Source organism: Diadema setosum, chromosome 3 (assembly GCF_964275005.1).
Source record: "Diadema setosum chromosome 3, eeDiaSeto1, whole genome shotgun sequence".
Lineage (NCBI taxonomy): Eukaryota > Metazoa > Echinodermata > Echinoidea > Diadematoida > Diadematidae > Diadema > Diadema setosum.
In genome coordinates, this window is record NC_092687.1 from 39,736,596 (window position 1) to 39,808,684 (window position 72,089).

Here is a 72,089-nt window from a genome sequence, read left to right on the forward strand (position 1 = left end):
AATATAAAGGGAATTCCACAAAAATTCACTTTTCTAGCATAATGATATAAGAGCACTTGACTAACCGCTTTTAGAAAGCAGGAGAAATAATTGCTACCCTTAACATAATGTCAGTATCAAATTGATGGAATGTGTAATTTTCATGAAATTTTTTTTTTTTTTTTTTTTGGAATTCCCTTTACATTTTCTGTATATTTTTGTCCACACATGACATCATAACCTCTAGTAGTTGCCTCATCAAACAGTTCTAACACCGAAACTTCAAAAACTCATAACTTTTGCATCAAGTGTCTGATTTTCCTCAAACTTTCACTGACGTGTTCTACTAATGTTGCTGATTTCACTCAACCCACATTTCTCTTTGGGTTTTGGTTTCCTTTAAGAGTGTCGCTACAAAATTCCTTCCCGATGTAGATTGCTTAGCAGCAACCGCAGAAGACACGTGTGAGAATGCGGTTTTACCACCTGAAGACCTTTGTCCCCAGATTGTCTCCGAGAGGACCGGGGGTTTTGTCCGGTCAACACCTAAATACATCCCACATGACCATCCTCGTTATGACGTCATGGTTCCAGAATCGGCGAGAGGAAAGACGAACCTATACTGTGCCCATCCTGGTAACTAGTCTTGTAGCTTGTCTTCTCTACTGAGTAGTACTGCGAGTTGAAGAATACTAACATCGTTACGTTTCATTTTTCCACGGAATAGATTCTGTGTATGTGTGTGTGTGTGTGTGTGTATGTGTGTGTGTGTGTGTGTGTGTGTGTGTGTCTGAAGTACACAGTCTATTCAAGCGCTTAATATGTACCAAGCCGTGCTAGCTGTGTGATGAAAGGGACAAAACACAGGATGTAAACCACTAAAGCAACAACAATGAAGGGATTATCAGATTAAGCTGAAATTAAGCATGGTCTATTAACACATTCTGTCCATGATTAATGCTAACTTCCAAAGCAGTAGCATTATCCTTTCACAAGTTATTAAACTTCAAAGTGAAGAGTACGCGAAAGATTTCAAGAAATAAAAAGGGGCCTCTGAGACATACCTGATCATTCTACTCTCCCCCAAATATGGGTTGTAGAAAAACTGCTGAAAGCACACCTTCCCATTTATGTTATGATCCCAAACTAAAGAATATTGTATAAGAAGAATAGTTCTTTCAGAAAATATGAAAAACTCATAAGATTGACTCAGTCGACCCATTTCACCTTTTTTTGAGTCCTCACATAAAATCAAAGGGTGCGACTTTTTGTTCGTTTTGTGATGCACGGTCACATATATCAAAAAATATATAAAAAACCACAACAAAAAGAACAACGGCGCAAGAACTTCATGAATTTGAAAATACGCAGCATCGCTGCATGCTATAAGGATTAGAACCAGCACCGGCTCTCGGATAGAAACTCTCGGGTGGAAAAGACTCCTATAGGATGATCATTTATGTCGATGTATAGTATAGGACAATTAGTCAATCAGATGCCATAAAAACAACGCCATTTATCGAATAATAGGTTTCTAAAGAATAAACAGGAGATGTAGTTCGGTTGACCCACAATATATTTTTGATGCGTTTAAATGATATATGTGCATTTACCCAGTCCAAATTATTGGGTATCATTCTCCTGTAATGATAAAACAGACGTGTAGCCAACGAAATTGCCTTGGTGGCCGCTGATAGCGCCGTTAATCATAACTTATCAAAACTGATTATAGAAACACAGTTCTGCCTTACGTTAAATGAGACAAAAAACTAACAAACAAGCGCCATTTTAAAGCATTTTCATTACATGAACAGACTGTGAGCCCGATCCCTGTTTAAATGGAGGGACCTGCTTGGAATCTTTGGAGGAATTCACCTGCAAGTGCCCCATTCCATTTGCCGGAAAGCGATGTCAAGTGGGTAAGTTGCAATCAAGTTCCCTCTAGCTCGACACCCACGAGTCATACATCACACGAGGTCGACATTTAAACAAGGGCCACGAGTCATACAATCTACGAGCTCTACACTTAAAAAAAGAAATACGCATCAGCTCTACACTAGATAAATAAGGCCCATAAGCTTGACACTAAGCAAATAAGACTTCACGTTATAGCTCATCGGCCCATTTTACCAGCATAACTCGTGCGCTCTATGATTCTTGGGCTGATTCGACTCGTGGGTTGCATGACTCGTGGGCTACATGACTTTAAGGTGTCGAGTTCGTGATGTGCACCTGGTATGTTTTCATTAATTTATGCTCACAGTGTGTACACTTCAAAACTGGTGGTAAAAGTATTTGCAAATTATGTTAACTTATGTGTTTGTGTATGTACATGTATATGTGTAGCCTATGTATGTACGTGTATGTAGGCTTATGTATGTACATGTAGGTATAGGTATGAACATTACAAAAAAAAAAGTCCATGAGTCACACATCCCATGAGTTCGACACCAGGCAATAAAAAGCCCCACGAGTTCGACATAACAGCTGCACGGTATCGTGGGCCCTTTTTGTTAATTGTCGAGCTCGTGGGCCTTGCTTGTCTAGTGTCGGAATCGACGTGGATCTGGTTTGACTAGTATCGGACTTTATGGGTCTTATTTGCCTTCTGTCGAGGTCATGGGCTGTATGACTGTTGGGCGTCGAACTCTTGACGTAGGGCTGGTAAAATATAATTCAGTGAAACACGAAAAGAAAAGGAGTCCTTTACACCCTACTGCTATTTCAAGTGCACTATTGATTTTATTTCATATTTCATTTGTATTTGTCACTGTTTCTGTATCCTTCCGCGGCGGCCTTTCCACGCCAATGTGTGTTTTGTTTTGTCGTGTATGTAATCCAGACGTCGTCTGCCCTGGCGATGCATCGTCCCCAGACTCCTGCTATCTCTACCGCCAGGACACACAGCCCTGGGAGGAGGCGAGGGATGCATGCGATGAGCTGGGAGGGTATCTGGTCGCCATGGAGACGCAAAGCGAGCAATCCAGCATCCGAAATGATGTTCTCGCTTCGCACTACGGAATTACGACCTTCTCCGGGATATGGGTCGGGTTGAATGACAGACTGTCCGAACAGGTCTACACGTGGGAGCATGTCGGTGGCACTTTACCCCGTTCGAGTAGTGTTTGGGGAGGGGGCCCGCCCCTGATATCCGCAGGAGTCAATCAAGACTGTATATACTTGTATGCAAACGGGCTATCTGATGATTATTGCCACAGGGTAAGGCCCTTCATCTGCGAATTTAAGCCTTGACTTGACAATGTTAGATTTTATATGATGGCAATTCTGCAATTCACGTGCATCGAATTCATTTACTCTCCCTCATCTCCCCCTCTCTCTATCTATCTATGAATCTATCTATCTATCTATCTATCTATCTATCTATCTATCTATCTATCTATCTGTCTATCTATCTGTCTGTCTATCTATCTATCTATTCTACCTATTTATAAATCTATCTATCTATCTATCTATCTATAGATCTGTCTGTCTATCTATCTGTCTGTCTGTCTATCTATCTGTCTGTCTATCTATTATATCTATCTGTCTTGATTTCCTTGTGTTTCTGTCTTCGTTTTTTTTTCTTTTGTTTTTTGGAAATGGTGGCCTTCCTGACAACAATGCCAGATTTCTAGTAGTTCAGTGCATATCTAGGGCCCTGAAAACTGAAATGGTGAATATCCGAGTTACAATCCCGACTGAAAAATTCCAAATATAAGTTCATCTGATAAAAAAGAGTAAAATTTTACGAGTTCAAAGGTAAAAATTTGACTTATATCAGATGAAAAATGAGAAAGTTACGACATTTTGAAGTTTTGCTGATTTCTGCAAAACAATTCTTGTACAGTGGATATAAATATATAAATGAGTGAGCTATTATATGTCATAACCTTACAATTTTCCATTGATTGTGTAAAAAAAAAATGACAAAAATTCAATACTTCTGTCATTGATGTCTAAAACATGACCTTATTCCTGGCTAAATAGCTTCAGAATATTGATCAGTTACATACACTAGGATTTGAGCCTCAGGCAATACTTTCGATGAAAGAATTGTGTGTACACTATCGACTGGATTTGTAGGCTCTTGTTTTTGGTTTTCTTTCCATCTTCTCTTTTTGTCTTTATGTTGTATGTTTCCATACAAGATGTCTTTTCTTCTTTCTCTCCTTGTATTTGTTTCTATTTTTCTCTCTCCCCCCCCCCCCATTTCATTTTTAAGAGATACTTGTTTTGAGGGTAATTGTGTTTGGGGTTAGTTACCCAAGTGTGTAATTATCATCTTTAGATTTTTAGATGTGGAAGTTTTAAGACCATCAGGACTGCAGCACCATCGCCCTTTATGTGGTCACTAAAGGTCTTGGGCGAGCAGTCGAGGGTTTTTGTATTGGACGTTTCGTAATGGATCCCGCCAATTAAAAGATGGATATAACATTTTTTCATAACATCGTTAAATGAAGAGTTTATCTTCGACATCAATGCACTACCGTTTACCACGGCTGACTGTGGGCCCCGTTCGATCACCAACGACGGACAATTATTCTGTGGCATAATAATAAGTTTGGTACTGAATTATGCTTACACTTACAATTACACCTTGTACAGTGAATGATCGCCTAATTTTGAAAAAAAAAAAAAGATGGTTTGTCAATAAAGCTTAGGTGATGAAAAGAGAGGAGAGCTGGAAATAAGAGGCGCCCTTCATAATGACAGTGCCGATGGTGCATTCCAATCGTATGATGAGATGGTGATAATTAAATGCACATCGCGGCCAAAAAGACTTACCGGAGGTTATCATTCCGAGCTGCAGTCGGCTGATTTACATTTGCCATGGCCTAATAAAACTCGTCAGCGAAGAGATAAATGAGACACTCTTGAAAGCATTGTTATATTAAAGGAACTATATAGTGCAAAGGCACTTACTATGGCTTGTGTAGATTTACTATACCTTCAACATTACGCAGGTGGCAAAACGAATAAACTATGATAATAATGATGATGATAATAATAACAATAATATCAATAACAATAACAATAATGATAACAGTATTAACGATAATATTGAAATAATAATAACAATAACAATAATGATTACAGTAATAATGATAATAATGATATAGTAATGACAAGAATGGAAATGTTAACAATATTTTGACATATATCATAATGTTAAGTACACTATAGTCTACTATTTCTTTTTAAACTCCCACAAAAAAAACAACAACAAATAAACAAACAGCACAACACAACAACAACAACAACAAACTCATCAACGAAGATTCTGCTCATGACATCATCATGCTGATGTACAGATGACATAATTAACAAAATACGTTACAATGCATCTTTTCCTAGACTGAATACAACTTGCAGTTTTCCATGTCACTGATATGGCTAATAATGGCTATTGACAGGAGACATTGAAGGGAAACATACAAGTTATGCTTGTCTAAGTGGGGTCATCCCACGAGACCAACACCCACGAGTCATATAGCCCATGAGTTCGACTTTGAAAACAGGTCCATGAGTCATACAGCTCACGAGTCATACAGCCCATGAGTTCGACTTTGAAAACAGGTCCATGAGTCATACAGCCCATGAGTTCGACACTAGGCAAATAGAGCCCATGAGTTCGACACCAGGTAAAAACAGCCCACAAGTTCGACAGATACAACACGGGGCTCAATGTGTCGGTCTCGTGGGCCTTGTTTGCTTAGTGTCGAACTAATGGGTTGTATGACTCGTGAGCTGTATAACTCGTGGGCTGTATGACTCATGGGCTGTATGACTCGTGGGTGTTGGTCTCGTGACGTACTCCCGTCTATGAAAGTTAGGATGAATTGTATCATCTTTTGGTAATCATAAACAGTGATAAAGTACTTTAGCAACGATTGACGGAGTTTGTTAATTCATTTTTTTTTTTCTACACGTGGACCGATCCAAGTCGTCCAAGAAAAATAGTAGAATAAGTCTACATAAGGAAGGTATTTCCGCATTCGTTTCGTCACATTAATGTCGAGGGTATCATGAATCAATACAAAGTCAGCATGCAGCTGCACCGCATATCTTATGTCCTTTAACGGTTTATCATTGGCTTAAATGCTTTTCCGCCCGGTTTGAGGCCTCGTGTAAAATAATGAAGAGCAATAAACTTAATGCGGGGTGAAATTATGAAGTAAAATAGAAAATACAATTGCAGCGAACGATCCGTGGAAGAGTAAGGAGACAAAACGTGGGATACGGGGGTGGGGAAGGGGGGGGGGTGGGTGCATAGACATCCACTACTGCATCTGGTGGTAATGTATACTTTCTAATAATGCCTCTCTTAGAACCATGTGAAGCTCGTTGACGTCATCGGGGGAAAAAAGGGGGATTCGTTTCAAAATAATCATGTTACGACTTCTCTGCAAAAGAAATAGAGTAATCGCAATTAATTAGTCATTTATGTCCAGTAAGAGCATTTTAGTTTTGTCAGCAATGATGTTTTATACTGAGCCTACACAGATTTAACATTGTTCTTCCCTTTGTCATGTTTGTCCTGTACTTCATATCTATTGGAGGAACATAAAGAATCAGACCAAAAACTGGAGCTTTCAGATCTAGTGCATATCATACATTCATATTTCTTCTTTTCTTCTTTTTTTTTTAAATTCTATATAGCATAGGCATACCCCGCTTTTCTTATTTGGTACCATTAACTCACCTGGTCTTATCTTCTATTCGTTCTCCGTTTCTCTTTCACAAAACTGATTACTCGGGTCTTACAGCCAGACAAGCTTGCTTTCATGTAGGTCCCGTCATACTTCTTTTTGTTAAACCCCATTTCGATTTCGACCACTTATCACTACAATTGATGTGTTATTACCATGTATATTGTTTGTTTTGCACATTGTTTACAAGGTAAAAGAACTTGTATCATTGTTTTTGATGTAATATTCATATACGAGAAGTATGAAAATAATAAATCATTTAATTCAAATTTAATTTGAATAATAAATTGAATTGAATTGAATTGAATTGAATTGAATTGAATTGAATTGAATGGGGCATGTAAATTGATATGCAAACATGGAGCCTGTATCAAATGTGTAACCATTTTTTTTTTTTTCAACTGCATATCTCCGAAAATATCATTGGGGCGGAGTAATATTTCAGAAGCCAGTCCACGGCTTTAACTTTCACAAACAACGCTTTGCAAGTGGTTATGGGGCTTTACCCTGGGAGGCTTGTATAGCACACTTTACCCGCACACGATACGTAACGTTTGAAGTGCAACGTGCAGAATAACGGAACGGACGCCAAGTTCCATATATTACACAGAAACCAAGAACAAGAGTTTACAAAACGGACAGGTAGGATATTATTTTTACATTCTTCCTTGATATCTTAACTTTAGGAATGAAAAAGGTACTGTAATTATTAGTCGACTTTCGTCGATGTTTTGCGCAATTTTCAACCTTGAATAGTTGTACGTTGGAAGGCATGCCATAGACAATGGAGTGTTATACCCTGATTGATTCTGTTGTTGTATTATTTGATTTTTAGATAGGAAGAGAACATTTCAATTTGCTGTGTTTTAATAACTTAGACGACGATCCATTTGCTTCACATGCAATTGTTCACACAAATTCAAAGTTATCGGATGAACGAAAGTTTAAACTGTCTGTACTCGAGTCTGTTTAAGTATGAGTCGCAGTAGGAGCTGACAGTTTAGATTTTGCAGTTGAATAAAAAAAATGTGTCTGGCGGATAGTGTGATTATTCCATTGTTCTGTCGTGTATATAAACCTATTGAAATAGAGATAATGATACGACTTCTCGGTCAGTATGTCAATGTATGTATTGAGGTGACAGAGTTATTTGTTATCTAGAAATAATTATATGTTTGAGGATTGAAATGAACTACGAGCGGTGTTTAATAAGAGTTGTTATGTTCAAACCTGAGCTGATATTGTATATCTCGCTTTTTTCTTTTTTTATTCCCCCCCCCCCCCCCAGTATGAAGGTATGCGTGCAAACCCCACTTAAATGTGTCAAAGCAACCATCATTAGGGCCTACTTAGTGACTAGGAAATAACGATGGATGGAATAAGTGATCATTGCCTATAAGATAGTGTGCGAAGGTGTGCCTTAATGAACAATCTTGTATTGCAATGACGTCAGAGTCTTTCGGTTAATTTCCTTGGTGGGTTCAAGGGTCAGCTTTCTTTGAGTTATGTATCATTTTGAGCTTGATCCGTTGTGTGTTTGTGTATATAATTATGTGTGTGGCTGTTTACGAAGAGTTGATTGCAAAAATAAAAAAAACAAACAGAAACGAGAAGAATCTATCCACCTTTATGAAATTGAACAGTACAACAGAATAGATCTGCTAAAAAGGCACACAGAGAAAATAATGTAAACGTTTATGCTGATATGTTCAAGAATATTCATTATTGTGCAACGAGTGCAGTGTCATTGAAAATATTTAAATTTTCTTTATTTGATGATGACCTTACTTCACTGAATCTGAATTCTTTCTGAATTTCCATCGAATATTTCAATGTTTATAGCGAATTGTAATGAAGCAATGTTGTTTCTCTTGGAAATTGTAACTGTAATGTGTTAAACCCATAAATAAGTGAGTAGATGGCGTAGGTTACCATTTCAACTTATGCTTTGTTTGTATGCAGCCGAATTCTGACAGTATAGATAGAGAAATGATAACTCCCCAAGATATTACAAAATAAAACAACAAAGAGTTGGTCAACCCACGGGCACGTTTTAGTCCATTACAGAAAATGCTAATCTTTTTGTGGGCTTTGAGCTTGGGTCACACACACACACACACACACACGCACACAAACGCATACACATACACGTTGTATACCCATGTAGATACGTGTATATGTACATACATACATACATACATACATACATACATACATAATTATGTAATATCATTCATCTTGCCACGACTTCAACTCTCATTAATTCATTCATGCAGTATATGGTTTGCGAGGCTGCGAAAAAAGGGGGCAAAGTTCAGAATACGGAAGCATGGATCATATTGAACAAAGATTAATTTACATTTCAGCACAGTGAATGACAGTCAACGGAATAGTGGATCAAATACAGTATGACTATCATATACTTGTTTTTTTCTTTCAAACCCAGATAATTAAGTATACCAACCTATTGCGTCCCCGATGGTGGTTACTCGTGTGTGTAGTGAAAATATGTGTAGCATTAAAATAAAAAACCAATGGAACTTTAGTCATTTACCCGTGTGAACGTCATTGTTATTCTACGTTCAAACTGCATAACATCGAGCACTCTGTACTAAGAAAGCATTTGTGGGATATATATATGAAGAGTTTATTTGCAAAAGGGGTTAGATCCACTTTTAGTTCTTTAGAGAAAAATAGGTTTATATGTGAGAATTTGTACACAAGTGTATGGAAAATCTCAATCTAATTTTGCAATAATTTTCTATTCAAATGGTTGTCTGCAGTTGAAATTTTCACTATAGCTATTCTCAACTGGATTCTGTGCAGTGAGGCTAATAACTCAATTTTCATTAAAAATGGATCTAACCCCTTTTGCAAATGAGCTCTTCATATACACAATATTATTATTATTATTATTGTTATTATAATTATTATCATCATTATTATTATTATCATCACTGTTATCATTATCATTTCTACTATTCCTATTGCAATTGTCATTTTTATTATTATTATTATTATTATTAATATTATTATTATTATCATTATTATGAACATGAAATGAGCAACATTCTCCAGCTTTTGACATTTCTCTTAACTTATACGACATTTTCTTGAGTAACTATTATATAATTTACAAATTTGTAGACATAATTTCCCCAACCTTTTCGTTTGTAGGCGAGAGATGTGATACAAGGTTACTTTTTTCCCCTCCCTTTCCAACTCAAGGAAATAATACCCGAGATGGAGTCTTCAGAACGCATTCATATCCTGGTGGTCATATACGTCTTCGCATTACAAACCGGTAGGTATTCCTAGTCGTGATGTTGAAAAAGTAAAAAAACAAAACAAAACAAACGAACAACAAAACAAAAAAAAAAACAAAGAAAAAACAAATATATAGAAATAAAACAACAGAGATTATCACCGATTGTTGTGTGAAAATTATTTGCTTCAGAATGGTCCCATATTCAAGGAATGTGCAGTTTTATAATGCCCCGTCACTGTACAGGCATGATAACCTGGAAACGTTAATCTGCACATTACTTGAATATGAGACCATTCTGAAGCAAATAATTTTCACACAACAATAGATATATTATACTCTTAAATGAATCCCACAAGGATTGGAACAATCATCCCCAGCATACCCACTGATTCCCACTGATCAGTTACTAGCCATCCCCTAGAACATGAAGAATGAGAATGAACAGAAAACTCTCAAGGATACAAAAGTTTGGACATTTTAGGCTGCGATTACTAAGATACCTGCTCCCACACTTCAGTATAATTTAAAATACCTCCTCCTCCCCCCCCCCAAAAAAAAAAGAAAGAAACAAAAGAAAAACGAAAGATACACATTAACAATAGACTTTGTGAGGAGAAAAAAAAAAAAACACAACACACACACACACACACACAAGTAAGGTAATCCGGACATAAACAATATATTTCGTACAATGTGACTTCACGTCCTTTCATTTGTTTTGTTTGTTTTGTTTTTCATTCATTTTCATCAATGCATGAGTGAACAATAGCCTACGTTAACGGGGAACGAAAAAGAACAAAAGATGGCGCAGACAACAATGCAATATGATACAAAATTGCCCACGGTATATTCGGTGGTTAATATAGCAAGTAGCGAGAGACACTGGATTGTAGGGGCGGAAACTCGGACTGGAAATTTATATACACTCTACACTGTACTGCTCCAGAAGGGTGTAATGCTATTTTCATTGATGGTACCAACTATTGATTTGGGGAGCTGTTCAAGACATGTGCTGGTGTGTGAGTGAAAGTCCATTTATAGGAGGCGGTTCTTGGAGGCGATTGAAGAACAGGGCTGGGAATGACAAACTGGCTTGCGTGGCTCCTCTAAAAATTTGAGTCATGAAGCAGAGCACGGCGTATCACAAAGGGAGTGCGCCGAAAGAGACCCGATTCGACCCGATTCGACCCGGATGTAAACCTTGTCATCATACGTTGTATGAAGGCAATGCGGTGTACGGCAAGGGTCCATACGGTTTTACGCAAGGGTCCATACGGGTTGCAGCGGGTCGATGCGAGTCAATGCGGATCGAACCGGGTCAATTCGGATATCAATACGGAATTGAAATCCGTGAGAAAATTTTGAACATGACCAAAACATTTTCACCGCCTCATCGTAGCTCCCGGGGCCCGTTTCATAAAACTTGTCATCAGTGACAAGTTGTCATAGATGTGACAAGCTACTGAAATCCTTCGATCCGATTGGCTGAGAGCAAATTTGTCATAGAAATGTGGCAGTTGTCACTGATGACAAGGTTTATGAAACGGGCCCCTGGAATCCACTAGGAATTGACACGGGTTACGATGCGGGTCAATGCGGGTCTATACGGCTCGAACCGGGACGATACGGTTTTAATTCCTTATGGACCCGGTTCGAAATCCGACCTTGGGTGACTGTAGCATTAGACTGTAATTAGAGCATCCAGAGGGCAGTGACACCTCAAGGTCAGTGATTGCATGTACACCCATTACACAGAGCTACAAGAGTGATGCTTCAGAACACGGGATTGGCCAATTTAAAGGGAGTGTCTAGTATTGGTGGAAATGAGGATTGGGCTCTTAACTTTTTGAGAGATATCAAAAAGCACTTGTGAAATAGTACAGAACATACCAATCTAAGAGGTATTCAAAGTTTATTTGATAAAAATCGGTTTTGGAATGACTGAGATATCCAGAAACAAAGTAAAACAAAGCGAGCGTAATAAAAGGTGGGATAGGGTTGCTCTGTTTTGCGTACCTCAGCCATTTAAAAACCAATTTTCATGAAATAAATGTTGATTTCCATTAATTTGGAATTACATGTTCTTTCATAATTATTTGATGAGAGGTTTCTCTTTATCTATATGGTTATATACATTTTCAACGATTCGCATATCAAATTCATAATAATGTTTCTTGTACACTCTGTTGAAGGAAGAAAGTGAAAATAAAGTTTGAATTTGAATTTGAATTTGAATTATCTCAACCAAAAATGTTAGAAACTTGAAGTCAGGTCTTAACCAAAACTATACAATCTCTTTAAATCTTTGTTGAGAAATCTTCGCTGAGATAACTGGTACTTTTGTCTGGGACAACACATGAAATTTTGATACGTCTCACGTGAACATCTCTGTGTTTACCAAATTTCAATTATAGCTTTGCTATTTCTTAAAGGTGCTTTTGTCAACAAACGGAAGATTTCCACGCGTAAAGTAAAGGAAATCAAAGACATTATCAACTTTGTGGTTAGTTTTTTTTTTTTTCCTGTGGCTGTCACGCTAGTAAAGACCTTAATTCAATGTGCTAATAGTATGTCGTTTACTTTTATAATAATCATACTACCAGTGTGTAGAACACTCATATTCGTCCTGGAGCTCACTGATCTTAAGCCTTCAACTTTTTACCCCACACTTTATCCTGATGTAGGTTGCTGTGCAGAAACGACTGAATCTGGAGAACACGTTTGTCAGAACGGGCCACTAGTTCTGGAAAATACATGTCCCGAAATTTTCTCCGACAAGACCGGGGGTTTTGTCCGGTCAACACCTAAATTCATCCCACGTGACCATCCTCTGTATGACGCCATGGTTCCCGAAGAAGCTGCGAGAGGAAAGACCAACTTTCACTGTGCCCATCCCGGTAAGACCTTTTGTGTGTTTGTGTGTGTACTCGTATACATAATTGGTAATGGATCGCAGTGTCGTCAAAAAGTTGATTTATTATAAGCGGACCGTTTTTTTTTTTTAAATTCAAATTAGATTACAAACAAGCATTAGTAGTTATTCTGCACTGTAGTTAGTAAATGCAGTATAAAATGACAAATAAAAACACGTAATCATCGACATCAACCCCTCCACCGCATAAAAAATGAATTGAACGCTCTTCTTTTTTTTTTTATCTCTTCCAGGTGCTCACAAAGACAAATTAGAGCCAATAAACTGATTATTTTTTCTGAAAATTTCTGAATTAGCACATTTAGAATTTTCACGAGAGGTTACTACTTTGTTAAATCACAGTGTGACATAAAAAAATGATTCCTTCAGCAGAGCTACATTGTGCTGGTTGGTGTATTCTACGAACTATTCTTGGCTGATTCGATGTTAATCAGCTTTACCAATTGTCGCCTTTGTAATTGACGTACTGAGCGCGATTAGGACCCTCACAAATCTATTGCAGAAAACGATTTGCTAGACGGAAAAATGACCTCGTGATAAGTATACGTTGTTGTTTATTTATACTCATTTCACCAATAGATTGCGTTCCTAATCCCTGTCTCAATGGAGGGACCTGCTCAGAAACCCTGGAAGAATTCACCTGCAAGTGTCAGACGTCATATGTTGGAAAACGATGTGAAGTGGGTATGTACATATCATAAATAATATCACACACACTCTCTAACACACAAACACACACACACACACACACACACACACACACACATGTATTATGTATTTAACCAGAATTTAACCAGATGATTCATGTATGAGAAACGCACGAACTCGTAAAAAGCAATAGTTTCTGCTCGTTGGGTATCGTTTCCCAGAGGGCGGCTAGGATATAAAGATAAACACTATGATGTCATTGAATAAAAGCGTTTGCATATAACTATAAACTAGAATGTTTATTTGTGTTTATTTGAAGAGTTTAAAAGAGATTATTAATGACATCTGTGAATAATTTCTAAGCAGATTTGGCATTTATAGAACATTTTCTAGAATATATTATGTAGAATATTGATTGCCTGCTATAATAGGCCTTTGAATTCGACAACTAATCACTGATTATTAAAAGACATTGCGAAATAAATGCGTATTGTGTATGAATAATGTGTGTAGTGATGGCGCGAGTGTGCGATCTTCCATCTCTGTTGACTTCCTCCTCCTCCTTCTCTCTCTCTCTCTTTCCCTCTCTTTCTCTCTTTCTCTGTCGCCTTCTTTGTGATGCAGACGCAGTTTGCCCGGGTTCTCCGTCGTCCACGGACTCCTGCTATTTCTTCAGCACACAGGACCCCAAGTCCTGGGAGAAGGCGCGGGATAGTTGTGAGGAACTGGGAGGGTATCTGGTTGCTATAGAAACGCCAAGTGAGCTTTCAACCATCCAAAACGAAGTTTTCATCTCTCACTACGGACTACAGAATTCCTTCAATGTGTGGACGGGGCTGAACGACCTATATTCTGAAGGAGTGTATGCGTGGACGCGAGCCGGTGGCACCCTATCCCTGTCGAGTGGTATGTGGATGGCGGGTCAGCCAAGCCCAAACACTGCGGAAACGCAAGATTGTGTTGCTTTGAAAGATTATGAACTAAGAGATACTCGTTGCTCCTATGAATTGAGTTACATCTGCGAATTCAATCCATCGGCCTGAAAGGTTGACAATGTCATAGCAGTAAAGTATGGGGAGCCAAGTATTGCATGATCTCTTTCGTTACGAAATCAGTCATTTCGTCGACGAAAGGACTGGTTTTGTAAGGAAAGGAACCATGCGACACTTGGCGCTCCATAGTAATGACTGGTATTTGAGATTCCTCTTTAAATCTATTACAATTATCGCTGCTCTTTCGTCCTCTCTCTTCTCCTTGTTCTTGATACTTTTTGTTTCTTTTTAATTGTTACTTTTTGTTCTAAAACCTAAAACAAGAACAGCAACGACTAGATTCGAGAATTTGTCATGACTAACAAATTAGGTGATCCGATAGTATGTAACTTGCAAACACATGTAACTTGCAGACTATATAGACGAAAACGACAAGAGTTCCTGCGTGTCTGAACTTAGTAATATTCTATGTCTATTTGCTCTGTTCAAATAAGAGGTCTTAGGATATGGAGGAGGTGAAACGCCATAGAATTTGAAGGATAAGTTTGGATTTTCAGAAGAAGGACTCGAGTACGAATCCCTGCAGGTACATCTATCACCCTCCAGACGAGATGTTTGCCTACCATTTTTCTCTTGAATCGAGTGTAATGACGTTACCTGACAAAGCTCTGGAAGGAATAGTGGTATATAGGACCTTTCTGTGGACTACTGATGGATCTGGGTGAGAGAAAGACTTTGGATAAATGCCATTTATATGTTTTTATCAACATCTTCATGATTATTAGCAATCATTTCTCTCTGTATTGTATTGCGCTTAGAAACACTGCATTAAGCGCATTACAAATGTAATATATTAGTATCATTATTATTGCAATTGTTATATTCATAAAAAGTCTTTTTGTGTGTGTCGTGTATCTGCAACTGTTTACGTGCCAAGGGGATAACAAAAAGTTTAGGCACGCGGGTTGTATGTCATAATGTTATGTTAAACATAAATACATCAACGAATGAATGCGGGGCACAATGTAAAATATTGTCGAAATTGAACAAATTAGCGCTATAGTGAAACCAATTGCTCTTTAAAACGTTACAAAAACTCAAAACTCACACGAAACTCTCGTGCATTGATATCGCTTGCGTACTTCGTCCAATCCTGTGGATGCGATTAATATAGGCTGCTACACTGATGACAATTTTTATGATCATGCAGAAAGTAATCACTGATTGGTGTTTGAACAATTAACATTTCTATCCCTTACTTCATTTCATCACTGCTGGAAAGACTTTGGTTTTTTAGTCATCATTAACCTAGCAAGGTTGTTGTTGTTATTGATATTATTATGATAATCATCATTCACTATGTCGATGAAGAAGAATGCGGATATGGCAAAAAAAAAAAAAGACTGGAGCATTAAGAAGACAACAGTAGATTGCTACTCAAATTAACAGTTAGTCCTATTGCTTTTAGAAAAGTCGTCCTAATATCACCATATTGACAGAGTGCCATTATACACTGATGTAAATGGATATGTACTATTCAGTGTTTTAGAAGACGCCATGATAAGCAAGCGAGCAATTTAAGGCGTACCTCATGATCATGAGCTTACATGGGCTTACCCATTCTTTTTTGATCATGGTTGCTACTAAAAGCACTTATTAGTGGATGTTTATTTAATGTAGGACAATTTGATTATATTAGTCTGTTGCAGGGGAAAGTCGACAGAAAAACAAATCAAAACAAAATAAGCCCTTGTGTACACAGTCTGTTATTATTATGTACTGTTCCATGATTGTATGATTACGTGGCTGATAATTGACTGTTAAACGAAGGAGTTTCGTATTTGCTCTGAAGATGAACTACACTCTGTGTAAGAGGTGCCTGCTGCTGTATCTTATACATAGGGATCAAGCCTTCGCAAGCACAACGAGGCCCCTAGTTTAGCGTGTCGTGTGCAAATTTTGTATCAGGGCATGCTCAAATTCAAGATTCAAGATTCAATCATTTATTGTCTGATTTAAAAAAATACAGAAAATCTTCCTCCACTGGCAAGATAACAGAGCATAACACGACAAGAATAACAAACAGATCACATATAAATGCACATGCACATATAAATACATGATAATCAATTAACAATTCGACACATCACCAAACGGTACATTGTAACTAATTAGACTGAAATACTAGTGAAATGAAAAGGTATGTTTGAGACTATAACAATAAGATATCAAAATATACTATTGACGAATTGAATCTTTCCAACATGCTAACGTCTGACTATGACAAATATAATCATTATATCAAAAATGCAAAGTCATAAATACAAAATTGCACAGGCCCTAATATGTTGTTGGGAGTGAAACATGTGTGATGTACACAGTGTACATTATACAGAACCCAGGGATCACGTGTCACATGTGTGCCCAAGAAGAGTAGGAATAAGAAGAAAAGAATAGAAGTGGAAAGGATGGAAAGAGTTCCAGAGAACAGCTGCCTCTATGGGCACACATTGTAATACAGTGTTGTTACGCAAATATGCATGCACACGTATGCGAAAACATTCCGTGGTCATTCCAATAAAATAGCATAGGAGAGTGCAACAATGAATGCTGCATAATGCAAAAGTAAATCACAGTCCATGTGTGCCCAGGAAGCAAAATAGAAAAGATAGAGGGAAGGGAGCAGAAGATAGACGGGAGGGGGAGGGATTTCCAGGAAAAGCTGCCTCTGTGGGCACACATACAATGTGATATGCCTTACATAAATACATATATCAAGATTCCAATTAGTCAATTCACAAAGGGCTGTAAGTAACTTGCGTAATGAGACATCTCTATAAAAGCACATAGAATTGCACGCTTATATATACACATATACATGGTGAGCTGTCTTGAAAACCTGTCAATACAACAGTGTTGTCCTATAATAATAATAATATTGCATTATTTTCACTCAATAAGTGCCCAGAAAAGGCATAAACCATGAAGAAAAGAAAAGAGCACAGGATCCGAGGGAAAGAAGAGAAATGGGGGAAAGGGAAGAAAGGAGTAGTCCTCTCAAGAGAGATGTTTATCAAAACTCACAAAGAATGCAGCATACAGTGTACATGCAGTTGAAATGCATGAATGAATAACATTATAATGTCATTCACGAAACAGCCTTATAATTCAACAATGAAAAACATTGTGTAGGGAAAATCCGAAAAACCTCCCGTCCTGGGGAAAATGAGAAAATGTTCTCGGCCAAAATAGCGTTCGTCCCGATTTTGGGGCACGATTGAGCAGCCAGCCAATCAGCGATTTTGTTGGTACAGCTCCGTCCACATGGAAACGCAAAACTGCTTTGATGGACATGTGGAGGGGAGTCACAGCTGATTGCTTCCGCGTTCTCTCGGTCTTCCCGCCGTGTAGGGAAAATGCCCTTCAATTCACACAACAGGACACATCATGTTTTCAGTGCCATTAGCTTGTCATCATTATCCTCATATACAAAGATATATATATATATATATATATATATATATATATATATATATATATGAAGGGTTTGTTTGCAAAAACCGATAAGTCCATTTTTGAAGATTTTGAAGTACGATCACTGTCATAAAGGACAAAATAATACCTTTTAAATGATGTATTGGTCACTACATATAAAGGTATATTTTTGAAGTTATGGTCAAAAGAAGCAAAAATTTTCTTATTATTCTCTTTATTTTTCTTGACCTTTAATCGCAAATATCTCCATTTGGCAAATATGGACTTATCGGTTTTTGCAAACAAACTCTTCATATATATATATATATATATATATATAATATATGAGGATTAAAAACATTCATATGTATGTATATATATATATATATATATATATATATATATATATATAATATAAAGGGTTTGTTTGCAAAAACCGATAGGTCCATTTTTGAAGATTTTGAAGTAAGATCTCTGTCATAAAGTACAAAATAATACCTTTTAAATGATATATTGGTCACTACTAAAGGTATATTTTTTAAGTTATGGTCAAAAGTAGCAAAAATTTTCATATTATTCTCTTTCTTTTTCTTGAACTTTAATCGCAAATATCTCCATTTGGCAAATATGGACTTATCGGTTTGGCAAACAAATTCTTCATATATATATATATATATATATATATATATATATACATACATATATATGTAAATATATATTTCTTAATACGTAGGCCTACTATAATTCAGTGTGAATGAAAGTGTCTGCCTTTCAAGGCCTATACTGGTGAGAAATCATTAGTTTTATTGAAGTGGTGGACCAGGCTTGATTGGAATGTTCACGAAGCATGATAAGTGCATGGTAAGAGAAGGTCGATCCTTGCCGTATGATTCGAAAGCTATATTTAGTTTTAAACTAATGATGCCTAATAGTCATCATTAAATGCACACACACACACACACACACACACACACACACACACACACAGACACACACACTCACACAAAGACATAATTGTCACGCTATCTGCCGGCGCCATATGATAATCAATTCATTTCTTCGTCGGTGCGGGGTAATATTAGGGAGTTTTCGCTACATGACCGGAAGACCGTGAATACGCGGAAGCAATCAACTGTGACAATCCCGTGTTCGCTGTCCTGTGCAGGACGGAAACGTGGGGACAAGATCGCTGATTGGCTGGCTGGCTGGCTGGCTTCAATCCTACCCAGCATCGGAACCGAACACTATTTTGTTTGAGTACCGTACTCGTTTTAACCAGGACGGGATGTTTCTCGGATTTGATCATGCGCAGAAGGAAATTTGCACACGGCATGCTCAACTCCGGAACCGAAAACGCGCTATTTTGGAAGCTAGTTGGCAGCAAAGAACTTATTCCAAAAGAGCTGTGTGGTCAATGCGGCTTTGCCATGCATGGTAGTTTGCCATAGCACTTGCCACAGCTCCGTGACGCCAACTTTTCTTGCGTTAAAACTCAGAAGCAAAAATCACTGAGCTGCAGGTGAGGTATTGTTAATTCCTTCTTGTTCTATAATTTTATTTTTGTCCTTTTCAATTCAGAAACTGGTGGCTACTATCATTTCATTTCATTTCATTTCACACATGCATGTTCACATATATGTTTTTTTTTTTATTTTCATTTCCAATCAAACACAGGTAATACACTTTGACATGATTACATACATTGGAACATAATAATACACATTGGTTCTTAAAAGAACTTCATGGAAATGAAAATTGAGGGGCTGCTAAAAAGCGAACTTGTAGATTGCAGTCCCCTCACTTGCTTTACATTACTACAATACATTAATTATATATGACTTAAATAACACAATACAACGATACAATTAATGTACCGTACAAGCTAATCATTGAAAGTATACAGTTTTCATTCAATCGAATCGGATGGTTACATGAAGTATACGCCTTCACATGTATACACATACACATGCACATACACATACACATACACATACACATACACATACACACACATACACACACACACACACACACACACATATATACGCATACACACGCACGTACACACATACACATACGCACGTACACACACATGTTTGCATCCACATACATTGTGCACACACAGAAGAGGGCAGGGAAAGAGAGAGAGAGAGGGAGGGAGAGAGGGAGGAGTAGAGAGAGCGAAGGGCAGGTCAGCATTCTCGATGCAGGGTGAAGAAAAAAGAACAACAATGAAAATCATTTGCTTGAGAATGGTCTCATATTCAAGTAATGTGCAGTTTAATGTGTCCAGGTTAGCATGCCTGTACAGTGACGGGACATTAAACTGCACTAAACTTGAACATGAGACCGTTCTGAAGCGAATAATTTTTACACAACAATAGATATATAATGTACTCTTAAATGAATTCCACAAGGATTGGAACAATCATCCCCCAGCATTCCCACTGATTCCCACTGATCAGTTACTACCCATCCCCTTTAAAGTATGTACATTATGTCTACATGATGTTTGTTGTAATATGCAATATGTGATACTTCATCACAAAACCACACACAAAAACAATTTAGTGTCGCCATACGGGGTTTTAGTAAGGGACAGATTCCAAAGAACAGTACAAAAGTTTCAAAATAATATATAACTCAACACGGCTGTATGCCTTCTTAACCTGTGGACATAATGGAAAGATATACACATTGTGGAAAATGTTTATTGAGAAGAGGCTCTGAAGTTTTGGGTCTATTCACGTACTTAATCTCGTACTCTACTTGCAATGATAGAAAAAAAAATGATGTAAAACTGCATAGCAACTGAAATGTGGGATAGATTAAGCTGAAAATTTTCACATTCTATGAGCCTAATGTATCAATGACCAATGCTAACTTTTAAAGCATAATAGCTTTATTCTTTTTCCCAAAAATTATCAGAGTTAAAAGGAAAGAGTTGGAAAGGGTTTTTTGAAGAAATAAAACTTGGTCTCGAAGACATACTTAGTCACATTATTTACCCCAAAAAAAAGTGTTTTAAGCAAACTGCAAAAAGAAACTCAATTTCCTAATTGTTCTACGATACTAATCGTTCGACCTATGTAGAAAAAGAATTGATTTCTAAGGAAATATGTATATAAAAAAAAAACAACGACTGGTTTAACACACTTTACCTATTTATCATCATCCCTTGAATTTTGGGCGTGCAACTTTGTTGTAGTTGATTAGTCTCATTATGCAAGTTAGGTATGAAATTAAGGATGTTGATGACAAATTCCCTCTAAAAAGACGTGCACTTTTTTTTTTCATTTCAACATGCGATTCTGTATCAGCAAATATTAAAAATACGCACTAGATGTGGCCTAAGGTGCATGTACATTAAGATTAATCAAGAGTTACAGGATGAGGCATAGAAACTCTCCTCCTGTGCTGGATACCGAGGGATTGGCAAAATTCACTGACATGCACGCGATCTAAAAGTAGGTAGATCGCCTGGGTGTAATACATTCTCAAATAATGCATTTCCAACTTCCTATATCCAATAGTCTTATTATATCCAATATCTACTCTACTCTAGGTACATGTACATGTGTTTTTATTTCATCTATCAACTCATGGAATATCATTTAGACATGAAAGCTCCCAAATACTGAGCGAAATGTAGATAAAAAATCTATATGCAAAATTACAAAAGTATGTTTCAGTTGTTTTATGAAAAAATAAACTTGAAAACAAATTTTAAGCCGTTCCTTCAGCAATTTTTTTGAGTGTCTTATACCCCCAAACGAGATTTTTTTCCCCCGTTGACAGAAAACAGGCAGGCTGGTAATCTACCTGAACGAAAGCAGTCAAGCTGCTGCGGTACATGTATCCCTTTCCACGGTCGACTACATGTGCCATCGAACAATGAAAATATCAATCGAGTGGAAGGTATCAATAGAGCGTGCGCTGATGGGCTCACGGACTCTTTTGTTCTATACAAAACCGGGTACTTGAAGGAGATGACTGAGGTCAGCGAACACGAAAATCTACTCGAGCTCAGCTTCGATCTCTATGTACATGGTCATACGAGTTTTATAGCACAGCAGGCGCAAACTAAATCAGAAAAAGGGTAATAATACTGTGATATACACATTTTTTTCCAACAGAAAGGGAATATATGATGACAGAATGAACTCTTATCTTTTCATCGAACCAATTTTTCTGTCATTTCAACACAAAGAAACATGAATTTAGGCCACGGAAGTACGGATTCTTATGTTCATCTTGGGAACCTGGTATACTAGGTTCCCGTATATCAGTTGCTCCCATAGGAACGTGGTATACCAGCTCCCGTAAGGAACGGGTTAATAAAGACTAGAGAAAACAACAATACAGACAGGGGCTCACCACTAATATCGCTAAGTGGCTCACTATGGATCAATGTATAATCATCGTCATGCCCATTTAATTATCTCGTGAATAAAAAAAAGTATTATAATTAGGGCAATACACTATCATTACATAGGGCTTCATACTTTTTTTTTTAAGATTTATCGTTTTTTTTTTTTATTCTTTGGTACAATTTACCCCCTTTCATTTGTATGTGAACAGAGTCAATACAGAAATTGCTTCTGCATTGTCACCCAGAGACCGAGAGTAGCTTAATATCCGAGATGCAGGTTTTTAAACGACTTTCTTTCGAAGTGGTTATGAGGAATCTTGCAAGCGCAATACAGGTGTCTATTTCGTTATGATCTTAAGTATTTTATTTGTTTCTCTTGCTCTTTTTTGCTCTCTTTTACACTTGTATTCTTTAATTATGACACCATGTCCAGTCTTATGTTCAATCTATGAAATCAAATCAAATCAATTTCCTCGCATTTCAAAGAGTTGAGTCTGTTAGTTTGTAACTTTGACACAAAATTGAGATGAAGGCAAGCCTAAACAAATGGAAACTTGGAAACAACTGTACCATTGGCACATGTTTTCTTTAAATTCACAAACATGGAAATTATTAGTATTATTATTATTGTTATTGTTATTATTATCATTATTGTGATTATCATTTTTGTTATAACTTTTATCATAACCATTATTATTCATTTGGCATTTCGACATAGAGTACAAATAAAACGTCACATTTTTGTCACGTTTACTTTATCATCACAATATGCCTGTTTGCTGTCAAATTGACGAGAGGTAAACGTCTCAGAGATATTGATGTTGTAGAATACTAATTAAACAGTGGACAACAAAAAAGCGCACTGATGCTTTTAAAAAAGAGTAATATTTGTAAGTAGCAGTGTGGTTTCATTACCTCTAGCTTGGTAGAGCAAACGTGGCATCTCCCTCATGTCGCTTGAATTGTCTCCGTTGACGCCAAAGTTTATCGAGTGATAACTGTGAACCAGGAATTACTAATTGACAGGTATAATCTTGTGCATTGCTTCTTGTGTTCTTGTTTTAATCATATTCTTTTTTTTTTTACGTAGAGATGTTGCTTGTTGACAGTCTTTGTTTGCCGTTTTCATCGTGTCCTCCCTGTCGTGAACTACCTGTAAGCACTACAATGTGAACGTCATTCATGTGTTGTGCTTTAATTACCTTTAGACATTAACCGGGGGCAGGATTATTTTGCCATTGTAGAAAATGTCATGAATGTAATTTATACGTACATTCAGAGAGAAGGCAGCATAAGTCACTTGTTATTATATTTTTAAGGTTTAGTACAGTATTTCTGATTGTCTTATATTTGGAATGTTAAAGGGATTGTATAATATTGGTGGACATGAGAATTGGACTTTTAAATTTTTGTGAGATACCAAGAAATCACTTATGGAATGGTAGAGGGCATACAATTCTAAGAGGTATTCAAAGTTAATTTGATGAAAATCGGTTTGGAAAGGCTGGACATTAAAAAAAAAAAAAAAAGTGATTGTAATAAAAGGTGGGTCCCACATATGATTCTTTTATTACAATCACTCTGTTTTAGATATTTTAGCCATTTAAAAGCCAATTTCATCAAATAAAAGTTTAATTCCTTTTGGAATTACATGTTCTTTCAGATTTCATAAGCGGTTTCTCAATGTCTCACCAAAAATGTTAGAAACATGAAGTTAAGTCAAAAATATATATATATATATACGACCCCTTTAAAACAATACAACAACACTATGAAGATGACGACTTGTCGAGCTCCAACAGTACAGATTTTGCATCATGACAATACTGGTCCATGTTTCCAAGCCAAGTGGTGAAATTCTTATTTTCATAGACAATGTATGTTGGATATTTAATAAACAGACCAAGAATATAATAATCTTTGATTGTGATAATTATACCCGCCAAAGAGCGCGCGCGCAATTTTAGCAATTAACACTCTCAGTCAGGTTCACAGGAATAGTCCATGGGCCAGGCCAGATATTGGTACCATATGAGGTGGCAAAACCTTTTTGGTGTCATTTTGTTTGTCGGGCATAGATATGCTTATCAACCTATGATAGCATTTCCAAATGAGTAGCTTAGTCCTAATAAATGAACTTTTAACCCGTTTGGTTTCGCTGTTATATCCCTTTACTTCTGAATCGAAACTAACCGCTATAGAAAGAAGAGCACTGTCTTCAGTATGTCCACAGGTGTTGTGTTGTAAACGCGGTGCGCTTAGTCTTTATTCAAGGCAGCGAAGGGAATATCCAAGGGTTATGATGTCCACAGCGCTTAGTCTTTATTCAAGACGGCGAAGGGAATATCCAAAGCTAATGATACAGTGTATATCCCTTTATCTAAAAAGCAAACAAAAAAAAAAAACAATTCCTAGTGGAAATTTTCAAAGGTCACACTCTGCCTGTCTTTGGTCAAAGAGGGTCAAAAATATTTGGCATTGGTCGGGTTGATGGCTGAAATCTATGACTAAGCTACTACTCTGGAAATGCTATTATACTTTTATAGGAAAATAATATTCCTTAGATATATGCCATTTCAAAATGCACAACTAACTTTAGAACTTCCCACCTCAGGTGGTACCAGTAACCCATTTTTCGGGTCTTGGCCCATGGACTAATTGTGTGACAATTGTTTCCGTGTGTGTGTGTGTGTGTGTGTTTGTCTGATTAACAACAATATCAGTTCTGGTAAACACTGCAAAAAAACAACAACAACAACAACAAAACAAAACAATGTACCGTTATCATATCTAAAGTTACTAATAAAAGGAATTATCTATACTGTTTTTATACTACCCTCTCAACAAATACATCAGTTTTAAACAAAAATCACTCTGCTCATTCACAATAGTATTTATTATTACGTATTGTAGTGTACCGGTTCATTGTTTGATGGAAATAAAGCTACATTGGCGTGGCATTAGTGTTTTCACCTCAGCGTTTTCACCGAAAAATGATGAATAATAAAAAATACGGCAAAATCCACGAGGAATTGGTTTTTTGTTTGTTTTTTAGATAAAGGGATATACACTGTATCATAGGCTTTGGATATTCCCTTCGCCGTCTTGAATAAAGACTAAACGCACCGCGTTTAGCTCTGGACAGCATCACCCTTTGGATATTCCCTTCGCCGCCTTGAATAAATACTAAACGCACCGCGTTTACAACAGAACACCTGTGGAAATACCATGAGCTCCATGGACATACAGAAAGAAGACCGTGCTCTTGTTTCTATAGCGGTTAGCCTCGATTCAGAAGTATAGGGATATAAAAACGAGACCAAATTGGTTAAAAATTCATTTATTAGGACTAAGCTACTCATTTGGAAATGCTATCATAGCTTGATAAGCATATCTATGCCCAACAAACAAAATGACACCAAAAAGGTATTGCCACCTGAGATGGTACCAATAACCTGTAGCCTCTTGGCCCATGGACTAGAAGGGTAAAATGTCTAAGTGGTGTAATGTGGTTTCATCTCCTCATGCTTGGTAGAGCACACGTGACGTCTCCTTCATGTCGCTGGGATTGTCTTCGCCGACGCCAAATTTTATCGAGTAATAACTGTGAACCAGGACTTACTAATTGACAGGTACGTTCTTGTGCATTGCTTCTTGTGCTCTCGTTTTAATCCTATTCTTTTAAACTGTAATGAATTACCTGTAAGCACTATTATATCCACATAAATGCATTGTGCTTTAATAACCTTTAAATATCCACTTGAAGCAGATTGATTTTGATATTGCAGAAAATGTTATGAATGTCATTTGTATGTATATACAGAGAGAAACAAACATTAGTCACCATTTTAAAGCCAATTTCATTAAAAAAAAAATCTTTTTAAATGCCATTGACACAGCATGGTCCCACTTCCATGTATTTCATCCTTCGCTTGTACACTTGATGTCACGTCAAACGTTCAGTGAAAATTGTAGGAGTAACCATTATTCTATAACACTGCTACATAAGTTTATCAAAACAAAAAAATAGCATAGCAGCAAAATTATACCTCCTTCAAACTTCTTTTTTGGCAGGGTATAAATACTAATGACCAATATAACAGGTGTACGTTGTTCTTATGAATGAATGAATGTTATGAATGTCAATTTATTCAAAAGCCAAACATAAATAACAAGATAATACAAATCGCTGATACAAAATTTTGCATGGTTTTTAGGACCCGAAAGAAGCAAGGCTTGTGAGTGGGGCCCTATGCAAGGTACAAATAAGTTGGGACTCAGCAGCCCAACGGCCAACCGCCAATAATGTAAAGTGACATTCCCCATCATAATAATCAGTTGAGAGAACATTCAGATCAGTCACTGAAACCACCGACAGCAGACCAAGGTACCACGTAAGTTCACACACTAACTCTACAACATGGCAAGCATATATCAGAACAATCATATGTATATACAATGGCAACAGATAATCCTACATAAAAAGGGAGACCAGAAACACACTAAACATACACACACACCCACACCCTCACACCCCCATACACAACCACACCACACAGAGCACTCAAAACTAAAGTAGGCTGGCCAATCTACATAACATCAAACAAATGTTTAACATGTAGTTTAACAAATTCATTTCAAATTGTCTAATAGATATTTTTCACACTGAACTTTGAACCTAGAAAATGTTGTACTGTTCCTAATGTCAACAGGTAGTTGGTTCCACTCTTTAATACAAGTGGTTCGGAAAGAATTCAAGGAAACAGTAGTCCTTACATGAGGACGATGGAAGAGGTTTCTTTGACCTGTGTTGTAATTATGAATCCGTGAGTTAAGGGCAAATAATTCTTTTTAACTGGCAAAATTGTGGACAAGACTGAAGTTTAAACACAAAAACCAAACAATGAAACGATACTAATTCATCAATTGGTAGTAACTTTAAAGTGACGTGGTTACTATTATTATTAGCCATCTGCAATTTGGGTGTGACATGATGTATGTTAATTGCAAATGGTATTTTTTGTTTGATTTTATTTCAATCCACAAAAAAGATAAAATATTAGTCCTGAAAAAGTGCTATATACGAGAATTCGTGGCTCCTTGTCTTTTGTTCGAGATGCGTCGACTTAAGAACAGTACAAGACGTGAACATGATGAATAATAGTGCGTGCGCTTGAAAGAGAACGTTGGTTTATCCCCCGTTTGCAATAATAACTACTAGCTAGTAAGTTTGTAAAATCTAAATAAATCTATTAAGTACATGTTTTACTAAACATTTCAAACTACTACGAGGGTATACCTCCAGTGTATTATTACGGTCAAGATAGGAACACTGGGGATTTCATATAAAGTGGCATTAATACACCCATTAGTAACTGAGGGATACTGAGACGAAAATCCCATTTGGCAAACTACCAGACCAGGATGCAGGTGTCATTCCAGTTCTTTGATGACCTTGATAACGACTAAATAAAAACTTTGAAAATATCAATGAAGCATAAGAGCAGAGTGACAGGTAGAGCCCATCACTTCTCGCTTGATTGCTTTATGGGTTGATAAAAAAGTGATACAGTCTGCGGCAATTAATAGTAATGCATGTTCATTACTTTCTTAGCAGGTTTTTTTTTTTTTTTTGGTTTCACTTTTAATCTCATTCACTCTAAGCATACATGAAAAAAACATCTCTTTTGGTGTTTCGCGCACTGAAAGCAATTTTTCTTGAGTGCTTATTTCTAACGTAGCAAACACTCAATCTAATTTCCCTCTTTCGGTTGTACGTAGCGTGCAGTCCGTTCTTCTCTCCCTTATTATTCAGTGTCTACACTTGTCAAGGACATAACAGTTTCCAAGAGGCAGGAATTAGACGACCTCCCTCTGAAACGGTTTTATGCTTACCTTCCAAATTGAATACGTCTCCCTGACATGTTCTTCTTCTTTTTTTTTTCTCCTTGGGGTTGTTCCTTCTGTATTTGTTTGTTTGTTTTCCTTTTGTGGAAATAGATTTATTTTAGATTTTCGCACATCCATCACTAATTTCCCTCATAATATCTTCAGATTTCCGAGTTCAAGGCGAGTACATCGAACTTTTTTTTTTTTTTTTTTTTACACGTCAAGACAATAAGCGGGTATGCTTGGAAAAGGTGTTTTACTCACGATATGCCTCATTTCATATTTTGTGTTAGTTTATAATAAACTGTATATTTATATAAATGGTATATTTATGGATCTGAGCAAGGCATTCGATACTCTTGACCACAAAATATTATGTAAGCTACGACATTACGGGGTTCGGGGCACTGCACTTACATCGTTTGAAAACTATTTGTTATGTAGAAAACAATTTGTTTCCTTTGATTCAGTATCCTCCAATACATTACCTGTAACATATGGAGTCCCCCAGGGTTCAATCTCAGGTCCGTTATTGTTTCTAATCTACATTAATGATATTTCAAACGCATCATCTATGTTACAGTATATATTATTCGCTGATGATACAAATGTGTTTTACTCACATACTGACCTAAACCACCTAGTTACTACTTTGAACAATGAATTACCGAAATTATCTACACAGTTTAAAAGTACTGGCACTCAATTTAAGCAAAACTAATTTCATTCATTTTAAATGCATAAAAGCTGATTTACCAGAATATGAATTGTATAATGATGGTACATCTCTTGAAAAGAAAACACTTAATAAATTTCTCGGTGTGTATATAGATGAAAACGTAAAATGGGATGATCATGTAAAACACATTATTTTGCCTGTATCCCGAAATGTTGGCCTGTTAACTAAGCTTCATTATTTTTTACCAACTCGTGTATTGTTTACCCTGTATAATGCTTTGATCCTGCCATATATATCGCATTGCAACATTATTTGGGCAACACACAAATGTAACACAGACCGTATACTTCTCCTGCAGAAAAAAGCAATTCGAGTGTGCAGTCGAGCACGCTCTCGAGATCACACCGATCCATTTTTTCCAGCTTAAATCCCTGAACAGACAAATGACATAAACTTTCTCCAAAAGCTGTATTTATGTTTTGCCTCAAGTCAAACCTCTTGCCTCCAATATTTAACAGAATATTTCCGTCAAATTCAGAGATTCACTTTTATCCCACCAGATAATCCACAAATTTGCATTTATTCAACCCAAAAACCGCGCTCGCGCATCATTCTATCAGACACTCCGGCCCTGACACTTGGAATTCCCTTCCCACCGAAATTAAAAACATGACCACTATGTATTCATTTAAGAAGGCTGTAAAACTTCTCACCTCCTTTAAGCAGCTAGTATTCACCAGGATAACATTTTGATTTTTTTTATTGTATTATAATCAAATGTATATGAACATGTACGTGGTACATTACGCGTGTATGTGTGCATACATATGAAGATTTTGTTTGCAAAAACCGATAAGTCCATATTTGCCAAATGGAGCTACTTGAGATTAAAGGTAAAGAAAAGTAAAGAGAATAATGAGATTTTTTTTTTTGTTGCTTCTTTTGACCATAACTTCAGAAGTGTATTATTTTGTACTTTATGACAGAGACCGTACTTCAAAATCTTCAAAAATGGACTTATCGGTTTTTGCAAACAAACTCTTCATATCCATATATATGTTATAGATATGGGTATGTATGTGTATGTATAGGATAGGTACATATGTATAATAGATGTATATATGAGCATGTATAATTATGTGCGTATGTATACCATGTGCCTTACCAATACTGTGCACATTTAACCATATATATTTTGTTATTTCATGTCAGATAACCTCATGTAGAATACTTTGTATTCATTCATTACTATTTTTGTAGTGCATATTCGGTCATTACTACGGCAAAGGCAACACTTCTGAACGTGTTAACTTTTATATTATTATCATGTTATATTTTTTATCATTACTATCATTGTAAAGTAGTTGGAGTGGTACACATACACTCTGTAATTTTCCCTTTTCCCCCTACAGTTAATAACTCTTCCCTATCTCTCTCCCTCTCTCCCTTATTCTATCTAGAGTGTAAGCTTGAGCATTATGGTATTCGAGGGGTAGCTCTAGCTTGGTTTAAAGATTACTTGCAAAATAGACAGCAATGTGTAACGGTAAATGGAGTTAAATCACAGTCGAGGCAAGTAACATGTGGTGTTCCACAGGGCTCAGTCCTAGGCCCTTTATTGTTCCTTATTTATATTAATGACATTATCAATTCATCTAGCTTGTTTACTTATTCGCTTTTTGCAGATGACACTTGCTTACTTGCCCACCACAACTATTTGTTACCCTTAATAAACTCTGTAAATGATGAAATTGGTAATATATTTGAATGGTTTTGTTGTAATAAACTATTATTGAATACTAGCAAATCTCAATATGTTGTATTTAGATTAAGAGGGAAAAGAATCCAAAATGACATTGTTCCACTGGTTATAGGCGGTAACCAGATTGATCGAAGCCAAAATGTACGATTCCTAGGCGTTATAGTCGATGAATATTTATCGTGGAAAGACCACGTCAGTTACGTCTGTACTAAAGTTTCTCGTAGTGTTGGTATCATATCCAAGTTACGTCTCTATTTACCAAAAGAAACCTTAATTACTCTGTATAATGCCATAGTTATGCCTCATTTAATATACTGTAATGTAGCTTGGGGAAATACTTATAAGACTCATATAGATAAGTTGATTGTTCTTCAGAAAAAAGCTGTAAGGTATATTTCAAATTCAAACTATAGAAGTCCAAGTTTGCCATTGTTGATTTAACTTCATATTTTGCCATTTGAAAAATTAGTTATCTTGAGTTGCTTGATTTTTATGTTTAAGACACAAGGTGATCCGAAATCTTTCATGAAGGATGCGTTTGTGTTAAATTCTGCCGTTCATGCTTATAATACGCGTAAAAGTAATCTCATTCATCAACCCTTTGCAAGAACTCAAACTGCCCAAAATTCATTTGTATATGTTTGTATTAGAGAATGGAATAATTAACCATTGAGAATTAGGTCAGCCTCATCACTATCCAACTTTAAACGTACATGTCGCATCTATCTTGAGGGAAATTTGTAAAACAAGAATTGATCAGGGAAGCTGAATTTAAAAGTATAGTAAAATAGAAAGTATCTTTCTGCAATTTCATGTGAATTATATGTATGTGCATGAGCGTTTTTGTGACACGTGTTTGTGTGATTGAATGTGTGTGTGTGTGTGTGTGTGTGTGTGTGCTTGTGTTGCATCTGTCCTATGTAAATATGTTACTATTATACTTCTTGTTAATATGTTTAAAACTTTAGTATGTTTTGCTTTGTTTTATATGTTTATCCGGGACCCCTTTTTTTACAAGCTCTGCTTCTTTTGGGGTCCCAAACCATTCATTATTCTTAATGCTGTATCCTTTTGTAAAATGTCAAATGTTTAATGAATTGGTTAAATAAACTTGAAACTTGAAGTAGCTAAGCATAGAGTCTCCATACCGTCAAGTCTCGGCTTATTCTGGAGACCCTTCTGTTTAAGTTCCCTAAGCTGTTTGTATTTGTCTTGTTTTGTACTAAAAAACTATGTGTAGATATACTGTTTGTCATAAATGACTTGTGCATAATCATATCTGATGTAAGGGAATTAAGCAGAAATCAAATCAAATCAAATCAAATCAAATCAAATCAAATCAAATTATACTAACCAGCATTGATTCATTCTTGGATATACACTGTACAGTCGATGTCCCCCCCCCCCAAAAAAAAAAAAAAAAAATCAAATTCGGATTTCTGCATTGGTAATCTTAACATGATTGAACTTTCGGAATGCTACATTGTATTTCAGGGTCTGAAAATAAGACATCTTGCCTACATTTTGCATAAATACCCATTCAATTCGTTTAAGTGGTCACAGAGAAATGTAGATTGCTGTAAAGCATGTCACAGGTCTGTTTCTTCCAAGTGTAGTAATAAGATGGTCTTGGAGTGCATATTTAGTATGTAAACACAATGGACACAACTTGCATGAGAGAGATTCTTGCCATGATCTGCAAAGACTCTCATTTCTCTTGACTACTGAAACAAATGGGATGGGGTTTCCTGTTAGACATTGGTAATACGTTATATAAACACTAAACCCCAAAATAAGTTCCTCCTAAAACAAATGAAGAGTTTGTTTGCAAAAACCGATAAGTCCATATCTGCAAAATGGAGATATTTGCGATTAAAGGTCAAGAAAAATAAAGAGAATAATAAGAAAATTTTTGCTTCTTTTGACCATAACTTCAAAAATATACCTTTATATGTAGTGACCAATATATCATTCAAAAGGTATTATTTTGTACTTTATGACAGAGACCGTACTTCAAAATCTTCAAAAATGGACTTATCGGTTTTTGCAAACAAAGCCTTCAAATTGATGTTATTTCTAAATGTGGAACCGATGGGGCAAATTGAACGCAGAGGCATGCAGCTGTATTTCTTACCTATACCTCCCATGAGATATTCAATAGAGCATACTCTGAAGGCAAAAAGTTCACAAGCTCAATTTCTTAACTCGATTGAATGATATCGGGGAAAAAAATTCGAATTTTCAGCACAAGGAGACTGGCAACATACAACTTATGTGCTTCCATATGACTTGTGGGTAAAATTTCACGGTTGAGTGATCACAGGGGAAAAACTTCCTAAATGGCAGTTTTGACATGTTTCCTGAGATAAATTTTTATCCCACAAGGCCTAATCCATGTTTTGGAAACCTAATTATGATGTTTGCACACAATATATGTCAATTCACGGTTGAATGAGCACATTCAAAAGAAAAAGATTACCACTTTAAAATAGTGCTCTATGTATGGCTTTAATTCCGTGATTTGAAAATCAACTGAATGATTTTTTTTTTCTTAAGAGCAGATGCAAGTGTTGATCAGCATTCCTCTGGTGTTTCTTTCAAAATTTTACTGCTCAATGAGCACGTGGGTCCGGAAATCCCCTTTTATGTCAATGGATTAAAATTCAATAGCTACCTTTGGTTAAGTATTGAAGTATTCTTCTATTCTGATCTTATTCGGATGAAAATCCCACTGTGTTACGCTTCAGTGACCACACAGATGAGCAATTATGCAAATTAAATCCTTGGGACCTTGCTAATGGCTATTGATATGGCGTAAAGATCTTGATTTTTGGTGACATCCTAAAGATCAATTTTGTTATTTCGATTTTTGTATGAAAAGGGGGCATTTACAAGGTATAGAATAAAGATAAATCATTGATTGAGGTAAGGAACATGACTACAAAATAGCAATATGAATGTTAAGCTTGAAATTCCTTTTAAATTGAAATGCAAAGTGAAACAAAATGTCCGTTTGGTTTTATTTTCTGAGGTCATTCAATCATGAAAGGGCCGACAGTAGGTCCTATATCAAACACCTGCTTCCCTATACATGTACACTATGAGAACACATTCTTAATAATGGTGAAAACTGATGATGAAAAACTCATGCTGAAATTAGCACTTATCATTGTATTGACAGCCTGTGTTATTCTACAGTGAAATAGTGGATAGGCCTACATGAACTGGTGTCACCATGAAGCAAGAATTTACCACCATTACAGTACATAGACGCAGTTTCGAATCCTTAGGCCTACAAATTCTTTTGATAGGCGCATTTCTTATGCTCACTGAAGCATAACACAGCGGAAAGTTTATCAAAATGAAATTAGAGTAATTCACCACTAACCATTTTGAAATCAATACAAAACAGGAACTGAATTTAGTCCGTTTATAGGATAAAAAGGGTTTACCAGCCCCACGTGCTTATTGAAGCGTCACGGTGACACGTTGAAGGAAATGCCACAAGATCATGCACATCAGTCTATTACACACTGAAAAAAAAAGTCATTTGATTGATTCAAGTGCACAAAAGTATTATTTAGTGCATAATTTCAATATTATTTTTCGCTTGTTTTATAATGTGCTCATTCAACCATGAATTGGCCAGTATCGTGTCCAAAAGTCGTTTTTAGCTTTCCAAAACATAAATTCCATCGGTTGGAATAAATATACCATGGGAAACATGCCCAAACCGCCATTTTGGCATCAACCGTGAACTTTTGCTCACAAATCATATGGTAAGACAGAAAGCACATAAATTGTACGTTGCATGCCTTCTCACGGTGGAAATCCAGCCATCTTCTTAGATGGGAAATGAAACAAATAAATGAACAAGGTTAGGATGTTGTAGACATACCACGTAGAGAGACAAAAACGTGTCTCCTCGGACCGAGAGCTCGCTTGATTTGCATTGCAGATCAAAGGAACCCATCGTTTGAAAGATGAATGCCACATACTCGTAGGGTTAGAATATGAACGGTTTTCCATGAACATAAACACAAAACCGTCAATTATTGTGGGAAGCGTGGTATTCAAAAGGACAATAACGGTGTCGTGTGATGGAAAGGGGAATTGCAAATAAAATTTACAGCGAACTAGAAGCTGCCATTATAATGCGATGTTCATGACAATCAGGATCTACAGCGGGGAGTACTTCGTGAGTCAGTGTGTATAAACCCATCCAATTCAGGAGGAGTTGATGCAGCATTGACTTTAAATCGCTTTTCAGTACGTATACTGCATTATGTTGTCATCATTGCGCTGACTTCTTCGGACAAAACGGGATTCCTCAGTCGGTATGTACTAACTTTCTAAGTCACGCGGTGTTTTGAATTGAAGAAAAATAATGACGTACATATTATAAGCTACAATGAAAATAATTATTTAGTAACTCAAATTGGGTTACTTAGAATATCAGAAAAGCTATTAAAAGCAATGAACCGTATGCCCATGCAGTAAGAGCATTTGGTTCTTTGTTGAGGTCAATGCTCATCATGAAGTCTCCGCGAATTGTCCATTGTTCTCGTCCTCGTCTTGTAGGCCTACTTCCAATTTATTTGATGGACATTAAAACTTGTCATAGAACCTTTTCTAAAAACACCCCAGTCAGAGATAAAAGATAAAGTACAAGTTTGGTTTATTCAATAAACGTGTTGCAAGTTTATACTAGGTGTTACATAAAACATTTCCCACTTTCGATGCTTAATAGCTCAAAAACTATATATCATATAAAACTATCATTGATATGAGTAATAGCTGAATAGTGTACAATTAGTTGGAGGTGATTTGAATATGAAAATCTATATTAGCTTCATGAAATCCATGATTAATCTCAAAGTTAGGTTCCAGATTTTGGTCAAATTTTAACCCTCTGTACAAAACCTGAACTTTACACAATGTGTACTTACAATGACCCTGAACAATGAACCTGGATACCACCTGTTCAGAGCTCTGCTCCAAGGCTCATGAATGCTTTATCAATTATTCATGATGGATTGCTTGGGCACTGCTAGTCTGAATTCTTAGCACAGGGTGAAATGCATGCACATAAAAAAGTAAGCACATGTTTCCACGTGCTTGCATACACCACATTTCAGAATGAATAAAGACTAGCTGTGATAGTGGAACTTCTCATGAATAGATAGATGGCATTCAAATCCTGATCATTGTCCAGGACCATTGCCTGGATGTCAACTACACACTCCCATACACACCAACTGACTTCTGTGCAAAGTGAAAGTTTTGTACAGTAGAAAGTAGAGCAAAATCTGAAACCTAACTGAAAAATTAATGTTAAATTTAATGAAACTGAATTATGCTGACATTTTGAAATTGCCTCAAACAAATTGTACACTATTCAGCTATTGCTCATATCAATGTCAGTGTTATCTGATATATATATATATATATATATATATATATATATATATATATATTAAACTATTGAGGATCAAAAGTGGGAAATGTTTTTTTCTAACACCCAGTATGCGTAATACATAAATCACAGCCATATTTCTTTGGTGTTTTTATTGCATTTCTGCTAAACGTCATCGGAGCAGGGTATTATTTCAGGAGCAGGAATATGACTACAAAATAATGCCTCTATAAAAAAGGGAGAAAAACAGGATTATAAAAAAACAAGCAAAGAATATAAAACAAAACAAAACAAAACAAAACAAAAAAGTCTGAAGATTTACCTAGTTATAGGCTGGTAAAGCTCACATTAATGTAATAACGTTACTAATCTATACGCCTACTGAAAACGCAATGAACGCCCACTTCTCCTGCACTCCTACAGTAAGATTTTGGTAACCCTTCCTTGATGTCTTATTTTTTCATTTTTTTTCTGTTTGTGTGTTTTTGTTTGTTTGCTTGTGTCCCTTTTTTTTTTGAGGTGTAGTGTTTTTTTTTTTTTGGTTTTTTTTTAAAGAAAGCTTCAAAATAGTGAATGGAATTCATGGGGCATAAACTAAAATTGAACCTCCTACAATGGTCTAGCTGATAGATATAGCAGTATTATTATTACTGCTACTTTTAATGAAAGAGAAGTGCAAGTTTACGTGTTGATTTTTATAGGCGATGATTCATTAGCTTTGCAGATGTTTGTCACAAGATTTCCACCTTTCCACTACTGCAAACGTTAAAGGTCCTGTTTACCTTTGGGAGCATTGATTAAAACAAAAACAAAAAATGCTCAAGATATCACATTTGATGCATTGTGTAGGTCAGTTGTATTGTAAAACATCCTACCATTTATATATTTCTTTTTGATAAAGCCTTAAGTTTAAGGAGATATCACTATTTTTTCTGAATAAACCATAACTATATACGAAAAGTCGCATGCATTGATGTTTCATTTCAAGCAACTCTTCTACATTGAACTGAAGTTTGGGATTACTAAACGAACAGGTTTATTACTGTATTTTTAGCAGTTTTTCTCGAACATTTTTTTTTTTTTTTTTTTTAGAATAGTGTGATTAGGTGTGTCTTATAGAGTCCCCTTTCATTCCTTAAAAAAAAAACTTTAACACACTCTTCAATTTCAACTCTAATAACTTCAGAAAAAATGATGCTACTGCTCTGCAAGTTGGAATTAATCACGGACGAAATGTGTTCATTAAGCGTCAAGTGGTCAATTTCAGGTTATTCTGATAGTCCCATTACTGTTGTTGCTGTGATGGTTTACATCATATTTTTGTCCATTCATCACACAACTAGTGCGGCTAGGTAAAGATTAAACCGTTCAGTAGACCCTGTACTTCTGACCACAGCTTCTTTTCTCAGTTCACACTTTTCCGGAGTGTGTGATTTCTTTCCATCTTTTAGATAGGTTAGGAGAGTCCATTTCAGTAATTCAATTCAATTCAATCATAGTTTATTTCCAATCAACGAAAATCAAAACGTAGTACAAAGTATACATGTCAAGAATTAATGTTGTTCAAACATTTGCAAAAGATTCATGTAGTATCCGAGATAAATTATATAACAACATATATTTATATATATATTATATATATATATACAATAATTAGGAGGAACAGTACATATATACTTCGTGGGCGTGCGGAAAAAAGATTCGATTATGGAAAATAGTGATCCACTAAAAAGAAAAGCTTGTTGGACGTGGATCGCTAGATAAATAATGAGTAAATAATGTATTATTCGAGGTTTTTTTTTTTTAGCTATTGTATTTGATGTAGCTTATTTAAGTCATTTGTAAAGATATACATGTAGTTATATTGAGATACGCAGGTCGGGAAAAAACTGAAAATGATAAAAATAGAATATCAATGCTAATGCATACAGAACATACAGAACAGTAGAGTTATAGATCATTTTAAAGCGTACAGTCTGTTCTTTCAGAATCTGCTCTTACCTAAAAATCTATGTCTGGCGACTTGTTGGTTTTGTGATGCAAGGTCATAGATGATATTGCAAGGGTACATAAAGTTTTCTTAGGAAAAATGATTATAATGTCGTTTGTTAATTATTTGAATACTTGCCATGTCACTGGCAGAATCGCGAGTTGCCTCTTTTTTTTTATCAGGGGAGGAACTTTAAAGAAGAAAGCAGTAACATCATTTTTTTTTTCTTTTGACCAAGTGAGATTAATAGTAATATTGGACATATTTTTAGAATGGATGGTATTTCTCTTGACGGGACATCATCCACTTAATTCCCTGGAATCATAATCATATATATATATATAAATACATATATATATATATATATATGACCCGCTACAACAAAATGATCCTAAAGTCGGACGGGGTCGATTATTTGAAAATTGCATGATATAATCCCCTAATCTTTCTGCTTTAAATTGATATATAACACATTTTATAAGAATAATCGGCTGCGGAGATATCGACGTTTAAAAGAGAGCATGTCGAGACGTCTGGAAAATCACTGTTTCGAGAAAAGCGCCCTAAAAGTCTTCCTTTCGACACAATCGCGATCAACGGACACGCAAGTCAGTTTTCACCTCTGGACAATAGAAGGTAAGCCCTAGCAACCCCCGAAGAGTTTATTCAAGCACATCAGCGTCGGCGGTCTCCTCACCAGCCAATCAGTGACCAGAATGTGAGAAGCGGCTGAAACTGCGCACCCCGTCCGCACGCACCAGTCGACTGGGCAGTGTGCGAGCTTCACGCTTCGGTTAGCAGCAAGCAGCAAACTGACCAATGAGATCACTCTGGTCGTTGTTAGGGGCGGAACCTATATGTGGCGCTCAATCCAAATTTTCGAACCAGTTTCTGCTTCGTTGAAACGCCAAACAACATGGCTCAGAAAAACGCTATTTTTTATCTTTCCTTTGATCATTTTGCTTCAAAATTTCGACAGATGATAGAAGACATGTTAGACTCCAATATCAAAATCAGAAAATCGTAACTTTTGACCAATTTTAATGCTCTGACTTCAAACTCGATTTTCACGGCTTCGACCGTGCGCGACTTTAGGACCTTTTTCTTGTAGCGGGTCACATATATATAATCATATATAAATATACTGAGTAATATATATGTAGTATAATATATTATATATATAGTGCATGAGGCTGAATACACTATAACAATATAAGCACCGACAAATTCTGAATTTGCCCCGAAGGCCAGTTATATTCAATGAGGCCGCAGGCCGAATTTAATAAAATTGCCTGAAGGGCAAATTCAGAATTTGGAGGTGCTTGGTTCTTGTTATAGTGCAATAAGATGTCATGCACTCTGTGTTATATAAAAATAATAGCATATATACCCGGGCAAGATAAATTGAAAAAAAAAATACGAAAGCCTAGATCAATTAAGACTCTGCACGTGTCTAGACCATACCAGTTTCTTTGAACCTGTCAACTATCGAGTCTAGGGTCTATAGTATATCTAGATCTAGATCTAACAGTGCAAACAGTACGATAGGTTAGGACTAACGTTAGATCTACGAGCGACAGAGCTAGTTAACACTTGACCCTAATACTATAACGTTAGGTCTATGGATCTAACACGTTAGACGCCCTACTCACTGCACTGGGTCCAGGACCAGGACTAGATGATGTATTGAAGGATAAAGGATCTACTGGATTTAAACACAAGGATCGTGCCAGGCATTGTAGGCGTTGAATTTCACTTTATGTAGCAAGTCACCATCATTGAAGTCACCACGGCATTGCTGCATATGTGGATGCCGAGAGTGTGTTGTAAATGTCGTTGTAAAAGTTTATAGCGTAGCGTGATCAAAGAACGCTTAGCGTATACCGTACATACGCTGCCCATTTCCACGGCGCACTTCCCCGTAGAATGTACGGAGAAAGCGGCACAAACCTTAGGTTGACTTGCTCAATATCCGTCGGATTGATTCCTTTTTTTTCAGAACAGTAGGAGTCCAAAATTCTAGGGCGTATTTGATGACAACCTTTGTTTTCTTTGTGTCTTATCGCCTAAGATACTGTTTATATAGATCAGTCTCCGTAAAAGTAGCGAACCTGCTGTTTTCATCTACCGCTGAAAGTCTAGTCACACACAGATAAGTTGCTGGCATAGACAGCGAGAATCGAGAACAACGATAATATGAAGAGTTTGTTTGCAAAAACCGATAAGTCCATAGTTGCCAAATTGAGATATTTGCGATTAAAGGCCAAGAAAAATAAAGAGAATAATAAATAAAATCTTTGCTTCTTTTGACCATAACTTTAAAAATGTACCTTTATATGTAGTGACCAATACATCATTTAAAAGGTATTATTTTGTACTTTATGACAGCGACCGTACTTCAAAATCTTCAAAAATGGACTTATCGGTTTTTGCGAACAAACTCTTCATATCGAGCAAAGCATATCGCGGTTGTGGCGCGATCGCGTCGATAGGATGCGGGATTCAAGTACTCGATGATTAAAGTGAGGGAGCAAAAATCGATAGTCACATCGATAGTGGGTTATCGTTTGCAATCGTTATATTTTGCGTGCACTATTACTTTTGCCATGCACTGCAGCCGGCCTGTATCATAAGTATGTATGCTATTATATATATATATATATATATATATATATATATATATATATACATAATGTATATATATATCATGATCATTGCCTCAAATAATTATGTGTTTTCCGTATATACACGTATGCTGAGTTTTTACTGCACTCAAGAGGCATGTTTTATATACATTTTGTTTTATCACTTGTTTTACTGTCAATGGTTTTATTTCTTGGATAAAAAAACATAATACATTAAACGGAACTGATGTTGCTCAACTTGACATAATCTACGTATAACGGTTTTATTCCGATTAATGATATATAAGAAGTAACTTATATCCGAGTATGCATTTTATGAAAATCGGATCTCTGTTGTTGACAATAACACTATAGTTTCTGTTATTGTAAATTTCATACGAATATACAGAATTCAATTCTGTCCAATTTATTCAGACTTTTCTACATTGAACATATAATTCATACGAAATACTGTCATACGGTCATGCTTTCGAAAACACTAAGGCATACTTTCTTTACATAAATGGATATAACTGAATGTGTACAATACTAATAATAAACAAATTGACGACGAAAAAAAAATATCACGTCGTTTTAGAGATACTTAGGATATCCACTGGACTGGAGGTAAACTGCGATGATATCATGATATTATTTGAGTACAAAAAAACAACAACACCAAGAGTACACGGACAAGAGAACAATCTGCAACTTGCCATTGTTCGTACTTTGATGGGAAACTGGGAAAAGTCCTTGAGGATAATATAAATGCAATTCAATAAAACGGATGCACGGATGATACTTGAAGGAAGATGTCTTCGTGTCCCACCTTATTGGAAAAAACACCATGTGGAAAAGTAGCGCGCAGGGCAGCAGTTGGAATAAAATGGTAATAAATTGAAAAACGTATCAAATATAAATGTGATCCTCTTTCCTTGAAGTTTCAATCGTGAATTATTTAGAGGCCACTTTTTAACTACCTTCATGCTTGCACGTCCTTTGAGTTGCTTCCAATTTGAAGAAGCAAAGAATCACCGATGAACTTCATGTCAGCTTTCTGCGTGAGTTTTAACGTTGATTTACAATCGGCTTTCAAAACGAAACTTTTTTTTTTTAATCTATACCGCAACAACCTTCAAAAAGCTCTACCTTATGTAAGATACGTAAGCATTATATCATGTTAAAGGCATAATTTACCATTTGCAGATGAAAGCATTAGTGCTTTAAAATAGTTCTAAAATGTGAGTTAGGGATAGAAACAACCACTGTCGAAATTTGAATCCGTATAATCGATGTTAAGTGCTGTTAAATACACAAAATGTGAACAATAGTTATAATAAAAATGTTTCCAGACTAAACCGTATACAGTTACGGTTTATTGAGAAAAACCCTGACATCTCCTTATATTTTAGGTTTTATTGCAAATATTTCATATGGTAGGATGTTTTATGATACAACAGACCTATTCTATGCATCAAATGTGATATCTGGAACATTTTTGAAATCACTGCTCCCAAAGGTAAACTGGACCTTTAACGATAAACACTTCTATATATGATTTAATTTGAAATGTGTTACATCATGAAAAGGTCATTAAAGATCCCTCACTTCTCTTTCGTTGGGAGAGTGTGCTGTAATGATGATTATGAGTGAGCACTGTCAGTACTGACGGGAAGTAATGTGACCAGAGTCCGGAGTAATGATACTCTTACAGAATTGAGAAAATGAATATAAGAACGACCCAAGTCCAATTTTTTGGCCAAATTCAGTTTGACATGGGAAATTGTAGCTTATGCATGGACTCATCTTGTGTGTAAATGATAAGTCCTAATTACCCCCGGAAGTGCCTGAAATAAATGAGTTAAATCTTATATGAATGTAAGAATGAAGGACTTGGGTCATTCTTACATTCATATTATAGCGCCCTCTCTCGTCCTTCTCTCATCTCTATAGCAGAATATCATGTATATGAATCAAAGAACGACCCAAGTCCATCACACAAAATGGCGTCTCCACAATTAATGTTAATGTTAATTGTCATAATAATATATGTTCTAATTTGTATATACAATGTTGCCTTCCCATCGCAGTTAAATAGAATATTATTTGGACAAACAAAAAAGATATGAAGTTTTTTTTAGTTTACGCGAAATGGTCTTCCATGGACTTGGGTCGTTCTTATATTCATATACTCAATTGATTTCACGTAATATTATCATTGTCTTTTTATGATTCCATTTCTTCTTTTTCACACCCAGGAAAATTAATTGTTAAAATGCAGTCTTCAGAACGCATTCATATCCGAAACGTGATATTTCTCCTCTCAGTGATAAGCGGTAAGTGTATCCTATTGTAAAAGGACATGCATTGAATTGATTGGAACGAAGATAAAAAAAAAATGTATTTTGATTAAATGTGAAATTATAAATCCCTCTTCGTTATCTAGCCAAAAGTCGCCAGATAATATGTTTTGTTTTCATTTTTTTATTTTTTTATTATCATTATTATTATTATCATTATTTTTTTGTTTTAGTCAGGAACATATTTTGAAAAAGCAGGGTCCAGGGCAACAACTCCCCCCCCCCCCCCGGTCAATTACCCGGACCTTTTCCAAGACCCTAACCCTAACCCTAACCCAAACCCTAACCCTAACCTTAACCGTAACCCTAATCCGAATCCTAATCCTGAACCTCATCCTAATCCTTATCCTTATCCTAAACCTAACCCTTATCTTTATTCTAACCTTGTCCCTAACCAATATTTAGCTAGGGGCTAAATGCCCTGGTACGTTAAAAACGACGCATGACTCGATTCAAATGACTCTCCTAACCTATCTAAAATGTCGAAGAGAAAGCACACACTCTGGAAAAATGTGAACTGAGAAGAAGAAAAATAAAGATTCCTAACAAGTGTAAGCTCTATTCTAGCGCTTAATCTTTACCGAGCCCTGCTGGCTGCGCGTTGAAATGGAAAAGAACAGAAAAACAAAACAAAACTAGAGAAGCACTCTGAGAGCGCAGACCTCCGCCAAGCAGGAGCATGCAGCCCATTATTTTCCACCCGCACTGATCTTGTTCTTCCACAGAGATCAGTGATTTCCATGCACCCATACGTACTGCATTTCTTGTGTGCTGAAAGCCGTCCGATTTCCCAATATAGAATCCTTTGTTACGTCATAAACCATCAGCTGCGCCCTAGCAGAAAATAGAGCAAGCGCTTTAGTGCGTGCATGCAAACCTCAAATACGCGCAGCTTGAACTCCCAAGTTCATTGACCCTACCTGCCAAAATATCAAAAATCCTTCATATATTCCCCAAAAAAATTCTCGATCACTACCAAAAGTTAATCATTTGTTACTTGTGTCATTCTCAACCTTTCCTGCAAGTTTCATCCCAATCCGTTAACTACTTTTTTAGTTATTTTGCACACGGACAAACGAACTAACTAAATAACAAACAAACCAACGGTAACGAAAACATAATCTCCCCCTTGGCGGAGGTAACTAGAAAAGCACTGTGAGAGCGCAGACATCCGCCAAGCAGCTACTTTCCACCTTTGTCAGTGTAGCCTCTCTAATGAACAACGAAGGAAATACTACTAAAATATTACTGGAAATACCTAAATACTATGCAGATAGATCAATTATTTAATTGTCAAAAGAGAACAGTCCTTTCCAATTTAACCAAGTTTTGTAATTATATTATAATGACACATGTTTAGATTATTAGTATATTTTTGTCCTTTTTGTAAATACTACGTATAAGCCTTTTTTTTTTTACAGGCTGTGCCTTCTTTACAATCAATTTATGACTTATTTGTCTTCTAACTCTCCCCTCCATTTCTCTTCTTCTCCTTTTCGTCTCCATATTTCCTTCATTATTTGTTTTCTTAGCGTATGAATATATTTCCGTATGTCTGCGGGTTTTTTCTGTTTCTTTTTATTTTTTTTTTTCTGAACTATATATAACTCGTATTTATTTTGTTAATTTGTATAGGTACTTTGTCACTAGTTTTGTGTCCTTCTCACTCTTCACCTCTATTTCCCTTCTCTCTCTCTCTCTCTCTCGTCATATTTCCCTTTCTTTGTTTTTTTTTTCACCATAATTATATCCTGTATATATTGTATATTTCTGTACATTTTTTCTTTTTATCAATCATATTTCATTCTTATTTACTTTGTTATAGTTGTTTTGTACACTTGTTAAAGTTATTTGCAATTCTGTATTATTGAATTAATAATGTGATATATGTTTTTACATTGGACTCTGAGATCCAGAGTATGAGTTGTTGAGTAAAATAAACTTTCAACTTACAACCCACTGAAAAGTCGCCCGATTTCCCAATATAGAAGCCTTTGTTACGTCATAAACCCTCAGATGCGCGGCGCGCCTCTCCCCAGCAGAAACTAGAGCACGCACTTTAGTGCGCGCAATGAAAACCTTAAAAATGCGCAGCTTGAACTCCCAAGTTCTTTGACCCTACCTGGCAAAATACCGAAAATCCTTCATAAAATCCGTAAAAATTTCCTGATCACCACTAAAATTTATCATTTGTTACTTGTGTCAGTCTCAACCTTTCTTGCAAGTTTCATCTAAATCCGTGCACAACTTTTTGAGTTATTTTGCACACGGACAAACTAACTAACAAACCAACGGTAACGAAAACATAACCTCCTCCCTTGTCGGAGGTAACTAACAAACCAAACCAACGGTAACGAAAGCATAACCTCCCCCCTTGGCGGAGGTAACAAGCAAAACAAAACGAAACAGGATTTAAGCCACCATAGCACAACAATGGAGAGATTATCAGATTAAGCTGAATTCAAACATGTTCTGTTAGCACATTCTTTCCACGACAAATACCAACTTTCAAAGCAGTAGCATCATCTTTTGAAAACTTATCAAAGTTGCGTGTAAAAGATGTTTAAGAAATGAAAATGGGACTCTAAGACATATCCAATCACACTAGTTTATAGAATAAAGAGTGTTTTATAAAAACTGCTAAAACACACATTCTATTTCGTTTTATGATCCCAAAGTCAAACAGACGTAGAACAAGAAAAGCTGTTCCAGAAATGTGAAAAACCCTTTCAATTAACAAGATTGAACTGTTTCAACTTTTTGTTGCGACTCTTTGCTTTCTGTCACACACACACACACACACACACACACACACACACACACAGAGTATATATAAGACCCTGCACAAAATGGTAGACGAGCGTTTAACGAGACGAGGGGGGATTTATATGGGTCAGGGGGAACATACTGCGCTACTTTTATACTCTAATATGGACCACGTAAATAACACAGCGTGATTTTTTTTTTATTCAAAATGCAATAAACAAAAAAATTAATTCTGCGGGTTCTATGCTTTCTGACAAATCTCATCATAACGCAATGCAACATAAATGAATTATCTGCTCGTCTACTTACATCAAAAATTCCACTGAATTCAATAGATCAAATCAAACTCATCAAAATCTCTGTTACAATTATAATACGCTATACTACTGCCTTCAGAGCTCCTGTTACTACCAACTGCCAGGCGTTATCGCGCCGAGTTCGGTGTCCTATGACGTCGCGACCGGAGCTGGAGGGCGCCCTCGTGCGTCTTGTGGATCGTTATCATTTCAAGGCCTTGCTGAAAAAAAAAAAAAAAAAACTTATTACTGATAGCAAGCTTTTACCCACGGTTAGATAAATAAACTCAAACTAACCTTCATCTCCAGCACAAGCAGTCCTTGTCCCTTTCCAAAGGTTAACGTTTTCTATAGAATACATATCCATTATTAAATAATATGTTCATGAGCATTGAGCATGACAGGTGCTTTTATCGGATCTTTTACACGAGCCTCTCTTTTCGAATGAAACCATTATTTTGAACATTAGTTTCACATGTATATGCACGTATGCATGTATGTATATATACATATATCTGAATAATTCGTTGATATCAAGCAAATGAAGAGTTTGTTCGCAAAAACCGATAAGTCCATTTTTGAAGTTTTTGAAGTACGGTCTCTGTCATGAAGTACAGAATGATACCTTTTAAATGATATATTGGTCATTACATATAAAGGTACATTTTTGAAGTTATGGTCAAAAGAAGCAAACATTTTCTTATTATTTTCTTTATTTTTCTTGAGCTTTAATCGCAAATATCTCCATTTGGCAAATATGGACTCATCGGTTTTTGCAAACAAACTCTTCAAATAATCAACGTTGGTGAAGGTGATGGGACAAACTATCACTTCCGAGGCGATCTGGATGTAGCTATCTTTCCGAAGCGCATCTGAAGAAAGATAGCGTACACATTCAGATCGCCGAGGAAGTGATAGTTTGTCTCATGGCCTGAAACTGAAAGTTTATAATTTGCTTTATATTCCACATCTAGGGTCCTAGAAATTCCCATTTAATTCCACATCTGAAACCGTTTTAGCTGTCTTTAGGTATCCTTAGGGCTTACGCTACGTGTGCGCGTAGATGACAAAACAATGAATTTGCTGCGCGCACCGCGCGGCACCGAAGTGAAAGTGCGTTGCACTGAGTACTATCAAGTGACCTAGGTCACATGATAGTCCACAGTGCAACGGACTTTTATATCGCGCGTACTCATCTTGCGTTTGGACTATGTGGACTGTGTGGAGATCAGCGAAACAAAAGGGACTATCAACATAGTGTAACGAACTTTTCTTCTCAGGTGATGTGATGGGCAAAACTACGCTTCACCAGCTGATCAGCTCTGGACCAATCCTATTGCAACATTCTTAGTATGCGGAATATAATGTCGAATATCTCATATTGTAACATTGTTTGGGCAACTGCGAAAAGTCACATTGACAGTATATTGCTTCTACAAAAGAAAACTATACGTATATGTACCAATTCAGGTCATCGGGACCATTCAGATCCTTTGTTCGAAGAATTAAAAACACCAAAGGTAAATGATATTTTTTTTGTGTGTGTGTGCAAAATTCACTTTTTATGTTTCGTTTGTATAACGGTCAGTTGCCATCTTCTTTCTTCTGATTATTTCAGTTAAACAAGGATATACATTCTTATCCCACAAGGCAATCTGATAAATTTCATGTACAAAATCCTAAAACGGTGATGGCTCTGAAATCTATCAGACACACTGGACCTGATATTTGGAACTCTCTTCCTTCAGAAATTCGAACTTTAAAGTCTATGTATTCTTTCAAGAAAGCTGTAAAGACAATGCTGCTCTCTGGATATCAGTGATCTTGTAATGTCATTGCAATTGTATTGTATATGAAATTCCCTCGTTGAATTATCGCCGTTCAGCCTTATTGCGTAATGTTATGTAACCGACCATGACCTGTAACTGTTCAACTGTACCTCAGTGAGAAAATATTTTGCCATGTTTTACTATTCAGTGATCCAGATGATCTAACTTTGTGCATTAGCGAAAGCAGACAGACCTCTCCTCTCCCCTTTCTTCTATCCTATCTCTATGCAAGTCATCCCTCCCCCTATTTTCCTATTATGTTATGTATTATGTACGAGGGCTGCATGCAAATCAAGTCGAAAGCTGTAGCCCTTCTGCGTTATTTATTGCATCACTGATATGTTCTGTTGTACATTGTAAAGGCAATGAAGAAACTGTATCGCTGTATATTCGGATCTGATCCGGGGAGAGATCCGTGTTGACGCCGGGAGGCCAACACGGCAACTTTTGGAGGTCAAAAACATCCGGCGTCATCCGGGGATTGCCGTGTTGGCAGAGCAATCCGGGGTGGTCCGTGTGGCTGCCGTGTAGCTGCCGTGTTTGTCCCTGTAGACGCCGCGCTCTTCCGGCCTTATCCGTGTAGCTGCCGTGTTGATACCGTGTGTACAGTCATACCAAATCCCGGATCTCCCCGGATATCCCCGGACGTCCCCGGATCACCGTGTAGATCCTTGAGCATCCGTGTTTTGTATGTGACTGGGGCATAATGAAGAAACTTACCTTGTTAGCAATAATGTATATCCATTTATATGTATGGTACCATCAATGTATATGATATATGTGTATGTATCTTCACTTTCAAGTCTGATAACTTTTGAAGGGATAAAGTTGATGCTTTGAAAGTTGCCATGATCCATGGACAGAATGTGTTTGATAGTGCATGCCCAATTTCAACTTAATCTAATAATCTCTTCATTGTTGTTGTTCCAGTGGTTTACATCCTGTTTTTTGTCCCATTCATCGAACAACTATAGCACGGCTTTGTATAAAAGATTAAACGCTTTAATAGACATTTACACCCGGTACTTTAGGGCCTGTTTTCTTGGTTCACACTTTTCCAGAATGTGTGCTTTCTTTCCAATATTTAGATAAATCAGGAGAGTCCATTTCAATTCAGCGATACATCCTTTTAAAGCTTAGAAGAGTCTGCTTTTTCAGAATCTGTCCTTAACTAAAAATCCATGTCTGGCGACTTTTTGTTTGTTTTGTGGTGCAGGGTCACATAATATACTGTATATATATTATATATATATGAAGAGATTGATTGCAAAACGCAATAAGTGCCAAATATTGTTTTTGTAGATGTTGCTTTCAATCTGTTGTTCATGGACGTAGAAATATAACTGCATAATTATTTATGCGTAAACCTTTCTTTGCTCCTCTGCCCTCATTCTCATTGTGCAAGCGTGTGTGTTTGTGTGTGTGTATGTGTGTGCATGTGTGTGTGTGCGTATGTATGTGTGTTTGGAGAGTGGAAAATTTAGCAATGTATCATTTGTGTATAGGCCTACCTGTGCTGCTCCATTGCCCTTATTTGTTGTATTTTGCGTCTTTTTGCACGCGAGTTTGTGTGTGTTTGTTTGTGTGTGTGTGTGTGTGTGTGTGTGTGTGTGTGTGCAGGAGTGTGTGTGTGGGTTTGCATGTTAATGATGTCCTTGTAACTGTGTGTGTAATGTATGTACCAGCTGCCTAGAAAAACTCTAAAATTAACAGACTCCACAAAGAACTTCTCAAAAAGAACTTCGAGTGCGTTTGTGCCTGTACAGTGTGCTTGTGTGTGTGTTTGTTTGTGTGTGTGTTTGTGCGACTGCCGTGTTTGTATGTGTGTGTGTGTGCGTGCGTGCTTGCGTGTGTGCGCGCGCGCATAGGAGAGAAAGAGTGCAATGAATGTGTTCGAAAACCTAGTCTTCATGCCCGCAATCTGCGCTATGCATGCGTGCGTGCATGCGTGTGTTTGTGTATGTGTGTGTGCGCGTGCGTGTGTGCGCGTGAGTGTAAGTGTGTGTTTGAATGTGTTTGTTTCTGTGTACTTTTGATGTACGTGCTGCCCCAAAGAACTCCAAAGTATTAATCTGAAAAAATACACTTGAATAATGGACAGCTTGGATTTATTGCGTTTTGCAATGAAAGGACCCTGTGGATTTATTGCATTTTGATTTAAAAAAAAATCAAATTCATTGATTTTCCCAGAAATCTTGCATACTTAGATTTTAGGTCTATGTGTGATTTTGAAATTTTCATAGAGTTTAACAATCAAAAAAAAAAATCATGGGTCTTATTCTTCAAGAAATATTCGAAATAGAAAATCTTATTTTTCTCAATTCAGTGAAAAAGGATGAACATTGCGTTTTGCAATCAAAATTTTCATATATATATATAATAATTATATATATATATATATATATATATATATATATATATATATGAAGAGTTTGTTTGCAAAAACCGATAAGTCCATATTTGTCAAATGTAGATATTTGCGATTAAATGTCAAGAAAAATAAAGAGAATAATAAGAAAATTTTTGCTTCTTTTGACCATAACTTCAAAAATATCCTTTATATGTATTGACCAATATATCATTTAAAAGGTATTATTTTATACTTTATGCATGACAGAGACCGTACTTCAAAATCTTCAAAAATGGTCTTATCGGTTTTTGCAAACAAACTCTTCATATATATATATATATCATACATGTACAATGTATATGATAAAAACCTAAAATGGCAATAGATCTAAAAGCGTTTTTTTCCTCGCCAGGATAAAACGTTTTTAGATCTATTGTCATTTTAGGTTTTTATCACATATAAAGTTGAAATATATCATACTTTTTTTTTTCCTCTTTGAATTTGTATCAACACAAATATGCTGTTGGAAATAAATTTTCACTTGAATTTCAATTTCAATTTGATTTTTTTTTTTTCGGAGCCTTGACACAGTTCTGTTTTATCATTTTTCTAAATGCAATATATATATATATATACATATATATATATATATATATATATATATATATATCTCGGCGCTGTTTGATCACATGATCTTGTAGGACGACAGTATATTTACCCCTCTCTGGCAACATCAAAATATTGGCGTTGTTTTGGGGCCTAAAAATTTAAGGTTTTCACTTTCATAAAGATTTCACAAAAATCTAGAACCTAGTCCAATCTTATCAGTTCTTGCTGTGAAATCTGCAAAGTGTGTACTTACTGCTGCAGCTGTGCACAGGCGTCTAGTTGAGAATTGTCTATCAGGCAACAATGATATCTTTACAGTTGTTACTAACAGGTCAAACGACTGTAAACCTTTGAGACAATCCACTCTAGCAGTATTAAAGAAAGACATTGTGTGTTACGTATTGTAATACCTGTGACTCCCTGATATCAAATTATGCCATTGCACATTCCTAATCAATGTGTGTTTATGTGCAGAAACAACCATACGGGGAGAACCCACATGTCCGAATGTGGCATCAGAATTGGAAAATGTCTGTCCCGAGATGTTCTCTGAAAAAACCGGCAATGTTGTCCGGTCGACACCCAAATATGTCCCTCGTGATCATCCTCAGTACGACGTCATAGTTCCCGAAGCAGCGAGAGGAAAGACCAACCTTTACTGTGCCCATCCGGGTAAGTTGTTGCTAATAATTATCCGTGTATTATGGCACTCCCGTTAGTTGATATGTTATTCTAACCTATGCAATGGTCAGAATCACACATACATGTTAACTACATAGTTCGGCTGGGACTACATCTTTAATTAACCAACTATCATGTTATTTCGCACATGGTGACAAACAACAAACGAAATTGGGAATGGTTAATGACTATAAACACAATAACATTTATCTTGTCGAACCAAAGACAGAATTAAACAGTGCACATTAGCTGAGTAAGATGATAGCCATTTTCATTCTCATGCTGAGTTTCTTTAATCTAAAACACCCCCCTGTAGATAACCCATGTACTCTCAGCTGATTTTTGTTTTCCCTCACCGGAGCTACCTCTTGTAGGTTGGTGGGCTGGACTATCAACCTCTGATCAGTGCACGTTTGTCAAGGTTTGTTGTTGCTCCTGCAATCCATATAGCAATTGTGTATAGCGCCATCACACGCATCTGGCTTATTTTACATGTCTCTTCAGAGATAGAGTAAAACAACTTTGATGCATTAACGATACTATCACTTTTTTTATTACTCTATACACATTGCAGATTGCGTGCCTACTCCTTGTCTGAACGGGGGAACATGCTCTGAATCTTTTGAGAAATTCACTTGCACGTGCACCAGGTCATTTGTCGGAGAACTGTGTGAAGTGGGTACGTAAATACGATTGTAAATATGATTGTGACTATAACAGCACGTCAACAGCCACATTCAGTAAGTCACGTAAAGCGATGTGAGTTAATGTATGCTCGGATACATTAAGGTTGTCAGAAAACATTTATGAATTTGACTGAATTTATGAAAAAAGAGAAACTTTTTTTTTTTTTTTTTTTTTTTTTTTTTTACTGTATGAGTATCATCCTGATTTAGCATTTCCACAACTTGCGTGTATTTATTTTTGCTATTCTTGTCTTCTTTGTAATCAAGAAATCGTCTGCCCTGGTGATGCGTCGTCCCCAGACTCCTGCTATCTCTACCGCCAGGGCCAACAGACCTGGGAGGAGGCCCGGGATGCATGCGATGAACTGGGAGGCTATTTGGTTGTCATAGAAACGCCTGGTGAGCTGTCCGGCATCCGGGAAGATGTTCTCATTTCGCACTACGGAATTACGACCTTCCCTCGGATATGGACAGGGCTGAATGACAGATCGTCTGAAGGGATCTATACGTGGGAACGTGTCGGTGGTACCTTTCCCCTCTCAAGTAGTATGTGGGAGTGGGGTCAGCCTTGGGGCCCCTCTGCAGCCGAACAAGACTGCGGGAGCTACAATGGATATGCGCTGAGAGACGATCCATGCAGCCAGCAAATGAGCTACATCTGTGAATTCGGGCCTCGATAGGACATTCTCGGAATCTGCATCTTTTCTTTCAGTTGTCTCTGCATAGGATGCACACTAATCCCTGGGGTGGATCTATTTTTTTTTTGTTAAGTAGGGGTGGGTGGGAAGAGGGGACTTAATGCAAAGACGATTTCCTTCTGTTTCCTCGTTTGTTTTCCTAACTTCAGAGTGATAAAGAAAATCACAAGGGTCTACAACTATTCTTTGCAATGATCCTGTCTTTTAAAGATATTATTTACCATTGTTTTGCAGATGAAACGAACTCGGATTTAAATAGTGCTTCATAATAGTTCTGAAATGTTAGTTCCTGATAAAAACAACCAATGCAACAATTTCACTCAGTATAATCAATGATAAGTATTGTTAGATATATAAAGTGAACAATAGCTGTTATAAAGATAGGATTGTTTCTTGAAGAAGCCTTCTACATTGTTGTTACTGTTTACTGAGAGAAAAAAAAAGTGATATCTCCTAGTATTTCAGTCGTTATCGCAATTTTTGATAAGATTTTTGTGATACAATACAATACAATACAATATTAGTATTTCTATAGCGCTCTTACAAATAGTACAAATGTATCACAGCGCTTCACAAATCCATCTTTCGCTCGGGAGGTAGGAGAAAAGAAAGATAGGACAAAAATACAACAGACAAGGAGAGAAAGAAAAAAAAAGTACATAATGAATCAATCAGTTATTGAAAAGGAAAGTCTTCAACGACTTCTGGAAAACTGACAGAGATGGTGATTCCCTGATACTTTGAGGGAGCTGATTCCATAGGCGTGGGGCAGCTGCTGAGAAGGATCTGTCTCCTGTCCGAGTGAGAGTCCTAGGGACAGACAGCCGGGTTGGGTCTTGGCCTGACCGCATTCCTTGTCTTTTAGATTGGTGACGTGAAAGTAGACTCATGAGGTAAGATGGAGCACAATTCTGAAGACATTTGTACGTGATTGACAGGATTTTGTAGATGATTCGCTTTTGCACAGGGAGCCAGTGTAATTGCTGAAGAAGAGGAGAGGCATGGTCACGCTTCTTGGCTAGAAAAACCAGCTTTGCAGCACGGTTTTGAGCACGTTGAAGGCGCTGGACATTACTTGAAGAAGTACCTGACAGCATGGAGTTTGCATAGTCTATTCTTGAGGTAACGAGAGCTCTCACAGCATGCTCACAAGCTTTCTTATCGAGGAAAGGCCTGATACGTGCAATATTTGAGAGATGAAAATGAAGCGAACTGCTTAGAGAAGAAACGTGGTGATTCAGCTTCATGGAGGAGTCAATTTCGACACCCAGGCTTCTAACTGAACTTGATGGATGAATGACAACATTACCAACAGTCAGGGTGACATCAGATATCAAGGGATGGAACCGCGGATTAGCGACAGCAAGGAATACAACTGACCAAATAGATGTGCATCAAAAAATAATTCGAACATTTCCTAAATCACTGCTCCCAATGGTAAACAGTACCTTTAACCCCAAATCTCAATTCTGAAGTTCCCTATCAAATAGAATAAAAAAATGAAGTATATATATTTATATCCGGTAGTATTATAATTTTTATAGTCAAGTTACTTTATTTCAATTGTCCCGTGGTAATGAGCTATCACATCCTCGAACCCATCAGAGTACAGCCGCGTTTATGATAAATCACACGGTGAAAGTGACCATACATATCTCCTTGTTGAATACCGACATTGGCTGCCCATAGAATCACGAATTCTGTTCCAAATACTCCGTCCCATGTTTCATTGATCCATACACTCCTGTCCATATTTCATCATTGGGGCGCCCGCTATGGCCCGAGTTCGATTTCCTCCCAGTTCTTACGTTCTTGGACAAGATGTTTGTACCCGCCACGTCCCTCTCGACCCAGGTGTACAAATGGGTACCTGGCAATACTAGGGCAATAATAATGGCAGGGCCCTCTGGTAGAGCAGTGGCAACACTAAAGAGGCTGCCATGGATAAATAACATTATTATAGTTATGTATTATTATTATTATTATTATTATTATTATTATTATTATTATTATTATTGTTATCATTGTTATACTTATCGTCATCATTATTATCATTATCATTTTTAATATTTTTATTATTATTATTATTATCAATATCAATATTATTATTGTATCAGTGGTATTGCCATTGTCTTTAATGTTTCTTGTTTTTGCATGTATACCATCGTTATGCAACTATCGTTATCTAATTGTCGTTCATATGTTGTGCAAAAAATTTCATACGAAGAGGTGGGATTGGCAATTCGTTTATGAAGGTCCTTTACTCTGCGATGGAGTAAATGACATTTAGTTATTAGATTATAGGGAAAATGAAGTTAGTCATGTATTAAAGGCACAGAAGGCACAGGCGAGATTAAAAGCACAAATCTTTAATTTTGTAGAGGTAGTTTGTGTTGGATTCTCCCGCTCTCTCTAGCTGTCTCTCTCTGTAAACATACATTAACACACACACGCACACACACACGCACACACATACATATATGACATCATAAGATATATATAGAGAGAATAGATAGATCAGTGCGCATTACAAGACAAGTGATATACTTAGTATTGTTTTATATAATCTATTCATACTTGTTTTATCTTTTTCAAGGATACAACGCCATACAAAAATGTAATGTAATCAATATTATTTTTATAATTATGTTTAGACAAAAATATGACCATAGTCCTACCCGGCCGTGATTTGGCAAAACAACGTATCTGCGTTTTGGTACTTCCGAGATATTCGCGATTTTAGATTTTGAATCTACAAAGTACTAGAATTGTTCCCATTTCTCTCCAGTCGAATTATTTTCCAAGATACTTTTTTTAAAAATATGCCTTATATCATTCTTCTAGTATCTAGATGAAATTTAAGTCAAAAAGAGATTTTTTTGTTCAAAATATCAAAGAATTTTTGTAGATACGTTGTTTTGCCCAAACACCCAAACTTCGGATCACGTGCGTGATTCGGCAAAACAACACAAGTTGTTGTGCGCACCACGGCAGTAACATGGCAGAACAACGTATCTGCAGCGTGCAGCGCAGATACGTTGTTTTGCCAAAACACCCAAACTTCGGATCACGTGCGTGATTAGGCAAAACAACGCAAGTTGTTCTGCGCACCACGGCAGTAGCAAGGCAGAACAACCGTGCAGCAGACACGCAGCTGCATGCACCACGGCTGCAGTTACGTTGTTTTGCCATGTCACACAACGAAGATGCGTTATTCTGCCAGAACAACCGGAAGCTCAAATGAGATCTGGGACAGAAACTATTTTGGCAGAACAACTTAAGTAAGTTACGTTGTTTTGCCAAATTATTTGGACTTATTTTGAAAAATCGCTGAATTTTAAATGCATTTTTCTAAAAATTAATATCACTTTGAGAGCTGAAATTTTGACAGATGTTAGAAAATGGCTTAATGTATCTAATAAGCCCAAAACCTGAAAAACCACAAAATTTCAGATACGTTGTTTTGCCAAATCACGGCCGTACCGTTTTCGTGTTCGTTTTATAGTTGACCTACACAAAAAGAATGAATTAGACGAAGTAAATACGTAACAGGAAATACGTACATGTTTTCATTTATATTCTTTAACCGATTTGCATTCGTTTCATTCTAAGGAAGTCAACTACTGAGTAAGCACATAAACCTGAAACCTAGATGCAATAAAAGTGACTTCACTGACAAAACATAAAATGAGTACAAACGAAACGATATCGGCTTCTTTACCTTGTCCTAGACAGCGAAACCATAATGAACCAAGATGAATATTCTTATGATTTCCTTCTGAATCAGAAACGAGGGTAGAAATAAGTAGGGTCCTATATTCGTCTCAGGCTTACTGGTGATGTGTGCGTATTATAAGTCCTATATATGGCAGATGTTAGTCGGATTTAAATGGGGAATCCAGTCTATAACTTAGTCTGATAAAAAGAGTAAAGCCGTACGAGTGCAACGGTAAAAAAAAAAAAAAATGAAAAATGACTGAAATCGGATGAAATATAAGGGAGCACACTCGCCTTACTCGCCTTACTCTGTTGTATCTAAATAATGCATATTACCATGTTGATGTCACTGCGTTGTGACGCCAGGATAGTACCTGATGAGAATCAGGTTTTTGTGTCTCTCCTTTATTTATTTATTTGTTTATTTATTTATTTGTTTATTTATTCATTTATTCATTCATTTACTTTTGTAAAGTACACATGATGTATCTTTGACCGTTCCTCCCCCCCCCTTTTTTTTTTTGTCTCAAAACTGTCGTGTTTTCAAGCTATTATTGCTTATTTGACGACGGCCCAGTTGCTGGATTGTATTTAGCGCATACATGCAGTCTGCGTACCACGGACGTTGATGGCGTCTGAATTACACAATTATTACCGATCCTGAATCCACTTCCTGGGGGGTGTTTCATCAACGCTTGTCAGCGCCGACAACTGTCGGCGCTGACCAATTTCAGCAAAATCCTTGGTTTTGATTGGCTGAGATGCTCTGGTCACTGACTGTTACTATGGTGATTCAAGTTGTCAGCGCCGACAAACGTTGATGAAACACCCCGGCGGACGCAATATTTTTTTTCCCAGGATGGGAAAGTCACTAGTGTGTGTAAAGTCTACGGCAGTCTACTGACAAAAAACGTCTGAAACCTAAGACTATATGGAGACAAATTCTGTTTGCATACTTCAAAAACCCAATGACCACCAAACTCGGCAGTCCCCGGCTGTGGCACGTTGTGGTAGTGCTCTGATCATGGAGCTACCAGTGTTGAAAAGATGGACGGTGGTTCGAACCCCAGACTGGGTTTTGCTCAACATCTTGTTTCCATTTTTGCTCTTAATTTCTAAAGTATAATTAAGTTTGTAACGGTTTATTCCGTCAGGCTTAGAGAGAGTAATAAAGTCAAAGACTTGATAGTTATTCTCTATCCAAGTCACCAAGACAAATAAATGCCTTTCCCATCCTGGGAAAAAAAATATCGCCCCCTGCACTGTATTCATAGCATGCATGCAGTGTGCCAACCACGAACGTTGATGGCGTTTTTAAAAACAAAATTACTGATCCTGATGCCTACTGGGGTCAATGTGTCATAATAATTAGCGGATTGTTTGGCGCGAGTGTCTAGTACATTGTATATTAAATGCTCGTACGTGTGGGGAATGCGGCCTGTATCTGGACTAATCTTGTGCATCTACATCCCACATTACATGTACCATAGTACAGTCGAATCACTTGTCCCACTATCTCGGGAACTAGAGTACCTCCTAATTGCTTTTTTCTTTTCTTTTCTCTAATCAGGGGCGTCACCAGCTTTTTTTCAAGGGGGGGGGGGTGCGTTTTGACACTAAATTTAACGAGATTTTTTGAACGGACATTCTTTTGGAATTCAGGAAGCTCTCAATCCCCAGACTTTTAGGTTTTTTTTTAGGGAAACCAAGCGGGGAAAGGGCACCGGCGTAGCTAGGATTTCATCTTTTTTTGGGGGAGGGAGGAGGCTGTTAGTATGCGAGGGAGCGAAGCCACCGAGCCCGAGCGAACGGAGCGAGCAAGGGGGGGGGGGGGGGGGGTGGGTGGGAGGGGGTTGTCCCCCTCCCACGGTGAGAACTTTTTGCATTTTGATGTTGTAAATGGTGCAATTTGATGCATGTTTTTGCTTGTTTTATCGAATTGAAACAGTCCCACTTGTTTAAGGTAGCAGTATATTTTGATGTAGATTATTACTGAACAATTTGCCTAGAGAATAGTGTCATCCAAATAAACTTCCTGTTTTAATATTCACACTGAATATCATGAACGCGACCAAACAAGAGCGAGCTGAGGGAGCGATGGGAGTGAGCAAGGGGGAGGGTGTGGGAGGGGGTGTCCCCCTCCCACGGTGAGAAGTTTTTGCATATTGATGTTGTAAATGGTGCAATTCGATGCAGGTTTTTTCGTATTTTATCGAATTGAAACAGTCCTACTTGTTTAGGTATAGTAGTACATTTTGATATAAATTGTTAATGAACAATTTGCCTATAGAATAGTATCATCCAAATAAACTTCCTGTTTTAATATTTACACTGAATATCATGGCCGCGAACAAACAAGAGCGAGCGGAGTGAGCAAGGGGGAGGGTGTAGGAGGGGGTGTCCCCCTCCCACGGTGAGAAGTTTTTGCATATTGATGTTGTAAATGGTGCAGTTTGATGCATGTTTTTGCTTGTTTTATCGACTGGAAACAGTCCCACTTGTTTAAAGTAGCAGTATATTTTGATGTAGATTATGGTTGAACAATTTGCCAATAAAATGGTGTAATTTAAATAAACTTAATTCTTACACTGAATATCATGAACGCTCTCCTGGCTACGCCATTGGGAAAGGGCTAATAATTCAATTGAAAGAAGATAATATTCCCTCCCCCACGACGGAACTTTTGCATTTTTTTCTCAAGTAAAGTGACAGATTTGGTGCATACTTTCGATTAAACATTTGTAAATCTGTCAATGTATAGGTGTATTAAGTCCATGGAAAAAAAGACCGAACGGGGGAAAGTGTGGGAAGAAGTATCCCCCTCCCACACGAGAGAGACTTTGCTTTTTTAGAACTGAAATTCAGCAACCTGCCATCTGGTGCACACTTTTGGTGAAATAATTGGACAGATTTCTAACAAAAAAGCAAGAAAATCTTTTCATCTCGGGAATGACATGTACAATTATGTGGGGTGGGGAAGATATGGTGGCTTGCCCCTCGAACATTTTATGGAGGCAACTTTTTTTCTGTCAAAAAAAAAAAATCTTCTCAACTCACTAATTATTAATTATTGTGGGGGGGGGGGGGCAAAATGATAATATGCTTGCCCTTCCAATGTTTTTATGGGGGTAGATTTTTTTTTCTGGCAAAAAAGCAAGAAAATCTTCTCGTCTCGGGAATTATGGGGGGGGGGGTGGGAAAAATGATATACATGCCCCTACATTTTTTTTTTTTTTAAATGAGGCTAAGGCTCGCATTATCAATATGGATTGGTCAGAAGTAACGTGCTGTACATAGACCCTACATACTTGTAAGTATAGCACACGTACATGCAAACGTGTACGTGCTCCGTACCGTACGGATGTACAGTACGGTCGATAAATAGTAAACACTGTAGAATATTCGTAGATATGTATAAAATCAGTGTTGACAGAGCCCAGGATGAGAATTGTTTTTGCCTACGATTTTGTTGTCCCTGTTGGAAAATGAAAAAAAAAAATGGTAAAAAAAATATATTATTTAGCGTCCGGCGTTTAGGTTGCTCGCAGACTGAAGAGGTGATTATTATTATTATTTTTTTTTTTTTGTCTGAAGGGGGGGGGGGGGGGTGCGTCCGCACCCAACGCACCCCCCCCCCCCCTGGTGACGCCCATGCTAATCCGTATATTTTAAGTCTGTTGACAGACTTGTAAAGATAAATGTCTTGTTTAAATTTAAGTTGAATTCTATTTGTTTGTTTTTTTTATATAGGAAATAAACGTAAATCTAACTTTCTTCAGTGACAGAAATGACGCATGTAAATTTGTACAGAAAGTAATGAAAAGTTTCAATAGCGATACATTGCAATGAATGGTGTGGATACAAAAATGAATTACAAATGCACTGCGTGAAAAGCAAATAAATAAACAAACTGAGGGACCCACTAAAAGATGAATCTTGTAGAGTGTTAGCCCTTCTTGGATAAAGAAATTCGATGCAAAAAAGCAAAAAAAAAAAAATGACTGAAACAGCAACAAAGAAGCTGCAAAGGTTTTGGGAGCCCATTGAGATACAGAGGGACAAAGCTACATCTTGTAGATACACACACAACAGTCACCAAACACACTAATAAACATGTCAGCTTCTGATAAATAGGAAAGTGGTAAAGACCTTCCCGCTGTATAGCAGTGGAATACTCCCCCAAATCAGTGCTCCCCCTCCACCCCCCCCCCCCCAACCTGGTGGGCATTCCTAAGATTTTAGGAATGCCCGTTAGTCCGGAATAAGCGCCTCCCCCAAAATACGAAGCGCCATATTATTCAACATAAGATCGGATATGCAAAGATTTTGATAAAGCACTACAGCGGCTTGTAGGCGATGGTGGCACTCTATCATGTTTGCTGTTATAGTCCTTTTTGTATTTTGGATCAAGAATTTATGCTCTGGTGATTGGTTGAAAGAGCTTCACGTGACATGCCGTCAATCTCTCGTTTGAGGCGAAACCCCAGCCGGATTTAGTCCACAGTGGGGTGCGTTTATTTGTCGTTTGAGAGCGGGAGTCGAAGTACTTGTCCATTGCAAATAAACTTTCTGCTGAGGCGTGACAAACCTGGAGGCCAAGCCAGGGTTTGATGACTCCAGCAGCTGTCGTATTACGTAAGAGCATGATAAGGATACCTGCCTGTGGCAGACCATTCAAAGTGAACTCAATTTTCTCTATCCTTTCTAAAGTTTTCAATTTTATATTCTATTGAGAAATTCTATGGTCATCCATTTTACATTTCGAACGAAAAAAATTGACCCGTAAATAACGAAAATACAGGAATAAGAAGGAGAGCATTGCCAGTTTGCCGGTGCTGACAATGTGCTATTTGGCAGTGAGTTACAACGGGGAGGTGAGACTACCTCCCTGGCCTGCTGACTGGATCATTGAGAAAGCAGCTGTCGTATTACGTAAGAGCATGATAAGGATATCTGCCTGTGGCAGACCATTCAAAGTGAACTCAATTTTCTCTATCCTTTCTAAAGTTTTCAATTTTATATTCTATTGAGAAATTCTATGATCATCCATTTTACATTTCGAACGAAAAAAATCGACCGTAAATAACGAAAATACAGGAATAAGAAGGAGAGCGTTGCCAGTTTGCCGGTGCTGACAATGTGCTATTTGGCAGTGAGTTACAACGGGGAGGTGAGACTACCTCCCTGGTTACAATCAGCCTGCTGACTGGATGATTGAGAAAGAGAGAGAGAGGGAGAGAGAGAGAGAGAGAGGGGGGGGGGGGGGGGAGAGCGAGGTAGTTTGCAGGCACAAACCCTTGTTGGTCGTAAAGGAGTCTGCGCCAAGACTACTACATGCACCACTTTGGCACTGTCCCATAGGCCCTGTGTTGAAGCTTCTCCCAACTGGGAGAGGCTGCAGTGTAGTGGTGTGTGTATTAGTCTTGGTGCATGCAGACTCCTATACGACCAACAAGGGTTTGTGCCTGCAAACTAGGAGAGGGGGGAGAGATGGGGGAGGGAGAAGGTGAGAGCAAAATGGAATGACAATAGTTCCGGTCACTACAGTACAGGCATGCTCTGTCTGCATACGCTGAATGTCTACACTCGCACACACACACACGTACACACACACACGCACCATGGAGCTACATGGCCCATGCCAAAACCAAAACAATCTCCTCCTCTCGCGGTGCCCCCCCCCCCCCCCTCCTGTGGCGCTGTGGCGATGACTGATGCTTAGATTAGGCCAGGGTCAAGAAACAGGTGTTTTATATCTTTGACTTTAAGTCATTGATTGCCAAGATATGCACTGGCATTATTTACTGGGGTGTAGCTCTTCAAACGAGTGATTTTCGTCATGATTATAGGTATTTTCAGCTATTTCAGAAAGTTAACCCTCCATAAAGTTCTATTTGCAAAATGATGTCACTTCTATGACGACATTTTTGCACATAGTATAATAGTGCTATTTGCAAAATGATGTCACAAAGTAATTGTGTGCAGCTTTGCACCGTCTCTCTGTGAAATGTTTCAATTTTTAGCAAAACAATTGTGACGCCATGTACAAAGCAATTTTGACATTGCGCACTGCTCGTGATTATAGGTATTTTCAGCTATTTGAGAAAGTTAACCCTCCATAAAGTACTATTTGCATAATTACGTCACTTCTAAGACAATTTCAGAATTGCTTTGTGAAATCATTTTGCAAATAGCACTAGTATACTATTTGCAAAATGATGTCACAAAGCAATTTTGAAATTGTGTACAGCTTTATACCGTCACTCTGTGAAATGTATCAATTTCTAACAAAACAATTGTGACGTCATAAAACAATTCGGACATTGCGCATTGCTTCGCTCCTTACACCGTGCGTCGCACTTGTAAAATGTAAAAAAGCAGTTCTGACATTGTGCGCAGCGACATACTTCTTATGGTACGGTCAATGTAAGATCCCTTCAAAACATCGCATCATCCACTATACGACTTCTCGCTTTGCATCCCCCCCCCCATTTCTCCTTCTTTTGTTAGAATTTTTGATCCAAAAAGTCACCTCTGCCCATAGTTTTAACAAAAAACTCTCAAGGCAAAGTATATTTGAAGAGTTTGTTTGCAAAAACCGATAAGTCCGTTTTTGAAGATTTTGAAGTATGGTCTCTGTCATAAAGTGCAAAATAGTACCTTTTAAATGATATATTGGTCACTACATATAAAGGTACATTTTTAAAGTTATGGTCAAAAGAAGCAAACATTTTCTTATTATTCTCTTTATTTTTCTTGACCTTTAATCGCAAATATCTCCATTTGGCAAATATGGACTTATCGGTTTTTGCAAACAAACCCTTCATTTGTACATTCAAGCGAAAGTATTATTATTACATTGTGTTGGTAGCTATAATCGCCTCGTACGAGTACTCACTATTCAATCATAAACTCCATGCGAGCACTGATTTCTATTGAAAGAGATATCAGCATGCGACTCACGTCCGGTTACCAGTCTCGTTCGCGTTTGCCTTTATTTGCTGTGTTTTTCTTTGCCTTTCGGAGCGGTGTCGTTCATTGATCACACTGCAAAATCTTGTCATTACCCAGCTCGTTCGCAATCTGCTCTATTTTCATAATTAACACTCTTTTCAAGATAAAATCTGCTGACATATCTACACAATTAGGCGTACTAAAAATGTGATTTCAGTTTAGATATTCAAATAATTTGTTACGTACGTTCTAGTATAACGTTTTGAAGGGAGACAATTTGCCCAGAGAGAGAGAGAGAGAGAGAGAGAGCGTCCATCACTGGTACGGGCGCGCTTGCACGTTATGCTCTGGGGAGCACTTTCCACTGCTACACCAGAAGATTAAACAAGAAGGCCTATTGTTTTAAGGTTTGATTGATTGTGTGTGTGTGTGTGTGTGTGTGTGTGTGTGTGTGTGTGTGTGTGTGTGTGTTTGTTTGTTTACGCAGGCTATGTACATGCACATTTTCGATCATCTATAATCACAACACATTGGCATGATGATGAATTTGAAAAGATGGAAGAAAAAAAGGGAAAAAAAGCAAAGGCTTAGAAACTCAGCTTAAAGGTCTTCATTGATCTCCCTATAAGTATTAAAATGATTAGTGGGATCACATTATTTATAAAAGAAAAAAAAGAAAAGAAAAGAGAGGTGTATTACTGCAACGATTATATTCAAGTGCTATTTTTTTTTTCGTATTTAAGTATCTACTCACAGAAAAGACGGTCATTTTATTTTTTCCACGCTGTCTGTTTTAAATGCTTATCCTGCATAAGTAGTTAACATCTTAATCTGTTTGCATTCCGACATAATGATGCCTATTTTTACACCTTTGTATAGTTCTCATTCTTGTCATTGTCTAAACTTGTTCATGTTAAACGTTTCAAATTATGTTTTATTCATTGTTAATCTGCTTGCAAACACGCTGTGTGAATTAATGTTCACTGTCTTGCTGAAAAAAAAAAAAAAGTTATTTATGCTAAGACCTGAAAGGAAACTCTTATCCGAGATGAAATAAAGTCAATCAATCAATCAAAATCTGCTTGAAGACGATTTCGGCTCTAGCGTTACAACGTTTAAAAGTATTTAACTGTATTTCTGCGTGTGTTTGTGCGTGTGCGCGCGCGCGTGCGTGTGTGTGTGTGTGTGTGCGTGTGTGTGCGTGTGTGCTGTTGACTTTTTCATTGCCGTGAGGTAAAGAAATTATCATACCAATATTATCAAAAGCTTAGCACTGGACGAACTAATATCTGCCCAAAACAAACAATCGATATTATCGATGTTCTGAAAGAAACCATTTACGAAATGTATTTTTTTTTTCTTACTCTTTTGCTAACAACGACACATGCACATCATGTGTTTCTCCATGTGGTGGTTCATATCGATAAAAAGACTTCTCAACTTAATGAACAATTTGCTAATGTCATCACCGATGTGATAAATAAATTACAATTTGGGGAAAGTCAGGTAGGTATCGACATAACGTCACCATATCATCTTAACAACAAAATATTATACTCAACAACATTATGTATCATCAATGCGATCCAGGGTCAACCTTCTCCAGTAGTGACTGCCCTTGTAAAGGCAACAATAATTACATTAATGGCCTCTGGAGGAACGTGAATAGACAGGTGCCATCTTCTTCGACTGGCGAAGAGCGTATTTGACAATTTCAATCACAAGGACATATTGAAAAGAGAAAAAGAAGAGACGTATTGCGTTGACATGATATAAAAAATCCGCATCACTTCAGTGACTTGAGATCCAATTGACTGGTCTAGGGGGAGGAGGTGGATGGTGAATTCTAAGGTAAAAACAAAGCTTTATCTGATGATTTGTATTCAGCCCGTCATGGCTCGCCCCAGGTCTCGGGCTCTTCTTTGCCTTTTGCTATCTTGAGTTCTCATTAATGATCTCTCTCGCATTGTTCAGTCATGTCATGTCCATGTTTAAGGTTACGATAGACCTATACTTATTACTCCACTATTGAGATATTGAACCTCTGGAGTTCATTATCTAAATGAGGCTTTAAAAAAAAATCAAAATGCTATACAATAGGTAGAATTCGATATATTCTTGTATTGGTTACAATTGCGCTTTTTCTTCTTTTGATTTTAACTATTGTAAATTTTCTTCATCTAGCTGTATTTTTTGTATTGAATATCTTGTTTTAACTTTTTATTAAAAAAAAGTTACTTAATATTAATATTAATATGTGACGTCCAGTGGAAGACAAGTTGTAATTTGTTAATTATATATTGTGAATACGGTTTAAAGGCCGATCATTTCTGTCGTCGTACTGCAAACCCCCTACATGTATTATCATAAAGATTGTCTTATCAAAAATCGGAAATAAAAACAACGACCACCATCTGTAACATTTTAATCTTCGTACATGGTTTGCCTTTGTGGAGTAGGTAGCGACCAAGTTGAGGCAGGGAACAAAATCACAAATACCACCAAAAAAAAGTAATTTGCATTGTCACAATACCATACGCTAACGAGGTATGAAATAAACAAACCAGATAAAAGACACATGTTTCTTGATTTGCTTTGTACTTTTCCTGTTGACTGATGGAGTTGTTTGTAAAATATAGTGTCCTATTCCAGAAAAAAAAATAGTTATAATAAATTGCTATTCTGTTTTTGCTTTAAATGTATAATATTCCTTTTTTTTCAGTTCTTATATCATCTAGTCATTTCTGTTGGAACAGTAAGTTGGCTCACAAATGCTTTACTATTCATTCCACACATGTATTCGAAAGTTCTCAGCTTTCTTAATATCAGAGCGATAATCCCGGACGGTGATTGTTGATAATTCGTTTGTTTTCATTTGTTTGTTTTTGTTCCTTTGTTTGTTTGTTTGTTTGTTTGTTGTGTGTGTGTGTGTGTGTGTGTGTGTGTGTCTGTATGTCTGTGTTAACCCTTTAAAGCCCAAGGGGGGCACATTGTCCCCCACCATATTTTCGTTTGCCACTCCTACACCCTTTACTCGATTTCAACCAAATTTAGTGACCTTTCCTAAAATCTTATTGCAAACATTTTGACATATAATCTAGCTATGTCCGATATTGCTGGTTGCCATGGCAACCGTAAACTGACAACCATGATCGTCAGATTTTGAATGATTTTCTGTTCCAATTTCACTTAACAATATAATAATGGATGAAATGGGGGTTTTCCTAGCTGTAATTTGCTGAAGGACCAAAATGTGAAGTAATTATGGTTGTAAATTACCCTGAAATGGTCTTCTTATTATTTACTTTATTCTTTTATATGACATAGGCATCAAACAATAGATATAATAGAAATAATCGAAAATACAGCATTTTCCACTACCCTTTTATTTTGTGTTATCTTCACACAAGTTTTGCCTGTAATATCATTTTTTATCATATTATCAATCTGCAAACTCAAAATTTCAATATTTTGGAAATATGAAATGTTATACCAATATATGAAGAGTTTGTTCGCAAAAACAGATAAGTGCATATTTCCCAAATGGAGATATTTGCGATTAAAGGTCAAGAAAAATAATGAGAATAAAAAATGTTTGCTTCTTTTGACCATAACTTCAAAAATGTACCTTTATATGTAGTGATCAATATAAGGTATTATTTTGTACTTAATGACAGAGACCGTACTTCAAAATCTTCAAAATTGGACTTATCGGTTTTTGCGAACAAACTCTTCATATGTACCCATTCCAAGCAATACATCATAGGTTTCATATATTTGTTTATATTGTAACGAGTAGCGCCCCCACGTGTTGACCTTGAGAAATTTCAACCATAACAAATAGTGAAGTTTTACTTGCTTTTCCTTTTTGGTAAATATGAAAATGATTGATACAAAATAAAACATATATATGGGGATAAAGAAATAAAAAGAAAAAAACATGATTTTAGCGTATTTCCTATGTATTCTGTATATTTTGGTAAATAGCGCCCTCAGTGGATGACCTTGAGAAATTTCAAATGTTGGGTCATGTAGACTATGAGTTGCTCTACTCAAGTGCCAAATATGACGGTCATACATCATATAATAAAGAAGTTAAAATGGGGGGGGGGGCACAATGTGCCCCCCCCCCCCCCCCCCATGGGCCTGCAAGGGGTCAAAATAGCTTGGGCTTTATAGGGTTAAGACAAAGGACATTTGGTCCATGGGGAACGCTTGATTAGCGAATACCTGTATTGTCTAGGCAAAAAGAAATAGTTTTGTTGCCGTTCTGGTTGTTTTCTGGCGAAGGATAAATCGGAAACGGTTAGCTCTTCCGACAGAAGAAATGGCGGAGAGGACTATATATTTTACCGTGCATCACAAAACCAACAAAAAGTCGCCAGATATGGATTTTCAGTTAAGAACAGATTCTGAAAGAGCAGAATTGAAGTTTTAAAATGATGTATAACTAAATTCAAATAGACAATCGTAACCTACCATAAAATTGGAAAGAAAACACACACACTCTGGAAAGTGTGAACTGAGAAAAGAAGCTTTGATGTACAGCGTCTATCAAGCGCCTCATCTTCATCAAGCAGTGCTAGCTGGGCGATGAATTGAAGTGAAAATAGCCAAGGATGTAAACCACTGTAGCTACAACGGTGAGGGATTATCAGATTAAGCCGAAATGAAGCATACTTTATCAACACATTCTTTAGATGATTAATGCCAACTTTCAAAACAGTAGCGTCATCTTTTCCTAAGTAATTACAGCTGAAATTGAAGAGTATGGACAGGGTTTTTAAGAATAAAAAGGGGACTGTACAAAGACACAGCTCATTACACTCTTCTACTAAAAAGCATTCGAGAGCGTTAGGTTAGCGTTACGTGGACCCGTTTCACCTAATAGTAAAGGCTACTATATTGTAAACCCCTTAAGATTTTTGTGCCAAAATTGATTTTGTTTTTTTGGGACTAACTTTGTCAATTTGGGGGTGCTGAATGCAAAAAACTTTGGTTCTATTTTTTCCGACCACGTCTTCAGCCGCCATTTTGAATTTCAAAATGGCTGCCATAGCAAACTGTATTTTTATCCATATCTCATTAAGTGAGCATTAGTATAGAAGCTTCAAAATTTTGTGCAAAATGCATGGTTGTGACGTCAGACACTCTGGTATATCTTTTTCTGATATTGTGGATTGTTTTGATACAATTTGTAGGCTGCCATCTTGAATTTCAAAATGGCCGCCATAGCAAACAGTATTTTGATTCATATCTCATACAGTGAGCATTGTAGAAGCTTCAAATTTGGTGTAAAATGCATGGTTGTGATGTCAGACACTCTAATATATCATTTTCTGATATTGTGGAATGTTTTGATACAATTTATAGGCTGCCACCTTGAAATTCAAAATGGCCGCCATATAGCGTTTTTATCCATATATCTCATGTTGCAATTATTGCATCAAATTTTCAGTAATGCACATGCTAATGGTGTCCAACGTTCCAGTACAGCTGTTTCCTATTGTGGATCATTAGATAGGCCACCATCTTGAAATTAAAGATGGTGACCATAGAAAAACATATTAATATTGTGGTAAGCGCCTCAGATGAATTTGCCAAAATTGTCCTAGTTAGATCGAATTCATGTTCTAGGGGGCATTTTATGAAGCATTTCGTCAGACAAAGTTGTCGGACAAATTTGCTCCCATCCAATCAGATGCAAGGATTTCCGTAGCTTGTAACAGTTTGTCAGAAAAATATCCCACCAAACTGCTTCGTGAAATGTCCCCCAGGTCACGCACAACGACAGCCATCTCTTAATTCAAAATGGCCACCATAAATTCAGACTGTAAGGACGAGGTTACAATGACATCATCAAGCCATCCTGAGGGGCAAAACTGCGTAAGGGGGGGGGGGGAGGGGAGGGGTCCCATACCACTTCCCATAAGCGTGGGCAAACGTGCAAGCGTTACATCCCACGTCCCATAATAGCCAAGCGGGTATATGTGGTTCCCGTACTGCGTGCTATGCGCTTAATACACACGTGTGTTGCGACACGGATTGTCGCCCCTACACGGATTGTCGCCCCCGGCTCGGGGCGAAAATCCTCCACGGAGTTGGCGTCACGGATTGTCGCCCCCGTCACGGATTGTCGTCTGGCGACAATCCGTGACGAGGGCTGGCGGCAAGGATTGTCGCCCGCCCTCGAAGCACATTATGCTGGGTAATATCGTTCTGGACATAGTCATTGAAATACTAACACATAACTTACATGGCTACATCCATGCAAACATGCCACGTAAAAAGTCATGGTGAGGTTTCAAGGAAGTGTGTATGTGCGCGCGCACATGATAATTCAGTGTCCGTTTGTGCGTGTGTGTGTGTGTGTGTGTGTATGATGGAAGAATGTGTTTATTATGTCAGCTTTTTGCGTATGTGTTTTTTTAGCTGCGCGTGGGGAGGGATACCTAGTAAGCTGTTGCTGGCATAAACGTTGATATTGATTTTATCAGCAGCTTTGACTTTTTTGAGTTTGTTTGGCGGATTTGTATATGAATTCGGAGTGGTGCTTGCGTGCGGGCGGATGCTGTTTTTCTGCATACGGTCCATTATGTCTTATGTATCAACATTGGGAAGTCGTTTCAATAGGAAGGAAGGTGGTATCGGTTCGGGTGTGTGTGTGTGTATGTGGGGAGGGGGTTATATTTCGTTATTGCAAAAGTTCGTTATTCTGAAGGCTCTGTAGTTCGAAGGTTCTTTATTCCGAAGGTTCGTTATTCCGAATTTCATTTTTGGATCAACGAACCTTCGGAATAACGCCACAAACGCTCGGATTAACGAACCCTTTTTCATTTTCGGATTAACGAACCTCTCGGTATAGGGAATTGTAGCCTTTCTGATAAATGAACCTGCGGAAAAAAACGAACCGATTTCGGAATAACGAACCTTCGTTTGTGTGGGTGTGTGTGTGTGTGTGTATGTGTGTGGGTGTGGGATGATTTAGGTTTTGGTTAATCAGGGGTTGATGGGTTGGGGATTGGATTTGAAGAAGGATAGTTATAAATGGTATGACAGATTTTGGTAGGATTTAATATTTAGGATAGAATGATGTAGGCCCTCGATTTGTTTCGGTTGGTGTCGGGGGGGGGGGGGGGGAATTGGGCGGGTTTTTTATGACTGATTTCATTCTAGATTTGTATAATGTATTTGCGTTTGTTTGTTTGTTTGTTTGTTTTTTTTTTTGATTATGTATATGCCCTTGTAAGTAAGAAGGTGTTACATGATCCAAACCAATATATTCAAGGGATATAGATTTGGTAGGGCCCTACATGTCAAAACTTTCTCGTGAAGAAATTGTTAGTAGGGTTAGTCTATAATCGAGTTATCTTTGTTGAAGTGAGATTATTTGTAGTATAAGTTGACAAATGGATTTGTTTGTGTTTCGAATTGCCATTTGTAACTTTTTTGATCATGTTACACCCAAAATGGGTCGATTTATGAATGATTTGAATGAAATCAATAAATATCAAGGAAAAAAAAGTGCTGCGTTGGTTTATTTGGATTATGAGGATTTGTTTGAGTGTTTGTTGGTGTTTGTTTGTATTACGTATGTATTAGCGGTGTGCATATGGCAGTTCGTTTGTGCTAAAATCAACTAACGATTGACAAATCATTTACGGCGTGTGGAAATTATTGGCTCACGCATAAAGCATGCCAAACTTATCCTGGGACAAAGAATAGTGGTATGGACGTTGTAGTTAAGACTGATGGAAGAATATGACTGCAGTGAAAAAATGAACAAAGACAGATAACTCCCTCGTATGTATTTTCTCTCGGTCTCTCTCTCTCGTCTAGCCCGCGTCACCGCTGAAATTGATACACCACTTACTATCTTTAGACCAACGCTGGTGTGACCTTTTGAAAGTTTAAACACGTGCTCATACACGCTGAAAGCATTTTCATTGCCACAGTAGCGCCTGCAGCAGTTTCGGATTAACGAACCTTCGGAATAACTAACCTTCGAAATAACAAACAGCACCCGAATAGAACACCCCTTCATTTCCAAAATACAAAATAAAAAATGTAATACATATTCCATGGAGTGTAAAGTGGTTAAGACTTCATAGAAATACAGTCTTTCTCATTTTATATAGTTTATCGCTGCCCCACATCGTCCCCGCCCAGAAAAGTAAATGAAATGATGTAACCCCATTCCCTACCAAAAATGTGATTCGAATAACATACAGTCAGAGAATGCAAGAAAAATAAGTTCAGCACCATGGGTCAACGATGTCATCTGTATATGGGTGCCACGTAAAATGACCATTTTGTGGGAGAAATTTCATAACTCGACCATGCATCGGTTCTGCCACTCCATCACTCTGACTGTGTTGCAGTATTCCTTCAGATACAATGCGCTGCAG

The 72,089-nt window shown here is 37.2% G+C and overlaps 1 protein-coding gene across 1 annotated transcript; it reads left to right on the forward strand.

Annotated features, from left to right (window-relative positions):
* Window positions 1–13,492: 13,492 nt before the first annotated feature.
* Window positions 13,493–52,992, forward strand: LOC140246853 (C-type mannose receptor 2-like). The gene is made up of 4 exons (XM_072326180.1): window positions 13,493–13,535; window positions 14,162–14,443; window positions 51,420–51,617; window positions 52,580–52,992. The coding sequence occupies exons 1-4, from the start codon at window positions 13,493–13,495 to the stop codon at window positions 52,990–52,992; spliced, it is 936 nt and encodes a 311-aa protein (XP_072182281.1).
* The last annotated feature ends 19,097 nt before the right edge of the window (window positions 52,993–72,089 follow it).

What these genes read in the sequence shown, in the direction of transcription:
- LOC140246853 (XM_072326180.1), top strand. Translation starts at nt 13,493, where the DNA reads ATGGAGGGACCTGCTCAGAAACCCTGGAAGAATTCACCTGCAA. An exon ending in CTGGAAGAATTCACCTGCAA is followed by an intron (nt 13,536 to 14,161) that starts GTGTCAGACGTC and finishes TTTGTGATGCAG; the next exon opens with ACGCAGTTTGCCCGGGTTCT. An exon ending in CCTTTACTGTGCCCATCCGG is followed by an intron (nt 51,618 to 52,579) that starts GTAAGTTGTTGC and finishes TTTGTAATCAAG; the next exon opens with AAATCGTCTGCCCTGGTGAT.